Here is a 72,089-nt window from a genome sequence, read left to right as displayed (position 1 = left end):
CCTCCAGGTAGGCTGCACTGCTCCTCCAGCAAACAATGTTTTGCTCTGATACCACTCGTGTCCCCTATTGCCACCTCCCGAGTGTGAACAGCAGATGCTGTCTCCATATCTACTCCAATGTGAACCTCCAAGGAAGCAGCTGCCCAGGTATACTGGAATTTGCAGGTGCCAGGCCTCGACCGGATTGCTCACATGGTCCTGGACACAACCAAAAATTAAGAAGAGGCGGCACACCACTAGCTGCAAAGATGCTTATATGCCAGCACCTGATGAAGGACCTACGTGTCCATAACATGTAGTGCTTCTGTTCTGAAATACAAGCAGCCAGTGGTGTGCCACCTCTTCTTTTGACCGTCTCCATATCTCCCTGCTTCTTGTCCTGCCACCCTGTAGCAGATCTCACTACACCTGTCAGGGATGACCAAGCTGTCCTTCACTGCCTGTCATCACTAGAGCTTTGTGGGGTTAGGAGGATTGGAGGCTAAAACTCCAGTCCTCCTGAAAATCGCCATTCTGTTTTCTCTATCGAGACAGAGAAAATTTGAAGCCTTTTTTTATTTTATGGGGACAGGGCTACAAATTGGAAGCCAAAATATAAGGGACTCTAGGGACGGTGTTGGGGTAGAAAACAAAGTGGGTAATTATAACTTTCCATAATAAGAGGACCCATGAAATGAACAATTTTCAATGGATGTTCGCTTTGAGTCAGATTGTGAATCAAGAAGAGGCAGGCTTGCTGTGATGTCCCCTCCTATCACCCCCCCCATTCCCCCCCCCCCCCATTCACTCTCCTCAAGTGACAGGAATATGGAGGCTTCCATATTTCTTTCCTTCTAAATAATGCATTGCCTGGCTGTGCTACTGATATTCTGTCTGTAATACTTTAAGCCATAGACCCTGAACAAGTATGCAAATCAAATGTTTGACTGAAGTCTGACAGGATTAGCTGCATTCTTGTTTCAGGTGTGTTATTCAGCCCACAAGATCAGCAGGACTTCCAGGCAACTTGTATTGTTTAAAAGGAAATCAATATGGTAGCTTCCAAATCCCTCTCACTGAAAACAGAAGGGTGACAGGAGGTGTGATTACGGGGACCCCGGAGGAATGAGGAGGGGAACAGACAACACACAGCGGTATGTGGATCCAGCATACACATGCGTCTATATCTTAGGTTTTTTGCCTTGGGTCAAGTATCCCTTAAAAGACACCCAAGGTAAAAATAAACTGATGAGATAACAATTGTATCTATCCTCCTTCTCCTAAAAAATAACTTTTTTTTAGATGTCCCACCATTTTAGTTTCTATAAATCTAGTTTTTATAAATCATTGTCTCTTTCAAGAAAAGATGCAGCCGGCACCATCCAAATGCTCTTTTACTTATTTATTAAAAAGCTGTCATAATAGTACAGAAGTACAAATAGCAATGTTTCGGAGCGATGACTTTGCTCCTTTATCAAGCCATATGACAGCCTCAATATGATACAATCTAAGACAGGTTTATATAGTACATCACATATACATATCACCAATCACAGGCCAGTAACTCTAGAAGCCAATACCTATCAAGCAAACATATGCCGGACCTGATGGGGAACTATTTTATATGCTCTGGAGCCAATAGAAACAAGGAGCCCACCTTTGAAAATGTGTCCGCCTCCATGGCTGCACAAATCACCGACGACAGCCCCCTTACCCAGAATTCACGTCGCTGGAACCTCCCATCGGTCCGAAACGTTGATAAAGGAGCAAGGTCATCGCTCCGAAACGTTGCTATTTGTACTTCTGTACTATTATGACAGCCTTTTAATAAATAAGTAAAAAAGCATTTGGATGGTGCTGGCTTCATCTTTTCTAGACATAGAACTCGAGTTGTGATCGAGCTTGCCGTGGCACATCTGTTGAACACTGCTGGGGTTGTGCTCTTCTCCTACGTTTTATTGTCTCTTTCAAGCAGAGAAAGAAAAAAAGGAGCACAGCATAGTTATTTGTGTGCTTGGCACTCTACTTACATATGTCTGATTCATCATGTCACATGTCACCTCGAGTGTCCTTTAAGCCCCAATATTGAACAATACTAGGAACATGCAAAACTTTGAGTCTTCATATTCTGGGTCCCTTAGATGGAGGAATATCAGATAAGTTGAAGAGAAACTTGTGAATGCTGATGGCTTGCTCAGATTTTTATTACTGTAATAAGTGCTCCCAGCAGCCACCAAGTAGGATGGCACATTATTATGGCACATCAGGTTATTAATGAATCTGCTATCTTATGTGATGGACTATCTATGATTTTTTTACTCGTTGGTATATATGTTCTAGTGTAAATTATATGAAAACCTGACATAATGTTTTTTGCATTGTGATCCTATACTATAAAATTGTTATCAGTTTTTAACACTCTTGACAACTTACTTGGAGCAGCAATTAAGTCCAAACCTAGAACAAGAACATTCTAGACATTTATCAGTCCAGTCTGTGTTGACCTTGTGGATTTTCCCGTTATGCATGCACCCTAAAGGATTACAAAATAATATTTTTTTTTTCTCAATTGTACATAATGTTAGCTGTACATTTACAAACTGTTGATCAATTTAATTGGTAAAATTTACATATTTTATGTTAAGAATGTATGTTATACAGATAAATTCAAAGCAACGTCAAATTATTGTCCACACAGTGTTTATAATAAGTAGCAGTTTTACGGTCAACTGTCAAGTCCAAAATATGTATAGCCACTGAATGTTTCTTCCTGTTTGGGCAGTTATTTACTTTACCATAACTGGGAAAAGATGTTTAGAAGATGTCCATTTGTGACAGTGCCAGCTGTGAGGAAGGGCTGTACTTGGTCTAAAACATGTTAGATGTTGTGTGGTATCTTTAATGAAGCCACTTTAATTGTATGCACTAATCATATGTTTTTACCAGAAAACACAATCCACAAGCGAGCCAGCACCATCACTGTGAAGGTACTGAATCGCTTGTGGATCGGATTTGAAGACACTCGATTGTGCGGGGGTGCCTGGGTCATAGCACATCATCATTTTTCCCCAATCGGTGCTTGCTACACCAGAAAACACAGTTGCCTAGACAAATACTTATTTGATGTATTGTGCCAGCTGTTAGGGATGGTCGGAAATGCCTATTTTCTGATTTCTATGGATTTCTGCTTTCCGATCCGTGTCTTTCCCAATTTCTGCAGAACACTGCGGAAATCTTAATTTCTGATTTCTGCAGAATGTAATTTTTTTGTTGATAAAGTTAGTTAACTGTAAAAATAAAAATAATTTGTGCAGATGTACGCTATTATGTGGAAACCACATTCCCGGTCACCAACCCCAGTAAACTTTTGCATTCTCTGTTTGGCCCAATACTTCTGAGCCTTCCGATTGGCCTAAAATTTCTGTGGAAATCCGATTTCTGTGGTAAAATTCTGCATTCTATGGTTGGTCCAATGTTTCCGAGTCCTCTGATTGGCTAAAACGTTCAGAGTTTTGGTAATGCGGTATTCGGCGGATTTCCAGTTTCGCCTATCATCCTTCCCAGAATATTATTGCTATATTGCAAGGAGATTTGGGTAAATTATGGATCACACATCCTTCTGAAATCACATGAAGAACTCAAAATGTGTGTATATTTATTTCCTCCATTTTTCTTTATTTTCAGTGAGGATCAGTTTTTACAAAGTAGGCAGCCACTCTTCAAAACTGCATGTTGTATGCACTTTCAGGACTACTCACCTGATGCATGTATATAATTGAATATTAACTCTTAATGTGGTTTCATGGACATTTCCCTACACTTCTTGAGAAGTCTTTTTTGTAGGTCAGGTGTACATCACTTTTCAGTTTACCTTGGTTGTAGAATATTCCAGCACAGTGCCTGTTTCAAAACCCCACCGCAGTCAGTAAGCATATCAGGTGTGTCTTCATATATGCACTCTGGATCACCAGAACTGCACTTTGCCAGCACAAAGGATGTGATCTGAGCTATGAATCCTTACCACTGTGCATGACATGGAGAATGAAAGATGATGATACCACAAGGTTCAGTTTTAGGACCTTTACTATCTAATTTAAAACTTGTAGTAAGGGTAAACATTTTTGTCACTGTGTTTGCAACTGAAACAAAACTTGGTGGTGTAATACATGTGTACAGCGGCATGGTTTTGAACCGATAGCCAGGGCCGGTTCTAGTAACAATGGGGCCCCAAGGCAAAATGAACCCAGGGGTCCCCTGACAGACACTCCCTTATCTCGACTATAGAGCAGCATTAGAGACCCTTTGTTGCAGCCATATTTCCCCACGGGTCCCTGAGCCAGCTGCGCCCCCTCCCCACTCACCATCCCCCCCAACTTAACTGTTCTCCCCAGGGCCCCTGCAATGTGTTGATGACAGTAGCAACTCGCCTGTTCCGATGGACATGCTCCTCTGTGGTGCCCACCGAGACAGGAGAGATTCTCTTTCAAAGATGTGGCAGGGGAACAGAGTTAAGTTGGTGGACACCTTGGGGGCCTCAATAGGCTTTGGGGCCCTGGGGCAATTGCCCCCTTTGCCTCTATGGTAGCGCCGGCCCTGCCGATAGCTACGCACTGTATATTTATATGGTGCTCAGTATGCAAGTTCTTAAGGCAGAACAAAATGTATGTAGCTTTTGTTTTTTACTTTTGCCATTTGGTAACTTTTCTCTCAATCTGACACAGCATACATTTTTTTTTTTAGAAATCTCTAATGAGCAAAAACAGTTGGGTAGATACTGGAGCCAGTAGACTCATACTGGTATATTAGCGGTATATAGCCAGTAATACAACCACTTTGTTTCTGGTGTCTGAAAAAGCATTTTATTCACTAAACCTTTTAAGTCCTTAAGGTGTGTACACAAATACATTGGGAGTAGATTTCTCAGGTGACAAGTTTTCAGGGTCTATAAACCAGGTAAGGGGACACACGACTCTCAACAGCCTCAAACGATTGGCTCAGACAAATTTATCAGGGGATGCGTATGTACCCATATTTTCCCAATTTACTACACACAATCCATAAATTTAGGATTAAATCCTTAAGTTTATGATTTATTCCCTAACGTAAGTATAGAATAGTATAAAAAAATCAATTCACAGAGAGGTACGTTATACAAGTTTTAAAAACGTTTAAAGGTGCACTATGGCAAAAAAAATTAAATTGTAAAATATGTGCAAACATATACAAATAAGAAGTATGTTTTTTTTCCAGAGTAAAATGAGCCATAAATTACTTTTCTCCTATGTTGCTGTCACTTACAGTAGGTAGTAGAAATCTGACAAAAGCGACAGGTTTTGGACTAGTCCATCTCTTCATGGGGGATTCTCAGGGATTTAGTTATTGTTAAAAGCACTTAGTGAATGGCAGTTACTCTGTCCAACTGCTAAAAAACTGTGTAGTGAGCAGGGGAGCTGGCCAGCATCATTGTTTAAATTCTTTTTAGGGAGTATATTTATAAAGAATAAAAGCCTTGCTGAGAATCCCCTATGAAGAGAAAGACTAGTCCAAAACCAGTCTCTCCTGTCAGATTTCTACTACCTACTGTAAGTGACAGCAACATAGGAGAAAAGTAATTTATGACTCATTTTACTCTGGAAAAAAATATACTTTTTATTTGTCTATGTTTGCACATATTTTCAATTTTACAATGTTTCACCATAGTGCCCTTTTAAGTGTGAGAGGAGTTATCACAATGTCTCAGCTATCTTTAAAAAGAGTGTTACCAAAGATTTCAGCTTGAAATGGAGGTTTTTGAGTTCAACCTGTTTACATGTTATCAGCATTTAGATGCAGAAGGAGGAGTCTTGTACTGATCAATAAGTACTGTATGTATTTAGAGCTAGAACTTGCTGGGAAGTGTAAATTAGATATTAATTGACCCTTTGAGATACATTTTCACATTACTTAAGTACACTAGGTAAATGCTTGTGAATCTAAACGAGTCATTTAAAATAACACTTACATGAAAACTTTTGATACATCTAAACCTGCGCAGATCATTTCCCAAAATCTTCATTATTATTTTACAGTTTTGCAATTATTTTTTTTTCTGTCACTGAAAACACACAGTGTTATTTTATTTACCTTTACTTTTTGACTTTAGATTGAACTGCAGATTGTCTCTGAAGCATGAGGCATCGCACAGAACCACCGTGGCAACAACCACCACACAAATTGCCAAGAGGAGCCTCTGAAAAAGGTTGAATAGACAATAGACGATGTTTATTTTGTTAAGATCACCATAATTGAAAAAGTTTGATCTGAATTTTTATGACAATGATCAATGCTTTGATTGCTACTGGATTTAACCCTAAAATTGCATTCACTTCCATGGAGGTCTTTCACCCATGATAAGGCCTTATTCACACTGCTAGAGCTTTTTGTAAGCACTTGTGATTGTGTGCTAATGTAATGCTATGAGTTTGTTCTTAATCGAGCATATCGATTATATAAAAATCACTCATAACATTGCAATAGCAAAGCTTTTCAAACCACTAGCACTTAAAAAGCTCTTGCAGTGTAAACCAGCCAACCAACTATTAAGTTGCCATTCCGTTCATTTGTGACTATAGATATCTGTTTTTTAAAGTGACAATCATGAGTGAAGATGGACATTTGTTGATATTTATTGAAAAAAGTAGTGATCACAGAAATATACAGTGTGAACCCCTATAAGTGGTAATCATCTGTTCATCAGCATCATAAATATGCCTAATATGCTGATCTCTAGAAAATTGGATTAGGTCATTTGGGCAGAGACTTGGCACGTGTTAAATAGATGTCAATGCTAGTTATCTCCAACTGGGCACCAATCTGGCGAGTTGGGCACATGATGTGCCCGATACTAGTTTCCCAATTGGCTATAAGTTGTTGATCGGCTGCTGTATCAGCAAACATAGGCTAGAGTTACACTAGCCTATGCCTGAAAGCTAGTACTTTCAATAGCTGGTCTGCTTTTACTAGTTAGTTATTGTTTGGCATTTGGAGGGCAGGTTAATGTTAGGCCCCAGGAGATAGGGTTAGTGATAGGCAATGGGGGGGGGGGGGGGTTAGTGTTAAGCATTAGAAGGGAGGGTTAGTATGAGGATAGGGGGTCGGATAAGTCTTTTGTAAAATATTGGTTGGTAGTGTTACATTACCATTACCAATATTTTATCTAATGGCTCCATCCATCACCCATTACAACTGGTGGCACTTCAATATGTACTTCATAAAATTGATGTTTTCTCCACAAAATCTATAGCACTTTTCTGGTGGTCAGCATATTGCCAGCTTTATAAATAGGCCCTATATTGTGTGCTGTAAAAAAAAGTTCCTCCAAAGCAGCTTACAGTCCTACTAACAATTCAATAGAAGTTCATCAGAGGAACACTGATCTTTTTCTTAATTACACAGAAAGAATGTTGTAGCCTCCCTTGATGACATGACTCCATACACTTGTGTTCCATGTGCAGTGTCTTGTGGGTCTGGTATTGACTTGGCTATTACATTCATCTTGCTTTGGATAGCATTATCTATTCGGGCCTGTGATAATATTCACCTTTCCACATATAGGTTTTATTGTGTTTGAGGAACGGTCCCTAAAGTGAAGCAACAAATCTGGGGCAATAGGGTACAGAGGGTTAGTAGAATATTGGTATGATTACCAATATTCTACTAGAGTGGGGCCGAACCTCCGATTTTAGGTTCGCGAACCGGGCTCGCGAACTTACGCGTAAGGTTCAGTTCGTGTAAAAGTTCGCGAACCGCAATAGACTTTAATGGGTATGCGAACTTTGAAAAAAAAAAATTATGCTGGCCACAAAAGTGATGGAAAAGATGTTTCAAGGGGTCTAACACCTGGACCCCCAGGTGGAGGAGTGGGATACATGCCAAAAGTCCCCGGGAAAAATCTGGATTTGACGCAAAGCAGCGTTTTAAGGGCAGAAATCACATTGAATGATAAATGACAGGCCTAAAGTGCTTTAAAACATCTTGCATGTGTATACATCAATCAGGTAGTGTAATTAAGGTACTGCTTCACACTGACACACCAAACTCACCGTGTAACGCACCGCAAACAGCTGTTTGTGTAGTGACGGCCGTGCTGGACTGGTGCGCACCATGGCGAACACAGGTATGCAGTGGCGGGTTCACTGAACAGAACAGGTATACAGTGGCGGGTTCACAGAACAGGTATGCAGTGGCAGGTTCACTGAACAGGTATACAGTGGCGGGTTCACTGAACACAACAGGTATGCAGTGGCGGGTTCACTGAACAGGAATACAGTGGCGGGTTCACTGAACAGAACAGGTATGCAGTGGCAGGTTCACTGAACAGGTATGCAGTGGTGGGTTCACTGAGCAGGTATGCAGTGGTGGGTTAACTGAACAGGTATACAGTGGCGGGTTCACTGAACAGAACAGGTATGCAGTGGCGGGTTCACTGAACAGAACAGGTATACAGTGGCGGGTTCACAGAACAGGTATGCAGTGGCAGGTTCACTGAACAGGTATACAGTGGCGGGTTCACTGAACACAACAGGTATGCAGTGGTGGGTTCACAGAACAGGTATGCAGTGGCAGGTTCACTAAACAGGTATGCAGTGGTGGGTTCACTGAACAGGTATGCAGTGGTGGGTTCACAGTACAGGTATGCAGTGGTGGGTTCACAGAACAGGTATGCAGTGGCAGGTTCACTGAACAGGTATGCAGGTATCCAGTGGGCTCACTGAACAGAACAGGTATGGTGGGCTCACTGAACAGAACAGGTATGCAGCCAGGAACAAGCTAAGCCTAACTAATCTTTCCCTATGAGAGACAGTCTGCAGCAGCTCGCCCTACTCTCACTAACGCAGGCACACGAGTGAGTGTAATGGCCGCCGCTGCCTGCCTTTTATTAGGGGGGGAGTGGCTCCAGGGGCTAGTGTAGCCTAATTGTCTACAATGGGCCTGCTGACTGTGATGTAGAGGGTCAAAGTTGACCCTCATGGTGCATTATGGGGCGAACCGAACTTCCGCAAAAGTTCGCCTGCGGGACCCGAACGTGAACCACTGAAGTTCGCATGGAACCGTTCGCAGGCGAACCGTTCGGCCCAACTCTATATTCTACTATCGGGGATAGTAGAATAAATCTAAAATGACCAATATTGATGCACTAACCCTATCCATCCCCATAACATTAACACTGACCCTTCCCAATGCCTAACTAAAACATCCCCTCAGAACATATACCACCTTCCTGATGCCTAATCTTTGCCAACATCATAAATTTCCTCTACTCTATTCTCTAATCCTATTAATCCATGCCTAACCCAACCTTTCCCTTTCCCATTAACATTTTATTAGTTCTTAAAGATACACTATCGATTCACATTGAATTTATTTCAATTGAGATAAGAATAGTTTGGGAAGTGCTGTTAACTACGGGTGTATACTTTTAAATGCTTGTCTCTTTCTTTACTGTTATCAAATTCCTTTCACACATACTGACGGCATCTGAGGCAAAATCTGACGGGACTACTCATTTATGAAGGGAGGGGGTATTCCCTCACACTGCATCTGTTAGTCCTGTGTGTGAGAGAAAGCTTCACTGCCTGTCTCTGACTGAGCTGTCTGCAGAGAGCAGAGGAAATGTAACTTGTTTGTAATTGTAAGTGAAACCTGACACGCCTGTTCATATGCAGTCTGACATGCAAAGGACAGTGTAACATTGAAGAAAACCTTTGCAAATGAAACATTTCAGTATTCCAACTCCAAAATGTATATTGTCACTTGTCACAAAGCACAGGCAGCCCTTTGCAAATAAATAACCCCAATGCAGCTAAAATCTACACACAATGAATTTGTAACAATCGGTGGGCGCAGAGAGTATCTGATTACCGGTGATCTGCAGTATCACCGGAAATACAGATATATACCAGATTATAAGTGAACTGCAGTCTCACCGATAATCCGATATACAAACTAACCTCTGATCACCTGAATAGAGTGTAGTGTTTGGTGTAACTGTAACACTAAGAGGACAAGGCCTCAATGCAGTAAGGAGTACTGCACAGATTCCTTCCGCAGACCTGAGCTCTCCAAGACGGGAGGAGTCAGACTGACAGTAGGAAGGGATATCTGAAAGTGACCCTCAGGAGGAAGGATCGCTAACAGAGCGAGGAACCGCCTCTAATGGTAAGGTCGGTTCTCGAGGTCGGACAAGCCAGGTCGTACACACACGGACAGATAAAGTACAGGATCAGGAGGCAAAGGCAGAGTCAGAGTACAGGCAGGGTTCAGCAACGGGGTATCAGAAATATCGGGGTACAAAATCAGGAGGCAGAAGCAGAGTCAAAGTACGAGCCGGGGTTCGGCAACAGAGTATCAGAAATATCGAGGTGCAAGATCAGAGTTCAGGAGGATAGTCAAGGCAGGAAAAAGTCATAACAGATAATCACAATCAAACTAGTACTTTAGCTATCAACAGAATCTAGCTTAGTGTAGGATTACAGCTCCAGCTGGTCCCGGCACACTAACGGATCTAACTACGGATCTGGGTGCTCCCACATATGTGAACGCAACGCCAGACAAGGAGCAAGTGAACAACCAGCAGTATATATACTCTAGGACCTTTCCAGGACCTCCCTAATTGCTGGTCCAATGGGAGCAGTGGAATTTGTCAGCTGACCCAGCTGGTCAGCCGACACCCTTCTAACTGCTATTTAAATTCTGCCTCAGTGCTCGCGCGCGTGTAAGTCTGAATCTTGGTGGACTATCAGTCCCAGCCACACCAGTACTGTTTTGCAATGTATCTAATGCGGGGGTCGCCTCTGATGTGGATTCCGCCGTTACCAATGCGGATTCCGCCGCACTGCCCATGCGGCATGCGGCGTTTTTTCCGCGTTGTGACACCATGCTGGACGCGGAAACAGCCGCCTCACCTCGAGAGACGGCGGCTTTTCCGCGTTTCCTCACAGTACCCCCCTCCCGAGGAGTGGACTCCGGACAACTCCCACCAGGTTTCTCGGGATGTACAGCATGAAATTCCTTCACTAACTCGTCCGCATGCATGCGGTTCCTAGGTACCCATTGCCTCTCCTCAATCCCGTACCCCTTCCAATGTACGAGGTACTGTACCGAGTTCTGTACAGTACGTGAATCTATGATCTTCTCCACTTCGTACTCGGGTTGGGCATCCACCAACACGGGAGGAGGAGGAGTGGGACCCACCTGGACTGCTGGTTTAAGAAGGGATACGTGAAAAGACCTCACCCCCCGCATGCTGGTGGGAAGGTCAATGGAATAAGTAACATTATTAATCTTCTTGGTCACGGAAAATGGGCCCACAAACCTGGGACCCAGTTTGGCAGATGGCTGCTTCAGGGTCAAGTGACGCGTGGACACCCAGACTAGATCCCCTGGCCGAAACTTCCATTCCACGGACCGTCTCTTATCTGCTTGACCCTTCTGACTCTGGAACGCCTTCTGTAAATTCCCCTTAACAATTCCCCAATTGTCCCTGAGTGATCTCTGCCAATCTTCCAGTGCTGGAAATGGAGACGAAACAACTGGAAAAGGGGAAAATTTGGGTGACCTCCCTGTTACAATCTGAAATGGGGAAAACCCAGACGAGGAATTCTTTAAATTATTTTGAGCGAATTCCGCGAAGGGCAAAAATTTCACCCAGTCACTCTGCGCCTCAGCAACGTAGCATCTCAGGAATTGCTCCAGGGATTGGTTAATGTGTTCTGTCTGCCCATTGGTCTGTGGGTGGTAGCCTGACGAGAAAGACAATTTCATGCCCATTTGGTGGCAAAATGCCCTCCAGAATCCAGACACAAACTGGACTCCCCTATCAGACACGATGTCTTCCGGAATGCCATGCAGCCGGAAGATGCGAATGATAAACAATTCAGCCAGTTCTTGAGCCGAGGGGAGTCCTTTCAGGGGCACAAAATGGGCCATTTTGCTAAACCGATCGACTACCACCCAAATGACCGACATGCCTTCAGACCTGGGCAATTCTCCCACAAAATCCATGGACAAGTGGGTCCATGGCTCACTCGGGGTGGGCAAAGGCTGCAACCTTCCTACAGGTGCCAGCCGGGAGGGCTTACTCTGGGCGCACACCGCACACTCCCTAACATACTCCTTGCAATCTGTTGCCAAGGAAGGCCACCAAGCACACCTGGCAATCAGATCCTGCTTTCTGGCAGCACCAGGATGACCAGCGTTCTTATGGGCATGAAAGAGTTGCAGAAACTGTAACCGGAATGGTAGTGGTATGAACAAGACCCCTTCGGGTTTCCCTTCAGGAACCTCCTGCTGAAAGGGACCCAAGATCTCTGTCCACTCTTCCCAAGACTCCGTGGCGGCTAACACCAGTTTCTGCGGAATGATGGATTCAGGCGTGGGGGGCTGTGCTGTCTCAGGTTCGAAACACCTGGAGAGGGCATCTGCCTTGATGTTTTTGCTACCTGGAGTGTATGTGATTATAAACCTGAATCTCGTAAAAAACAAGGACCACCGGGCCTGACGGGGACTAAGCCTCTTAGCCCCCTCGATGTACTCCAAGTTCTTGTGGTCGGTGTAAACAGTGATCATGTGCTCTGCCCCCTCCAACCAGTGGCGCCACTCCTCAAATGCCAATTTAATGGCCAGGAGCTCTCTGTTGCCTATATCGTAGTTTCTCTCCGCCGGAGAGAACCTACGGGAAAAGTACGCACAGGGATGTAGTCTTCCCTGTAACCCTGATCGCTGAGACAGCACAGCCCCTACCCCGACCTCCGAGGCATCGACCTCAACAATGAACGGATAAGCGGTGTCGACATGTCTCAGGATTGGTGCGGAACAAAACAATTTTTTCAGACTAGAAAATGCATTCTGAGCCTCCGGAGACCAGTGGGTAGTATCTGCCCCCTTTTTTGTAAGACTGGTAAGGGGTGCAATGATTGTGGAGTACCCTTTCATAAACCTCCTATAATAATTTGCAAAACCCAGGAATCTCTGGAGGGCTTTCAGACCCACAGGTTGCGGCCATTCTAGGACAGCTGTGACTTTAGCGGGGTCCATTGACAGACCTGAGGTAGAAATCACATACCCCAGAAACGTGACGGATGTCACCTCAAAAATACACTTTTCTAACTTGGCATAGAGTCTATTTTGTCTTAATTTGTTTAGGACAAATTTCACATGGACCCTGTGTTCGGGGAGGTTATTGGAATAAATTAATATATCATCGAGATATACCAGTACGAATTTACCCAATACCTCCCGGAATACCTCATTGATTAGTTCCTGGAAGACGGCGGGCGCATTGCACAACCCGAAGGGCATCACCAAGTATTCGTAATGCCCGTCGGGTGTGTTAAAGGCTGTCTTCCATTCATCGCCCCTTTTAATGCGGATTAGGTTGTATGCCCCCCTCAGATCTAACTTAGAAAAGATCTTTGCAGTAGTGACCTGCGTGAATAAGTCGTCTATCAATGGTAACGGATAGCGATTTTTCACCGTGATTTTATTGAGACCTCGATAGTCGATACAAGGTCGAAGACCCCCGTCTTTTTTCTTAACAAAAAAGAAACCGGCCCCAGCAGGTGACCGAGAGGGCCGAATAAACCCCTTGGCCAGGTTGTCACGAATGTAAGCCTGCATGGCCAACTTCTCGGGACCGGACAAGTTATACAGGTGACCCCTAGGGGGCATACAACCAGCACGGAGATCAATGGGGCAATCGAACGGGCGATGAGGAGGTAATTGATCAGCAGACTTGGGACAAAAGACATCAGAAAAATCGGAATACACCTCGGGAACACCCTCCACGTACACCTTGGTCTGACCCAATGTCACCTTTCCTAGACACTGTTGGTGACAACGATCAGACCATCTGGTTACCTGACCCGTGGCCCAGTCGATTTGTGGAGAGTGGGCCTGTAACCAAGGCATGCCTAAGATAATAGTGGAAGTTGACATGTTCAAAACGAAAAACTGTAGCTGTTCCCCATGCAATACCCCTATCGTAACCCTCACCTGCGGAGTCTAAAACAGGGGACGATCCCGTTGCAGCGGGGAATCGTCTACTGCCGTGACCTGAATGGGGGGACTTACTAGAGTGAGAGGAATACCCAACTCCCGAGCAAATTCAAGGTTCATAAAATTGGCCGCTGAGCCAGAGTCAATAAAAGCTTCAGTGTCCACAGACTTATCATCCCACGTAATAGTACAGGGGAGAAGTAACTTCTTCTCTTTTTGGGGTGAGAATGAAGTGCCTAGGGTGTCACCCCCCACTACTCCTAGGCAGACCCGTTTCCCGACTTGTTAGGGCAGTTTCGCACCCTGTGCCCTGCTTCTGCACAATACAGGCACAGTTGTTCTGTTATTCTCCGCCTACGTTCCACCTGGGTCAATCTTAATCGACCAATTTGCATGGGTTCGGGTGGTGGTGAGGCTGGAGAGGGTGACACCGGTGGAGATGCCGTTACTGTGGGTGTACCAGAAGGTGCCACATACGAAGTCACCCTAACCCGGTGACTGCCCCTAGTCTGCCTCTGATGGCGTAGTCGCCGATCGACTCTGATGGCCGATGATATGGCCTCATCGACTGTTGCGGGCTCGGGTAAGGTTAGCATCAAATCAGAGACCTCCTCCGACAACCCAGATAGAAAATAATCCATCAGAGCAAAATTGTCGAATCTGGCGGTAACAGACCACCTACGAAATTCTGCTGCGTAATCCTCGACCGACCCTCTGCCTTGCCGCAAAAGTTTGAGCTTCCGCTCTGAAGTTGCCGCAAGGTCAGGGTCGTCGTATATTACGGCCATAGCCTTAAAAAATTCCTCGACTGAGGTCAGAGCTAAATTAGTGGGGGACAGGTTGTATGCCCAGGACTGGGAATCACCAGTTAACAGTGTTTTAATGAAAATGACCCGTTGGGTCTCAGTCCCCGAGGATCGGGGTCTTAACTCGAAGTATGACAACACTCTACTCTTGAAATTCCGGAAGTCAGACTTGTGGCCGGAAAATTTATCAGGTACAGGCATACGTATGTCATCACTAGGAGGGGATCGCACTGAATCAACTGACGTCTGGAGGGTTTGCACAGAGCCTGAAAGGGCATCAATCAAAGCTTTGTGCTGGCCCAGTGCTTGATGGAGGTTATCCACCGAAGTGGCAAGCATACCCAGACGACCAGTGTTTGCATCCATTTTGTTTTTTGGTCTGGCGTTCTGTAACAATCGGTGGGCGCAGAGAGTATCTGATTACCGGTGATCTGCAGTATCACCGGAAATACAGATATATACCAGATTATAAGTGAACTGCAGTCTCACCGATAATCCGATATACAAACTAACCTCTGATCACCTGAATAGAGTGTAGTGTTTGGTGTAACTGTAACACTAAGAGGACAAGGCCTCAATGCAGTAAGGAGTACTGCACAGATTCCTTCCGCAGACCTGAGCTCTCCAAGACGGGAGGAGTCAGACTGACAGTAGGAAGGGATATCTGAAAGTGACCCTCAGGAGGAAGGATCGCTAACAGAGCGAGGAACCGCCTCTAATGGTAAGGTCGGTTCTCGAGGTCGGACAAGCCAGGTCGTACACACACGGACAGATAAAGTACAGGATCAGGAGGCAAAGGCAGAGTCAGAGTACAGGCAGGGTTCAGCAACGGGGTATCAGAAATATCGGGGTACAAAATCAGGAGGCAGAAGCAGAGTCAAAGTACGAGCCGGGGTTCGGCAACAGAGTATCAGAAATATTGAGGTGCAAGATCAGAGTTCAGGAGGATAGTCAAGGCAGGAAAAAGTCATAACAGATAATCACAATCAAACTAGTACTTTAGCTATCAACAGAATCTAGCTTAGTGTAGGATTACAGCTCCAGCTGGTCCCGGCACACTAACGGATCTAACTACGGATCTGGGTGCTCCCACATATGTGAACGCAACGCCAGACAAGGAGCAAGTGAACAACCAGCAGTATATATACTCTAGGACCTTTCCAGGACCTCCCTAATTGCTGGTCCAATGGGAGCAGTGGAATTTGTCAGCTGACCCAGCTGGTCAGCCGACACCCTTCTAACTGCTATTTAAATTCTGCCTCAGTGCTCGGGCGCGTGTAAGTCTGAATCTTGGTGGACTATCAGTCCCAGCCACACCAGTACTGTTTTGCAATGTATCTAATGCTGGGGTCGCCTCTGATGTGGATTCCGCCGTTACCAATGCGGATTCCGCCGCACTGCCCATGCGGCATGCGGCGTTTTTTCCGCGTTGTGACGCCATGCTGGACGCGGAAACAGCCGCCTCACCTCGAGAGACGGCGGCTTTTCCGCGTTTCCTCACAGAATTAAAGCTTTTGTCTCTGATATTTAACATAAAAAGTAGGAAAATGTTTACACAGCTACCTAGACATTATTTGTACATTGTCATTTAGAACAGTGTTTCTCAACATTTTATCGGTATGTACTCCTTTTAAAACCCTGTACTCACCAAGTACCCCCTAGCATAGTAAACATTATCACACGTACCCCTTGACAAATAGGTATTTAATCATAGTACATGATAATTGGTTCTAAACTATTTCCAAGCATTTACTATTGCTTTTATTAGCTAAAATACTAATTTGGTGTTGTTTAAATAAGATTTATCATTTTCTAAAACTCTAAATTTGTTCATCTTGGTTAAGTATATCAAGTCCGAGTACCCCCTGCAACCATCAGGAGTACCCCCTGGGGTACGCGTACCACATGTTAAGAACCTAGGATTTAGAACACTTGGTTTGATAATGCTCCTTTAACCCTAACCTCCTAGCCAATAACATTCACCTCTCCATGCCATATTCTCTAACCCATTTAATCTTTACATAGCTCTAACCTGTGCTGACATTTCATGTATTTCTCAGCTGACCGATGTCTGGCTGAACTCTGCATCAGCATTTTGTCAATGCCATTGTCAAGTGCCAGTAACAAATAGAAAAGTGTCAATTTAAACTAATAATGAAGATCAGTTTTATGTCTTGCAAAATGTTGTCAACTTTAAATGAGGACCATGATCACCTGACTAAAGAAGGAATATCCTGTAAATGGTTTTTAGAGGAGATGCAGATTTTACTTTAGAGATAGCTGGTTGGTGGTGAGGTATGCTTGCAAGTATCCTAATCTTCTGGTTGTGTGTGGTCCGGTGTTAATCATGGAGAGAATCCGAAGAAATAGCAACAAACGTTTTTTAAGGTGATTCCTTTAATGACTAACTGTACAAGATTTCTCTGCAAGATTTCAAAACTTTACATTTCTTCTTCAGGCATGTTTCAGAACTGGATCAGAACCATACGGTTCCTGAAGAAGAAACTTAAAGTTGTGAAAGCTTGCAAAGAAATCTTGTACAGTTAGTCATTAAAGGTATCACCTAAACAACTTTTGTTGTTATGCCTTTGGAATCTTCTGGTGCCTTTGTCGAGATAATTCGACCCCTTTATGATGTTATTCTGTCTTGGAACTGTTTTTTTGAGACTTGCATGCCTATTGTAATTAATTAGTAATGTGTACTGTGCAGAACATAGAGCACCGCATTAGTTCACTAAAGCACAACATCATAACATATACCAGCCTTTCTCAAACTTTGTTTACCCTGAAGGAACCCGTCAAATAATTTTTGGATCTCAAGGACCTTACACTGTACTGGGCAACACTGTAAAGCACACTTATTAAAAACTAAGGCGTATAGGAAACCAAACTAACCATAAAATAATCTTAGAGGAGTTCAGCACATGCCCCCCAAAAGTTCCACTATAATGGAGGCAACCATACTGATGCATCAGCATCTTCTATAATGTGATATGTTCCGAGCATATCCATATGCATGCTTAGTCTACATGTTACAAATAACATCACTCACTTACATTGCTTGCTTGGTTCACATCACGATCTTCATAGCCTTGAAAAAAGCGGCTTGTTACTAGCAAAACACATAGATTGCTTTATGAACACACCCATTACTGCTGACTTACAACTTAGCACTCTCCATGCCAATTTCCAGGAACTACATTACTTTAAAAGTAGCTAACAATTACATAAAAAAATGTAAAAAGTTGAAAAAAAAAATTTGTGTTAAGAATTGGATCTCTTAGACCTTGTGCTGTCACATTATGCTGACATTAACAGGACATCAGAGTTTTTGACCAGGACAATCTAAATCTAATCTAAACAGCAATGTTTTCAATTCTGTACTCACCATCTTTGCAAGGTGGCTTCTGCAGGTGTCACTTTCACACTCCAAGATCACCATTTATACTACGTGAAAGATGGTGATTAATTATGTCACATCACCTGTTTACAGAGGGGATTAAGAGGTATTGATACATGTTAAATACTTACAGCAGGACATTTATTAACAAATAAGGTGTGTGGATGTAGGTGAGAATTTGTCATACCTCTGGGAACTTGTCAATTTGTAAAGAAATTAACGTTCATTTGCAAACAGATGAATAAAAAATGGTTACATTCTCAAATAGGTGTGCCTCTTGCTCCTACCAGTAATAATGTTTGATAATGTGGCCTGTGAAGGTGTTCAGATTTGATTGAAGAACGTTATTGTTATTCTAACAAGAAACAGAACAAATGTTGTCTGTTCACATACACTGATTCATAGGCAAGGTCTGAGGCTTTCTGAATGGTCCTGTTTTATCAACAATATCAACATCAACAGAACCACAAATGTGTTACAAAGAAACAAAGGAAAAGACTGGCTTCATGGTTAGAATTACATAGTTGGGTTGGAAAAAGACAAACGCGATGTACATCAAGTTCAACCAGAAAATTTGGGATGTTTAACACTTGCTTGCACCCAGGGGTGTAACTAGAGGGGAGCAGCCCCTGCGATCGCAGGGGGCCCTACTAACCTCCCCTCTGATACAGGTGACTTTATGTCAGATCAGGGCCCATATGCAATTACCTTTTTCTTCTGAGTTTTCTTCTAGTAGATATTTTAAAATTTATTTTCTATTTAAAATAGCTTTCCAGCACGTCTCAACTGAAAAAGTACCGACAAGTAGGTGAATTATCAATCTCAATATAATTCTGAGTATTTTCTTGCTTGCTGGTGGCTTTTAAAGTAAAAATATAACCTAGGAGAAAATTTAGGAGAAAAAGTTAATTGCATATGGACCCAGGTGTTTTTTTTACACATGTAGGGATGGTCGCTGGATTCCTCGGAATTGTAAATTCCGCGATTCTGGCCGGAATTTGGTGATTCCCGTTCTGATATGACGAAACGGAATTGCTATAGCTCTAAAATGGAATTCCGCAGAAAATTTTAAAATTCCGCGGAATTTTATGGAATTCAAATTTATTTCCCCACCTAACTAATTTCTACCTGATAACCTGTATCCTTCCTCCCTCCTCCCGGAGGGAGGAGGGTCTCATCTTCCAGGGAATTGTAGTATTTCAAAAGCCAGCTTACATACCTTGGCTGGGAATTGAACCCAGGTCTGAGCACGTGGTAGGTAGCTCACTTCACCACTATACCACCACCAACACTACATGCTGAAGCCAGCCTAGCATGTACTATTATGATATATCCAAGAGAAAAATAAGCTTGCTTAAGGATTTGTAGCATGTCAAAAGCCAACTCACATTGGCAGGGAATAGAACCCAGGCCTACCGCTCTGTAGGCTGCTATCCTAACCATTATACCACCAACACAACACACTACAATGCTACATGCTGAAGCCAGCCGAGCATGTACAATTATGATATATCCAAGAGAAAAATAAGCTTGCTTAAGGATTTGTAGCATGTCAAAAGCCAACTCACATTGGCAGGGAATAGAACCCAGGCCTACCGCTCTGTAGGCTGCTATCCTAACCATTATACCACCAACACAACACACTACAATGCTACATGCTGAAGCCAGCCGAGCATGTACAATTATGATATATCCAAGAGAAAAATAAGCTTGCTTAAGGATTTGTAGCATGTCAAAAGCCAACTCACATTGGCAGGGAATAGAACCCAGGCCTACCGCTCTGTAGGCTGCTATCCTAACCATTATACCACCAACACAACAAACTACAATGCTACATGCTGAAGCCAGCCGAGCATGTACCATTATGATATATCCAAGAGAAAAATGAGCTTGCTTAAGGATTTGTAGCATGTCAAAAGCCAACTCACATTGGCTGGGAATAGAACCCAGGCCTACCGCTCGGTAGGCTGCTATCCTAACCATTATACCACCAACACTACATGCTGAAACTTCTTGGAGCAGACTTACTTCCTCCCTCCAGAAGACACACATACATCCCCATAAAATCATTCAACAGCAACTGCATGCACAGTCTTTGTGGTACACAGTCTCTGTGGCACAATTGGTTAGCGCGTTTGGCTGTTAACTGCAAGGTTGGTGGTTCAAGCCCACCCAGGCATGGCCTTGCCTTTTGTGTTCAACAGTTGTCCGAAGAGAACCCCAGATAGCCATGTAGATTCATCTCTCTCTCTCTCTCTAGTAGGGATGGTCACCGCTTTCCGCAGAATTGTATTTTCCGCAATTTTAGGTACATAAATAAGGTAGCTTTTGCGATTATTTTAATTTTTTCGGCGGAATCCGGAATTCCGCGGAATTTCGGAAAAATCTGGCGGAATTTTCATATCGACGGAATTTAACGCTGATGGAATCAGGTATTTCCGGCGTAACGGAATTTGCTCTTTCCGATCGGCCCTATACACATGTTACAGGTGTGAATATAATGATGGCCACACTTGCTTTATGACCCTTGTGAGATGGGCCCCAAGGCTGTGAAGGGCACCAAGGAGAGGCAAGGGGAGGGGTGTGAACATTGGGGGGTATAAAAGTTTTGCTGGGGGGCCCCATGAATTGTAGTTACGCCACTGCCTGCACCCTCACATAACTCAATTGATCCAGAGGTGTCACACTCATCTGTCCCGTAGTTCAGCGGGGGATTTTCACATACCACTGTGTCCAGTGATGCCGTTCCTAGAGGCCCCTGTTGGGACTAACATTGTCCTCCTCCACCATAAGATGTACTTCTGGACTCCTTTGTGTGCACGGCGGGAGTGAAGCCTCAGCACTGCTGCGAAGGCCAGGGTTATCTACAGAGGAACTTTAACCCAGGTTTGAACTTCTTCCCAATCAGTAGCCGATATCCCCTTTCTTATGAGAAATATTTAACTTTTCTCGATTCGATTATCAGGGACATCTGTATGGCTAATATTGTGGTGAAACCCTTCCCACAGTATGATGTCAGGGCCATGGTCCTGACAGTTTGCTGTCACTGAAGCTTGTTGCAATGAGGGAAATGATGACTTTTTCCAACTGCCAAACAAGCAAAATCTCCTTCTGTGCATGGAACTCTCAGTTAATGAACATTCCGTACAAATCACCTGGCAGAACTAAAGATGTCACATCCAGTGATACATTTCAGAATTTAAATCAGCGAGAGGAAAGATTTTACAATGGGCAAAAACTAAATAAATACAGTAAAAAATAAGCAATTTTATTTATTACGATATTTTCACTACAGTTCCTCTTTAAACCTTGGCTAAACAGCAATGTGTGCTGTTTCATCTCTACAGTATAACAGCCGCAGTATGTTGCCATGTTGTTCTGGTAACCATGGTCCATCTGGTCCTGTCAGTACAGTCTGTCAAGTTATGCCATTACAGTCAAGTGCATCCAGTCCTAATCAGTTTCATCAGTCCAGTCGAATAAGTCCTGTCAGTACAGTCCATCCAGTTCTGTCAGTTCAGCCCAGTCCTGTCAGTACCATTCAGTCCTGTCAGTGTAGTGTGTCTAGTCCTGTCAGAACCATTCAGTCCTGTCAGTACTGTCAATACAGTCCTGTCACTCCAGTCCAGTCCTGTCACCAACATTCAGTCCGACTCCTGTCAGTACAGTCTGTCCATTCCTGTCAGCACCATTCAGTCCTGTCAGTACAGTTTGTCCAGTCCTGTCAGTGCCATTAGTACAGTCCAGTCCTGTCAGTACAGCTCAATTCATTTAGTCCTGTCCATTAAGTCCTGTTCAGTCAATCCTGTCCGGTCAGTCCTGTTTACCCACTCTTTCCAGCTAGTCCTGTTTTACCAGTCCTATTGAGTCAATCCTGAAACAACTTCTAAAGGCCCATACACACTATGTGATTTTTCCAACAATTTTTCCGACAACTAGTAATTTTTTAACGCCGTGGGTACAGGCACGCGATCGTGCGATAAGGGCCGTCATGGCAGATTTGATCTTAAAGATCCCCGACTCAGCGAAAAGTAACACGATCACTTGACTTCCCATTCACACCTGTTGTGGGCCGTTGTGTGACGTCGGGTGTACCCGCCGGCCGGAGGAAGGATCGTGATAAGTTCGTTGTTGGGGAAGTCACTGGATCCATCTTCCTCCGTCGGATGGTGAGTAGTTACCTTTAGTGAGTCTAAAATTATTGTTTTGGGAAACATGACCAATCTATTATATTCTCTTTATATAATTAACTATCTATAGTATTCACCACCTAGTATTCAGCCTCCATCTTTCTCCTCCTGCATAATAAATATAGATTCTTCTCAGACTACTTCTTTCAAAGACTCTTGGAGGGTGATTTACACAGATGTATTAATGAGCAGGCAAGTAGCAGTGATATACAGAAAATCACACTTTTCTGTATACCAGGAGCCATGCCTGTCACATGCCCCCTAGTGGCCGGACTGCTCACAACCTTCCAATCTATTTCAACCCACAGACTATCCAACCTCGTGAATGCAATCTGAACGACCAGAATTTGGCAGCAAGCAGGCTAGAAGGGAGCTTGTGAGCTACAGAAACACTTTACTTACACAATATTACAAAGTACAAAGCTGCCACCACCTCTGTAAAGGACAGAGGACCTATTCTCACCTATTCTGAAACCTGTCAATAAAAGTGGTTAGAACACACTGCTATAGCTATCAATACAATACTTCCGGGTAGCAAACCTTCAGGAAGGCTAGGATTCTTTCTGGTTGGCTGAAAAGCAGGTTTGTAGCTGCAAAAATAACTTGAAAGTCGTTTTATTATAAATACAATATAAATAATTAGTATATACAGAAAATCTTTAAAAGTAACAGTTATCGAGAATGGTAGCCCAGCGTAAAATAAAGAAAAAAGGGAAAACAAACGAAAATGGATATTTAAAGTTCAGAAGAAATATGTCTGTCTGGGTGGAAGTCCAAGCACATGGAAAAGTCTTTTGTTTCAGTTCAGGAAAATGGCCGTCAGCCACGGGGTCCTCTGTTTGTCCTGATCAGGTGATGTTACACAAAGGAGGACTCCACTCAGATTTCAGTCCTGGCCTTATGAATGATCCAACTTTTAGGGCAGAAGCGCAGGGTCAGCCCCTGGGCTGGACTGGGCGTTATTAAATTTTGGGCAGGAAACTTAAAGAGAATCTGTACTCTAATATTCTTACACTAAAAAGCATACCATTCTATTCCTTATTTTCTCCTGTGCCCCTCTGTGCTGTTTCTGCCACTCTCTGCTGCAATCCTGGCTTGTAATTAACAGTTTTAGGCAGTGTTTACAAACAAACTAACCAGCTCCTAATAGGTTCACATATACAGAGTGTGTGAGTCATTCAGTGTGCAGGGGGCCTGCAGAGGGTGTGTATCGCTTCTATCCAATGACAAGCAGCCCTGCACATTCCACACATTCAAAGCCTTAGCCCGACAAACAGGACAGAGGAAAGATACATTGATTTATTACAGAGACAGTGCAGTTAGGAAAGACTGCAGTAAGCCCCAGCACATTAGAACAGGCATAGGAACTTATAGGATAGAAGAACTAAGGCTGAAAAAATTGTTACAGAGTCTCTTTAAGTCCAACAAATGTGACATCTTCCATATTTCAGCCCACGCTTCTCACACACAAATAATAATCACAAATTCATAATCCTCAATAAATATCGATCTTATTGACACTATGCATGAATATTTTATAATGTTCCGTCACTGAGAAGTTTAATAACACGGCCATGGCTTACCACAGCTCCTTAAAAGGGGTACTGAAATGATCAATGAGACACCACAAATCAAATTATATAACTTCCATATTAAGCAAGCAAAAATCAGACAATACATTTATTTTATATCTGCTCCCAGCGGTGCCAGCCTGTCTACAAGATACTAGTTTCTGAATAGGCCCACTGCTGTGGATTTCCTGACTTCTATAGCAGTACAAGCCAAATGCTACTTTTCAGATAGTATTCACACCCAGCTGAGACTGTTTTGTACTATTTACTTGAACACAAACATTGGCCGTTAGCAACGTCTGAATCTCACGAAATGTCTCATGCAGGTAGAAGACATATTGTTATACTTGGATTCCAAAGATGGGGTCTCTACATCTCTGCAAACCAGAGTTACAGGGCTCCAAAATTGGTAAAATCCCCCATAGGCTTTCATTGGGCCTACTATTTACCGTTCCAAAATCTCACACCATTTCAAAGGGCAATGGCTCAGCAGTGGCAAAACTCACCAGTCATGATCCCCCTAAGAGTCCCTACAATGCTAGAAAATTTGGTACTGCTGAGCCATTGCCCTTTGAAAAGATGTGAGATTTTGGAAAGTGAAATAGGGAGGCAATGAAAGCCTATGGGGGATTTTACCAAATTTGGACCCCTGTAACTCTGGTTTGCAGAGATGTAGGGACCCCATCTTTGGAATCCAAGTCTAACAATATGTCTTCTACCTGCATGAGACATTTCATGAAATTCAGACGTTGCTAACGGCCATGGCTGAGATTTATGTACGTCAGCATCACTACCATTGAAATTGCCCAAATAAACAGGTTTTTGTGACCCTAGGCTATGACCTCTTCGGCCTAGGGGCCCAAAACTCACCAGTCATGTTCCCCCTAAGGGTCCCTACAATGCTAGAAAATTTGCCATTGCTGAGCAATTGCCCTTTGAAAAGATGTGAGATTTTGGAAAGTGAAATAGGGAGGCAATGAAAGCCTATGGGGGATTTTACCAATTTTGGACCCCTGTAACTCTGGTTTGCAGAGATGTAGGGACCCCATCTTTGGAATCCAAGTCTAACAATATGTCTTCTACCTGCATGAGACATTTCGTGAAATTCAGACGTTGCTAACGGCCATGGCTGAGATTTATGTACGTCAGCATCACTATCATTGAAATAGCCCAAATAAACAGGTTTTTGTGACCCTAGGCTATGACCTCTTCGGCCTAGGGGCCCGAAACTCACCAGTCATGTTCCCCCTCAGGGTCCCTACAATGCTAGAAAATTTGCCACTGCTGAGCAATTGCCCTTTGAAAAGATGTGAGATTTTGGAAAGTGAAATAGGGAGGCAATGAAAGCCTATGGGGGATTTTACCAATTTTGGACCCCTGTAACTCTGGTTTGCAGAGATGTAGGGACCCCATCTTTGGAATCCAAGCCCAACAATATGTCTTCTACCTGCATGAGACATTTCGTGAAATTCAGACGTTGCTAATGGCCATGGCTGAGATTTATGTACGTCAGCATCACTACCATTGAAATTGCCCAAATAAACAGGTTTTTGTGACCCTAGGCTATGACCTCTTCGGCCTAGGGGCCCGAAACTTACCAGTCATGTTCCCCCTAAGGGTCCCTACAATGCTAGAAAATTTGCCACTGCTGAGCCATTGCCCTTTGAAAAGATGTGAGATTTTGGAAAGTGAAATAGGGAGGCAATGAAAGCCTATGGGGGATTTTACCAATTTTGGACCCCTGTAACTCTGGTTTGCAGAGATGTAGGGACCCCATCTTTGGAATACAAGTCCAACAATATGTCTTCTACCTGCATGAGACATTTCGTGAAATTCAGACGTTGCTAATGGCCATGGCTGAGATTTATGTACGTCAGCATCACTACCATTGAAATTGCCCAAATAAACAGGTTTTTGTGACCCTAGGCTATGACCTCTTCGGCCTAGGGGCCCGAAACTCACCAGTCATGTTCCCCCTAAGGGTCCCTACAATGCTAGAAAATTTGCCACTGCTGAGCAATTGCCCTTTGAAAAGATGTGAGATTTTGGAAAGTGAAATAGGGAGGCAATGAAAGCCTATGGGGGATTTTACCAATTTTGGACCCCTGTAACTCTGGTTTGCAGAGATGTAGGGACCCCATCTTTGGAATCCAAGTCCAACAATATGTCTTCTACCTGCATGAGACATTTCGTGAAATTCAGACGTTGCTAACGGCCATGGCTGAGATTTATGTACGTCAGCATCACTACCATTGAAATTGCCCAAATAAACAGGTTTTTGTGACCCTAGGCTATGACCTCTTCGGCCTAGGACTGCATTGAACGCGACCCACGCATTGTGCGCATTCTGGACAACACCAATTACTGGGTTTATACCCTTCTGGATCCACGGTACAAACACAATGTTCCAAAACTGCTTGAAGAAAGAGTCAGACAGGTCAAAATGGAAGAATACCAGCAGGCCCTTGTGGAGACTTTAGAGAGGAGATTGACATCCTCCCCCTCCTCTAGCCAGTTATACGCCGACAGACTGACTTCCGCAAACCCAGGACGACCAGGAGGGCAGCAAACAACACAAGCCGCAGCTAGTGCCCAAAAGGGAATGGTATCGGCAGTGTCCTTGGAGTGGGAAAATTTTCTGACACCCATGCAGCAGCACACGCGTGCAGATCCACCTCCAACACCGATCGCCTGGAGAAGATGGTCAAGGACTACATGTCAGATGGCATAGCTGTGTTGAACAATCCATCTGCACCCTTCAACTATTGGGTATCGAAGCTAGACACCTGGCACAAACTGGCAATGTACGCAATAGAGCTGCTGGCTTGCCCGGCAGCCAGCGTTATGTCGGAACGCTGTTTCAGTGCTGCCAGAGGCATCGTCACAGATCAGCGTATCCGCCTCTCCACAGAAAATGCAGACCGTCTGACTCAAATTAAAATGAATCAATCCTGGATTGGAAACGACTACGCAACACTCCCGGACCCCAACCAAGTAACATGAACAATGAACATCTGTGATGGGTTAGCGTTTCCGGTCCCTGTTTATTGAACCTCTCATCTGTATTACATTTATGACTGCATGGCGACAAAATGCAAATTGCTATCCACACGCTTCTTGTCCTCATGCAAGGCCTGGGTTGTTGTGTCTCAAAGCGTGGCCTTCTCCTCCTGCGCCGCCCTCCTCCTGTTCCATCACGTGTGCTGCTGCTGGGTTAGCGTTACCGGTCCCTTTTCCTGGAACCTCTCATCTGTATTACATTTATGACTGCATGCCGACAAAATGCAAATTGCTATCCGCACGCTTCTTGTCCTCATGCAAGGCCTGGGTTGTTGTGTCTCAAAGCGTGGCCTTCTCCTCCTGCGCCGCCCTCCTCCTGTTCCATCACGTGTGCTGCTGCTGGGTTAGCGTTACCGGTCCCTTTTCCTGGAACCTCTCATCTGTATTACATTTATGACTGCATGCTGACAAAATGCAAATTGCTATCCGCACGCTTCTTGTCCTCATGCAAGGCCTGGGTTGTTGTGTCTCAAAGCGTGGCCTTCTCCTCCTGCGCCGCCCTCCTCCTGTTCCATCACGTGTGCTGCTGCTGGGTTAGAGTTACCGGTCCCTTTTCCTGGAACCTCTTATCTGTATTACATTTATGACTGCATGCCGACAAAAAGCATGTTACCTGTGCAAAGAAAACAGACATTTCCCGCATTTAAAAGACAGTTTTCCCTTTGAAACTTTAAAATCGATTTTCTCAAAAACTATAAGCTCTTTTTGCTAAATTTTTTCCCTCTTGTACCCACTCCCAAGGTGCACATACCCTGTAAATTTGGGGTATGTAGCATGTAAGGAGGCTTTACCAAGCACGAAAGTTCGGGTCCCCATTGACTTCCATTATGTTCGGAGTTCGGCTCGAACACCCGAACATCGCGGCCATGTTCGGCCCGAACCCGAACATCTAGATGTTCGCCCAACACTACACGTGACCCGTTCGGCCAATCACAGCGCTAGCCGAACGTTCGGGTAACGTTCGGCCATGCGCTCTTAGTTCGGCCATATGGCCGAACAGTTTGGCCGAACACCATCAGGTGTTCGGCCGAACTCGAACATCACCCGAACAGGGTGATGTTCTGCAGAACCCGAACAGTGGCGAACACTGTTCGCCCAACACTAGTATCTGCCTCCAACCTGATTGCATTGTGTGGGTGTATCTGCAGCCAACCTGTTTGCATTTTGTGGGGGTATCTGCAGCCAACCTGTTTGCATTTTGTGGGGGTATCTGCAGCCAACCTGTTTGCATTTTGTGGAGGTATCTGCAGCCAACCTGATTGCATTTTGTGGGGGTATCTGCCACCAACCTGATTGCATTTTGTGGGGGTATCTGCAGCCAACCTGATTGCATTTTGTGGGGGTATCTGCAGCCAACCTGATTGCATTTTGTGGGGGTTTCTGCCGCCAACCTGATTGCATTTTGTGGGGGTATCTGTTGCCATTTGACTACTTTATGAATTATCATGAGGCATGTAACTACTTGAATATTTTATCTAAAATGTATCTGGTCAGACCTAATCTCTGTGAATAACATCGCTACTTATTTTGTGTTTTGTATTTTTTTTTTTTAAGTCTGCCCATGACTCATCATGACCACGCCGATGTTTCAGTGCGTGGTGACACCCATTTAGTTTTGCATTTAGACATATCCCTATTGGAGACTGTCCTCAGAATTGCTCAAAATCTATTCCCTACCATAAAGTCATGCAAAATTTCTAGAGTACATGTGTATGTGAGCCCAAAATGGGGGGGGGGGGGGGGAGGGAGGCGGGGGGGGGGGGGGGGGGGCCCAGGCTGAAACTTCCTTGGTGGGCCCTTGGTGTCCCGGTCCGACCCTGATTACCACTATTCAAAGCATGTATATAGAAGCGATCATTACCAGCATTGCACCATTGAAGAGCTAATCTTGTGGTTGAGGGAAGGGCCCTAGTGGGCCCCCGTGCAGTCACAACCTCTGCATTCTCTATTGCTATGCCACTGGTGGCAGGCCATTTGTGTATTTATCTAACTAATGTGCACCTGTTGTGCAGTACAATGGATGGTGAGACCACTACTGACAGCATTGTGTGCTGCACAGTGTGCCAAAATTAGGTCTTCATAGAAAAACAAATGTGTGAGAGAATGCGGAAAAGCGGTTTGCACGCGGAAGCGTGCGTCTGGTAACAGGGCAGAACGCGGAAAAGCCGCCGCATGCAACAACAGTAAGGCGTCCAGCGCGGCGGTTTGCACGCGACAGCGTGTGTCTGGTGTAGCTGGGTCTGTTAGTGCACACAGGCTTCGGAATACGCGCCCTGAGAGGCAGAACTCTTATACTGGGCATGGAGAGATCAGCTGATTACGCCGATCAGCTGACTCCAGAGCAGGATACTATTGGTTGATCATTTAAGGGTGGTGCTGGAGAGCACTACTCCATATATAGTTACTGCTGGCCAGTTGCATGTTGTCTGCCGTTGCGAACACTACGTGGAAGCACTCAGACCTTAGTCAGATCCAACAGTGTGTTTGAACCAGGTGGACCTGGGAATTCACACTGAGCCAGATTACTTATACTGTTATTCTGTTTATGCTTAGGCTAGTTCCAGGGTGTAGAGACCACGGACCTCAAACCCAGACTAGGGAACTGTATTATCATTTGTGTTATACTCCAGACTAGTTCCAGGGTGCTGAGACCACGGACCTCGCACCCAAGACTAGGGAACTGTATTATCATTTGTGTTATACTCCAGACTAGTTCCAGGGCGCTGAGACCACGGACCTCGCACCCAAGACTAGGGAACTTGTACGATCATTCTGTTATACTTCAGACTAGTTCCAGGGTATAGAGACCACGGACCTCACACCCAGACTAGGCATTGTTTGATATCTGTTATGACTTATTGCTTTCCAGACTACTCCTCTGTCCTCTGATTCGGTACCTCTCATATCTGATACTCCGTTGCCAAACCCTGCTTGCCCTGGATACCGAATCAGTCTTCTGTCTTTGTACTTTATCTGTCCGTGTGTTACCGACCAGGCGTGCCCGACCTCGAGAGCTATCTCTCCTCTTAAGAGATAGTCTCCAGATCAGATAGTGACATCCACCTTCAGGTGTCACTCACTTTCTGGTCCTTCCTATCTCCAGCCTGACTCCACCCCTTGGAGAGTCTCAGGCTGCTAGAAGGTTCCTGTGTCCTCAAGAGCAGTATTCCTTTACTGCCTATGATCACCTGCTCAGCAAGTGCATTACTCAAAGTACTACTGTTACACCAAACACTCACATACCTATAGGTGTCCAGAGGTTAGCAATATATCTGTATTATCGGTGATTCTGCAGATCATCAATAATCAGGTATATATCTGCATTCTTGGTGATACTGCAGATCACCAATAATGAGATTCTCTCTGCGTGCTGACACCAATCGTTACAAAATGGCTCCACCTTTTCAAGCTTTATTAATTTGATGTCCCCATGCAGACAGGTATTCCACTGGGAATTCAGTGTCCAGGTGTGTGAGTCTTCACTCCATGATCATTACCAGCCCACATGGTCCATAACGTCAGTGGGTACTCTGTAAAAAAGCAGAGATTGGATACCCTGTGCCTAACCCCCTATATTTACTTTCACAAAAACTTCTCTTGATTGTAGACATTGACAATGATATGCCCACCTCCTCTAGAGTGTTGACTAAACTAAATGTTGTGAAGGGTTTTTCAATACCAAGGAAAGAATTCTGCACTTACAAGTCTTTTAGCACGCCATTGATTATCTACTTCAGAAATGTAGTAATTGTTGATTTAGCCACTCCTTCTATATCTGTTGTTTCTCTTGTAGGTTTGGTTTATTTTCTTCGCCAAATGATGGCCTGCTTTACTTGCCCTGACAACTTTTTGGCATTCATATTGACAGTTCACAGTAACAGTTTTGAAATGCAAATTCCACACATGCAATCAATTACTGACCATTTACCTGACACACTACAAAATATAAAGGGGTTTGCCTAAACATTGCCATTAAACAGCTTGTCAATCAGTCATTTCATTTCTTTTGGTTTCTTCAAAAACAGGAGGAATGTGTATATAGACGTTCTTCGGCTCTAAAACCAATAGCTCAGTTGTGTACATACGCTCAGGTTTAAGATGACAAACTGCACTTTCAGTCCACATTCATTGTATAACTCCACCTCTAACATATGGCTACGTGTTAACCACTTGCCGACCAAGTGGTTTCCTATTGATCTGTGCTGGGTGGGCTCTTCAGCCCCCAGCACAGATCGTATTGCAGGCAGGGCGATCAGACTTCCCCCCTTTTTTCCCCACTAGGGGGATGTCCTGCTGGGGGGGTCTGATCACCACCGCTCTGCTGTGCCTTGCGGGGGGGGCTCCTCAAAGCCCCCCTCCGCAGCGCTATTCCCCCCTTTCTCTCCCTGGCTCTGTAGGCGGTACAGGACGGCGATACGTCCTGTACCGCCTCTAATAGGCTTCAGCCTATCAGACTTCGGCGATCCCCGGCCTATCAGAGACCGGGGATCGCCGCTCTCCTTTACGGCGCTGCTGCAGCTGCAGCGCCGTGCAGTGTAAACACCGGGGATTTCTTCCCTGCATGTTTACATTTCGCCTGCGAGCCACCATCGGAGGCTCGCAGGCAGTTCACGGAGACACCCTCCGTGAACTGCGAGCGGCCATTTCCATGGAAACCCACAGACAACCAGTTTACGCCAATCGGCGTTAGCTGGTCGTCAAGAGGTTAAAGTGGGTTTGTCAGTCACTAAATCAAATTCCATTTACTCACTGCTCTGTGTTTATTATGTAGTCTACATCCTGATCCTGCATTGCAAGCATTCCAATATAACCATAAATGTTTCTGCTGTAATGAATCTTAACTCAGTCAGCCGGGCTCCTTTTTGGTACATTGCCAGGGAGAAAGGAAGCTTGTTATCTCCCCTCCCACATTCCTGCTCCATACTGATTGGCTGATGGCAGTTCATTGGGAAGCTGCTAAAATATGATCTATGTTGTTTCTCACATGTGTTTACAAAGCAAACTGGATATGACAGTGCAGTTTTTAGGAGAAAATAGAGTAAGAGAGGAAATGACATCAGGATTGGTTTCAGTCAGAGGCAGTAAAGATAGAAAATTCCTGGAACAGTTTTCTCTTTACGTATTGCAAAAAGGGTGTGTGCATCAAACACCAAGTGAACCCTTATATACCTGGCTTTGCAGATAAGGCCTAATTAGCTTATTCATGAGACACTGCTCAAGCAAATCTGCATTCGCTTTCGCATGCCAGGATATGCAGGGTTCTGCCAAGTAACTCACCGCAAAATTTTTGCCCTGTGGGGGATTAGTTCGCGCAGCAATTAGCACTTATAGGATCGCCACGTGGAGCCCCCCCAGGATCCCATTGGGGTGTGGAGCTGTAGAGTCACCCTTGAGCTTTACTAGGCTTCGGGTGACCTATGCTTCACTCCCCCCCTGTCGTAGTGCTCTCAAGTCGCGCACATTTGGTCTGGCATAATAATGCACTTGGACGCAATACGAAATAAAGTAGGTCCTATCCTTTGGGAGGTGGGTGTGGGTGGCCCTCCCTGGCAGTGGCAGCACTTGGGGGGGGCGCCCCGCACTTCTTAACCTCCCCCCCAGGGGCAGGGGGGCGGCTACAGAGTCTCCGAGCAGTGAGAGTGCTTGGAGTGCCCTGTTGGCCCCCCTTTTCCTGGGATCCTGGGGGAGCCTCCACGTGGCATTCCTGGATAAGTGCTAAATGCTGCGCAAACTAATCCCCTGCAGGGCAAAAATTTTGCGGTGAGTTAGTTGGCAAAACCCTGCATATCCTGGCATGCGAAAGTGAATGCAGATTTGCTTGAGCAGTGTCTCATGAATAAGCTAATTAGGCCTTATCTGCAAAGCCAGGTATATTAGGGTTCACTTGGTGTTTGATGCACACACCCTTTTTGCAATACAGTTTTCTCTTTATTTACTATATAAAATCCACTGAAACTTGGACAGTACAATACATATGCTATGTAGGTATAACAAGTATTAACTTATAGGTAGAATAAGTATCTGCTTATATATGTGTTTTTTTCTGGGATAATATGGCTGTCCCTGCTGCTTTAAGTAACCTAACTGTGTGCTACAAACTGTACAAACTGAAACAAAATATATTAGGGCCCGTTTCCATTACACGTGGTGCGATGCGGCTACATAGATGCATCGCACCGCAGCTGTACTGAAACCAGTGCACGGCAATGGAACAGTTGCCATTGCATGCTGGTTATGCGAAGCAGTGTGGAGCAATCTGAGAATCTGCAGCATGCTGCAGAGTCTCGCAGGGTCGCATCCACCCACTGTCTCTTCCTATACACTTCCGCATCAGGAGATGTGGAAGTGACGCAAACGGGAGCAGAAGTAATGCGATGCAACGTGATAGTCGCATCGTATCCCTTCTGCCAGTGGAAAAGGTCCCTTAGGGCAGATTTATCAAAGCTATAGAAAGGAAAACCAGATGCTCTGCGGAGCCGCTTCTCTTCTGCACCTGTTTTACACCAGATTAACTCCAATATCCCTTGCACTGATGTAGACAAATCTACCCAGTGTCTTGTTTGATGTCCTGATCATTGCGAAATCTAAAGACCAGTGTGACCACATCAGTAAAAAAATTTACATTTTTATAGATGGAAGAAAGCAGGGACAGCGTCTATAGTTTTCTTGTGATAGGTGTTCTTTGAATAGATTTCTATAATGTTTTTGTGTGCAGCTTTTACCAGTCTTTTATCTTTACAGTGTACAATGGAATGAGACAACAGTTTTGGCATCTGTGCGATATTATTAATTCCAGCTATGCATAAACAATACATTATTTGTTCTGGTATTTGAAATGAAAGCCATGTTATTCCATTTCCCAACCTAGCACTGCTTGACCTTTCTATGCTTCCTATTACAAACAATAAGGTAGAACTACAGTATATGCACACAGGTATCAGCATATTCCATGCTGGGTCTTACCCCCCATAGGGGAAATGTGAAGAAAAGTGCAGTGAGGTTGTGCTGAGGTCAACCATTCATATGCAAAGAGACAGTGGCGTAGCTAAGGAGCTGTGGGCCCCGATGCAAGTCTTACAATGGGGCCCCTCAAGCACTCTATACATAACAATTGATACGGCGCACCAAAACCTGCCAATGGTAACTACAATGTCAGAGGAGCAAGAAGGGGATGGGGAATAGCTTGTTAATGATTACCACTATTCAAAGCTATCTATAGAAGTGATTATTATGAGCACAGGACCAATAGAGAGCTAATACTGTAGTTGAGGGAGGGCCCTTTGGGGCCCCTCTGGCCCAAGGGCCCCGATGCGGTCGCTACCGCTGCACCCCCTATTGCTACGCCCCTGCAAAGAGATGCCTAACTCCAAAGTGTGTCTTCACCTTCCATAAGAAAACATATCCTTATCAAATGAGCATTTTTCCAAGCTGTATTACACAAACTCTTCTATGTATTTCTTGATCACTGCTGTGATGTTCTGCATATTTCATCATGAAAGCTGTCTTGGATGGCTCTCAGCTGTTAGTGAGATGGGAGTAATTACTTTAACCATCTTATTGAAGTGAGGATCCTTCCTACCTGTGCAATGAATGTGTCATTGCATAGTTCTGAGCAGTATTATTAAAAAATTGTTAAATTGAGCACGCTGTGTGGGTGAAAAACAGCATTTACTTACCTACAATGAAGAAAAATATTTAAATACCAAGCAATACACTTTTGTCATAGTCCCCCCCCCCCCCCCCCCCCAAAAAAAAAAGTAATAGCAGATGCAGACTGAAAGTGAATTATAATATTTAATGACATTTAGTTCCAAAATAAATTTTTAATGATGTGAAGTAACCATTTCAAAATTAATCAACAGAAAATGATTATATGCTTTAGGGGTTACAAAGTTAAATACTATAAATGCTATGAACAATACTGTCTTTATTTGCACTAAATACAGTGAATCACATTCTTGGCAAATTAATTTTTTCAGTTAATCCTGAAAAATATTGTCTATACAAATAAAAACACTACCACAATATTATACATATATAATATAATTATAGAGACTGTGTGTCTCTCGCAGTGTGCATGGAGGCAGGAGAGCGGCAGGGAGCATGGCCAGGGAGATAGAGCTGCCCAATGGCAGTGCTAGAAACCCTGCAGGAACGCCCCTGGCGGGGGTTTTGTGTTTACCTTAGAGATAGCGACAAATATTGTCACTAATCTCGTGGGACTATAGCGCGGCGGTGGGGGGAGCAGAGAGCGGCAGTGTGGGGGCACAGGGCCAGATTTATCAAGAGTGTCTGAGACAAAATATTAGTAGGTTTTTAGAAATCCATGCAGAACTGTCTCAGGCATCTTAAGAAATCATTACATAGTGCAGATTCCTTCTAAAACTGTTGTATGATAGGAGGAGCTAGGAAGGTCTCTCAGACAGTGCAGTGTGTGAGAGAATTGCTGTTGCTGAGGTAACCAAGACACCTGCTGTATTGATAGCAGCAGGCTCTAAGGAGGAATTCAGCAGGTGGGAGGAGCCCTTCACAAATCATGCCTAGCCATAACTCTGCAATCATGTCTAGCCTGCAGTTCTACACCTGTAGAACTGCTAATAAGCACTTCTTAATCTACGCCAGTTTAGGGATAGATTTGCACTTTTCTTAACTGTAGTGCAGCTCTAGAAATTCATGCTAAATTGGCACTATTACCTAGGATTTAAGAAGGTTCTTATTATCATGCAGAACTGTTCTCCCTGCTGGTTAGAACAGATTAAGAAGAAAAAACTGTCGGTAATGTGTTGATAAATCTCCCCCACAGAGTCATGCCATGAGGCAGAGAACATGCCTCTGCGTCCCATCTGCCCACCTTGGGTTCTCTTTAAGACTTGTTATTTACGATAAAAAGCATCCTGAAAGACAAAACTAAATCTTGGCAACACAGTGACTAAGTGGTTAACAATGTTATTTTTCTTCTTAAGACCTTTATGCAACATCATGCAGGAAAAATTGATCATCTCTACTTGTTCATAACAACCGAATCCTAATCACACCAGCCTTAGAATTTACCACACCGAGAGATGGACTGCTTAACCACTTGCCGACCGCGCACTCATAACGCGCGTCGGCAAAGTGGCAGCTGCAGGACCAGCAGGCAGCTGATTAATCAGCTGCAGGCTGATTAATCAGGAAGCAGCCGCTCGTGCGAGCGGCTGCTTCCTGTCAATTCACGGCGGGGGGCTCCGTGAATAGCCTGCGGGCCGCCGACGGCGGCTCGCAGGCTAAATGTAAACACAAGCGGAAATAATCCGCTTTGTTTACATTTGTACGGCGCTGCTGCGCAGCAGCGCCGTAAGGCAGATCGGCGATCCCCGGCCAATCAGCAGCCGGGGATCGCCGCCATGTGACCGGAGACAGCCTGTCACTGGCTGCACAGGACGGATAGCGTCCTGTGCAGCCCGGCTTACCAGGGGGGGCCAGGTAGGAGAGGGAGGGGGAGGATTTCGCCGCGGAGGGGGGCTTTGAGGTGCCCCCCCCCCGCAACACCCGCAGGCAGGAGCGATCAGACCCCCCCAGCACATCATCCCCCTAGTGGGGAAAAAAGGGGGGCGATCTGGTCGCTCTGCCTGCACGCTGATCTGTGCTGGGGGCTGCAGAGCCCACCCAGCACAGATCAGCTACAACAGCGCTGGTCGTTAAGGGGGGGTAAAGGGTGGGTCCTCAAGTGGTTAAAGTGGACCTGAACAGGACACAAGAAAAACAGAGAGAAATGCACCCTGTGTGTTTTTAGAGAGAAGACTCTGTCTAATTCCCCCTCATCTGTAAGTAATCACAAATGTAATTTGAGCTCTCATCTGTGTCAGCACAAAAATTCAGCAGTCTAATATGTAAGCACAGGAGATTAACCCTTTCTCTCCTTCCATCAAACCAGGAAATAGAAACTGCAGATTTACTGCAGGTGTTCTGTAAGCTGTAACAAAGAAATGTGTTTCTTTAAAAGTTACAATGCTGTTTATTACCTTTTAGAGCAGAGAGGAAGTTCTGAGTTCAGGTCTGCTTTAATCGCATTATTACTTAGGGTGTTTCATACCTTGAAGATTAGGTCATGTTTTAGCATTTTACGGTATTTTCTTAAAACCCTGAATAACCTAAATGCTTTATGTATTAATGCAAATGTTACAATGATTTTTTGGGGAAAGGACAATGCTTTGTTTCTGTTACACATTCTAAAAATGTGGGAGTGTCCGGTGAGTGAACTTCAACTAGTGAACGAATTAACTTTTTTAATATGTATGTAAGGAGGATACAGTATATTACTGTTACTTTATAAGTTATGGGCTTGTAATTAGGGTTGGAAGCAAAACTGAAATATTGGTCCCATACATTGTACTAGGGGAAAATGTTAAATGTTGCAATAACCGGGACAAATGGGCAAATAAAATGTGTGGGTTTTAATAATGGTAGCATGTATTATTTTAAAACTATAATGACTGAAAACTGAGAAATAATACATTTTTTTCCATTTTTTTCTTATTATTCCCATTAAAACGCAGTTAGAATAAAATAATGTTTAGCAAACCGTACCCCCAAAGAAAGCCTGATTGGTGGCGAAAAAAACAAAATATAGATTGTTTAGTTGTGATAAGTAGTAGTTTTTTAAGGGGAAAAACCCTTCGAGATGAAATGGTTATACATATTCTTTCTGTTTCTCCTAATTTATGGGATAATAAGCATGTTGGTGTCGTGTAGGATATGGTCCAACTACCATGTCCTCAAATAAGATAAGCATATATTTTCCTATAGATTTCAGCATTTTAAAAAATATACTGTAAATACTGCTGAATGTGCAAAAAATGCCAAATATAAGTATGTAAGTATAAATGGTATCTTAGTTGTTGTATATTTTTTTCTTTTTAGGGACAATTACTATTTGGGAATGATCACTGAAAAAAATTTTCTTGCAGGATCTGAAACACATAAGCAGGTTAAATAAAGCGAAAAGAAAATATAATTATTTTACATGGTTTTGCTACCTCAAATGTAATTGACAGCAAAAATTCAACTTTTAATGTACTACAAAATTAGCTCCCTTGACTTCACAGCAGGCATGTTGCTAGGGGCTTAGATCCGGACCTAGTGCCCCAGATCTCGGCAAAAGTGCCTGGAATATGGGGGCCTGTTGTGTCCAGTGGCAGTGCCAAGAATGTTGGAAGACATGCAGTGTCTTTGCTGTTTCCATGACTGTGGAAAGTGTAAACAAGAACTAAAGTGCATGCGAGGGCGGAGATACAGATGCTTGTAGCCTGGCAGGGTATCACATGGGGTTGAGCAGCCAGTGAGAGAGGAGCGAGCTCCACTCCTCTCTCACTCGCTGCCCGGTCCCATGTGATCTAGAGATGGGAAGTTCTGATCTTTTCAATGATCCGGATGATTCGAATCGGATCATTGAAAAGATCCGGATCTTTGATCCGAATCTCGGATCATTTTACTACCGAAGCATTCGGGGGTGAAATGAATAGCAGGACAGGTCTTTCCCTGCTGTGGACAGGAGAAGGGGAGGGGGGTGGACACACAGAGAAGGGGTGAAGATGGACAGAGGGCAGGGAGTGGACAGAGAAGGGAGGAGGGACGAGCAGAGAGCAGAAATGTTTGCTTGCACACAATACCCACATGCTGCAATCATATGCTTTACATGTATTTCACCTATATGCTCATCTGTGTACTTTGAATGCAAACGTCTCACAGTGAAAGAAAGCATTCCCCAAAGTAAAGTGCAGCTGTTTAGGAGGATCATATTGCGCTGCAATCACAGTGCCTGCAAAGTTACTGAGCTGAGCCAAAAGCTTCCAATGTGTTCACTGTGCACAACTACGGAACAGACAGCCTGCAATGAGCAGCACATTATAGCCAGTATGTGTGCTCTACACATATCTGGCAGTGGCACCCATGTCCCCTCTCTACCTGTCCCTGCAAGGCTGGCTCCCCTGAGTCCCATCCAACAGAGCGATCCATCTCTGCTCTGCTTCCAGGACCCCGCTGCCCGCTGAGAGGGGGGCGTGTCGCTCCTGGCCCCACCCCTTTTGCGATCCGAATCACTCATTTTGATGATTCGGATGATTCGACTCACAAAATAGATTCGGATCAAAGATCCGAATCGTTCATGATCCGGACAACACTAATGTGATCCCCAACCAGGCTGTGTATTTCCCCCCATAAAAGCCCAGGACTAGAGCATAGAAAGGCCGATGGGCACTGGGAAGGCACATGAATAGAATTAAGAGGAAAGTGACTACATATCTCCAGTCCCAGCTGCCCGGCTTTGCTCTCTGCACACACAGAACACAGCCTGTGTCAGACTGCTTGTGTGCTGATGCTGTGGCTTAAGTCCATGGATGGACCGGAATGTTGCTGCAGAGTAGAGTCACCTGACCTTCCCTGCTGACCTGATGCTCCACTGCCCACATGATAGTGATGATTGGTGGGCAGGCAGTGGCTCCTCTCTCATTACTCCCTGGCTCTTATCTGTAGCTTTAGGAAAACTAGCTCAGGGTCAGGAAGGAGGGACAATCTGCACAGACAACAGCTAGGCACACTCTGTTTAAGCTGCTCACCCCTTTCCTTCCACTGTTCAGTCTCTCACTGACCTGCCTTCTGCTCTTTGATCTTCTCTGCTCACTCCAGCACATTATTTTTTTTAGTAACCCTTTCACTGCTGGTCCTAGCTTCTTCAGCTTTGTGTTTCATAAGTTCATTATCTATAGTTGCTGCTTTTGCTAGGTCTTATGCTAGGTACACACAATGCAATTTTCTGACAGATTTACTGTCAGATTGATAATTTTCAACATGTTGATCTGATTTCTGATCGATTTTTCATAGAAGTGAACGGAAAATCTATTAAAAATCAATCGTAAATCAAATCGGACATGTTGGTAATAATCAATCTGACAGTAATCTATCAAAAAATGGTATCATGTGTACCTAACATTAGGCTATTTTAGAGGTTTTATGTTTAATCAGTGGCTCTACTTTAGTTCAACAATCTTACTAATTTGCCATCACTGCATGAGCTATTTTATCATTGAATGCGCTGAATGTTATATTTATACTTCTGGATGGAAGTCGTGGGAACAGTATGCATTTGGACTAAGGGCCCTTTAACACTCGGATGCTTTCTGGCAGCATTTTGCGCTTTGCTAATTGCTGACAAATGAAATACTATAGGATTTCTCTCCCTGCAGCGCTTGCGCAGCACTTGCAATTTGGGCAAATTGCAAATGTGGTAAATGCAGCATTTTCTATATTGATTGTGATGTGATTCTCATTCATTGAAATGAGAATCGTAAAGCACAAGCGTGGCAAGATTGCAAACGATTGCAATGCGCAATCACAAGGCTTTGCTTTTTGCAATTTCTAGTGGGAATGGACCCTAAGAGATGTCCTGGAATTTACATTTTTCTGCTCGTGCCCTTGGTTCATAACTGACTAACTGAAAAAAGAAGAGTTTAGTAAGTTAGACCCGTTGTCTCCCTCTTTTTTAAAAACACATTACTTTTAATAGAATAGCTGAGTGTAATTTACCTTAAAGAGAATCTGTATTGTTAAAATCGCACAAAAGTAAACATACCAGTGCGTTAGGGGACATCTCCTATTACCCTCTGACACATTTTCGCCACTCCTCGCCGCATTAAAAGTGGTTAAAAACAGTTTTAAACAGTTTGTTTATAAACAAACAAAATGGCCACCAAAACAGGAAGTAGGTTGATGTACAGTATGTCCACACATAGAAAATACATCCATACACAAGCAGGCTGTATACAGCCTTCCTTTTAAATCTCAAGAGATCATTTGTGTGTTTCTTTCCCCCTGTTCTCATGCACTGAAGTTTCAGGCTGCTTGTTTCTTCCTGCAAACAGCTTTGCCCTTGTCTGTAATTCTTCAGTATGTGAAAGCCCAGCCAGCTCAGAGGACGATTTATCCAGCTTGTAAAAGATAAGAGAGAAGAGAGAAGCTGCTCTAATCCTAAATAACACACAGGCAGTGTGCATAGAGGGGCCTGGAAGGGGGAGTTCATAGCAGAACCACAACACTGAAGAACTTGGCAGCCTTCCAGACACAGGCTGACAGGGGAAAGATACATTGATTTATTACAGAGATAGTGATAGTATAAAGTGCTGCAGTAAGCCAGAACACATTAGAATAGCTTTTTGAACTTGTAGGATGATAAAAAACAGGATGCAATTTTTGTTACGGAGTCTCTTTAATAAATTAAAAGGCATTTGCAACAATTCAGCTGTAAGTGATCAATTGTGGTTTCCCATGATGCATCATTCCAGGCTCACATCCAGAACCACTGGTGTAGAGCAAGCCTATAGTTTATACATTTTATAGAGCCACATGGACCCAACATGCAGACAGCCTGTTTCAGACTTTTTTTCTAACCTCTTTGGAGGTAACCCGAGCCTGGCTTGGGGTGGAAAAAATAAGACAGAAGCAGTAATCCCGAGCCTGGTTTGGGGTAGCCACTGGAAGGTATAGGGATGCAGTGCATTACGACGGCAGTTAGAACTCACCTTGTCAGGATCCAGACACTGGCAGTCAGTCTTCTTCCGGTCCTCGGAGGCTCTGCATCCCTTTGGTGAGATTGGCATTTGTTGCATAGCGGCAGACTACAATCTCACCTTAAAAGTAGAGTGTCACCTGATGGATAGGAGGGAAATGTGCACTGTTGGATCCTGGGAGGTGAGTAATGTGCAGGGGCTGCTGCAGACTCTCTGCTGTATGATTTTTTTTTTCCTGCTTTTAGGGTCTAAAAGCACCTGAAAAAAATTGCACCGATCTTAGACCCTAAAATTGGGAAAGAATCATCAGGGAAGTTAACAGAATAGGAAGAGTTAACCCCGTTGCCATAAAATTGGTCCCTTTTGTTTCAGAAAAAAAACAGTTTTGTCTTTGGTGAAACTTGGCCCTTCTGTAACACTGATTTATCTAGCTATGAGTATAAATGTAACACTTCATTTTATATCATGAAGGTACATTCAGCCATTTGTTAACTGTTTTTTATTTAATGAAACGTATCACTGCTTCATGCTTTGGCAAAACATAGACATATTCTCTATTTGCTAAAGGGTGGTGTGTTTATAATGTCACATTTACCGATACTTTTAGCAAATATTTACTTACCAAATATTTCTCAAGTTTCATTACTGACCTTTTGTACTGTAGAGGAAAGATCAGAAGTGGATGTTATTGTTGAGAGGGATGCCATCATGTTTCATTTGCTTACTCATGTATCTTCATATTTCAGTGTGTAAAGCATGGATCAAAAAAACTCCACGAAACATACTTTAACCTTTTCCGGACCGGCGTAATAAATCCTACGCCACACTTGTGGCTGCTCTAGGCTGATGCGGCGTAGGATTTACGCCACCTACCGTTTCCGCTCCCGAAGCGATCGTGCCCACCCGAGAGGGGAATATAAGCTGCCATATGACAGCTGACATCTCCCCTCATTGATCAGAGGCCATTGTTTATGGCTACTGATCACGTGATCACTTTGATCGCCGGCGGATTGTAGTGATCACCAGTAAGAGCTTCGGTGGTAGGAGGGAAAGAAGAAGATCCACTTGCCTTCCTGCCGTTCCCCCGGCGATCGTCGCCCCCCCCTCTGCTCTGGTTAATGTAAGCAAAGAGTGTACAGAGGCTTCAGAAGAGTAAAATATGCTAAAAAAATTTAAATATTGGAGAGGCAGTGGTGGACTTACCAACTCTAGAAGGACATAAGACAAAACTGTACGTTAATTAAAGATTTATTGATACACTCCACAATTATTTGCAACGCGTTTCACAGGCGTGACCCTGCTTCATCAGGCAATCCGATAGGAGTATACAGCTTACTCGGTCCAGGTCTGTGTTTAGCGCCTCATTAAAATTACTTTTCTCCTATGTGGCAGTAGGTAGTAAAAATCTGACAGAATGGACAGGTTTTGGGCTAGTCCATCTCTTCATGGGGGATTCTCAGCATGGCCTTTTTTCTTTATAAAGACACTCCTTGAAAAGGATTAATACAAAGATGCCAGCCACCCTGCTTGCTGCACACATTTTGGCAGTTGGACTGAGCAACTGTCATTCATTAAGTATCGTAGAGATGTACAGAGGCGCCAAAAGGATAAAATTCTCTAAAATGCTTAAAAATGATTGAGAGGCGGTGGTGGCCCGGCTCACCCAACACAGACACGATGCTGTTGATTAAAGCAAAACCAATTTATTCACATACTCCTAGATACAAATGGCAACGCGTTTCACAGTCAAATCCCCGCTTCATTAGGCAATAAACAACTGGAGTATCACACTGGAAGAATGACAGAAGCAAAAGGATAATCAGATGGCTGTGTGTGGCATAATCGCATTATACATATATGTGGTGTCAAATGAGATACACCTGGAATGTGCAGAGGATACTAATGATATTTTGCCAGTGAAGGTGTAATGATTATATATAGTTCAATATCTAACATTTGGTCAGTTGTTTTCTATAAATAAAAATGGCCTGTAGGGGTGCTGTGGGATCATAACCCAGGGAGAGGGAGGCTGTAGCACAGGGGTGGTAGCAGGGGAGATTTGGCTGGATAAGGTAACAGTACAGGGCTAGAAATATAACTACACCAATGTGTGTATAACAATGTACAGGGATAGTGCGGTGTAGTAACCAAACAATAAGATGAAAGCATAATGAAGGCAGATAAATAAATAGTCACAAATTAAGAAAAGCTCATGCACTTACCAGCCAGCGGCCCAATCTACACTTGGCACCTCTGTGCTGGTCTGTGCACGCTGGCCTGCTTTATAAGTTATACATTATAACGTGGTTAATTGGGGATTGTTCAATTAGTGATGTCAGGAACGGCTGGGGGGTGTTGGGAGTGGGTGTGTGTAGCTGGCGAGTTGGTGACCAATGAGAGGGCGGGGGGAGGGGACCGCACTGTGTTACTATGCGGAGTGTGACGATAACGTCGCACCCTCTGAATGGGGCTGGAGCGGAGGGAGGTGCGATGAAAACGTTGCACCCCTCGGCATCAAAGCGCATGTGCAGGGATTCGTCCTGACGCTGTTTGTTTTGTTCATAAAAGCATATACACACGTAAATTCTTACAAATATATAGACATAAATGCACATAAAAAAAAAAAAGTTATATGAATATACATATAATTTGTGACTATAAACCAAGGGAGGGGGGGGGGGGGGAGAGATACGTGGGGCGGAAAAACGAAAGAGAGGGGGCGGGAAGAGGGGAGGCGGAGGGGGGTTTCCAGTACCATTAGAACATATATGAATATAAGGTAAAACCCTGTATTCAAATTAATAATCAACAATAATTGTTACAGTACAATTACAACATTTATGAATATAAGGTAAAAACCATGTACTCCAATTAATAATCAACAATAATTATTAATAAGTATGATAATTAATAATGACACTAATTGATTTTAATTGACATATAAAAACATAGCTATAAAAAGAGAGGACCGATTAAAAAGAGAAAACGATGACTGTGGGCATGGTAGGTTAGTGCATTTTCTCCAGCAGTTCGTTTAGACCGTCTGGAGTTAAGATTTTGAGTATTTGTATCCAATACATTTCTCGTTTCTTTAATGCCGGGCATACACGGCACGTTTATGCGCCGGTATCATGCCAGCGGCTCGATGCCGGCGCATCACCGCGCGTGCGCGCGGATCGATCCCTGCTCGTCCCCGAGGGCATCCCTTATAAGCCGCTCGATTCCCCGCTATTGTCCGCCCGCAGGGATCGAGCGGGGAATCTATCCGGCAGGTCATCGGACCTGTCGGATATTATCAATTGAGCCATCAGCGGCTCAATTGATCAAAAAAAAAAAAAGAACCGTCTATGCTTAGCATAAGAGGTCAAAAGAATCTGAATGGTTGTGTGGAATAGACTCAATCAGGGTGATACTAAAGAATTCTGGATTACTATCGTGATGGGCGGTGAAGTGGCGGGACACACTGTGGAGGGGGTAGTTCTTGAGTATATTTCTTTTATGTTGTCCTATTCTACTTCTAGCTGGTTGAGTGGTCCCATATACTGGAGCTGACACGGGCACGAGATCACATAAATGATGTATCTGGATTCACAATTGATATTTTCTCTGATCTGGTATTCTGTATTTGTGACTTGTGATACAGAGGATGTGGTGTGGTTGATGAATCTGCAGGCTAGGCATCTCTTATGGTTGCAGGGTGCGCAACCGGGTGGATGGGTGGTGGAGCTGTATGTAATGCCTGTAGGTGCTGTCGTATTCTGCTAGGGGCTAGGATACTGCAGATGTTTGGGGCATGTCTGTATGTGACTGTGGGCTTGGAGGGTAAAATAGGTCGGAGATGGGGGTCCTGCAGGAGGATTTCCCATCGTTTGCTCAAAATATTCCGAATGGATGAATGTTGTAAACTGTATTTAGTGATAAAGCGGGGTAGATCATTAATTTGGGTATTTGGATTTGGCTGAGGAGGGTTAGTGGTTTTGGCTTTCTGGTGTGCATCTTGTAATAGCTTCTTCGAGTACTTTCGATCTATGAAATGTTTTGTCAGAATTGGGTGTTGTACAAGATTGGGTGTTGTATTGTTGTAGGTCTGTGCAATTGCGGTATGTTCTCTTATATTGGCTGTAAGGAATATTTTTGGTCCAAGGGCGATGGTGGAAGGTGGGGTAGTGGATGTAATTGTTGGTGTCTACAGGTTTGAAAAAGGTTTTAGTCTTAATTTGGAGAGAGTCAGTGTATAGAACGAGGTCCAGAAATTCGATTGAAACTGGGTCATGATGGGAAGTAAACTGTAGGCCTGCAGGGTTGGAGTTGAGAAATTCTATGAAGGAGGGTATTATATTCGAGGTCCCTTTCCATATGAAAATGAAATCATCTATATAACGTTTATAGAACATGATATTTTAGAAAAATGGGTTATTACCGTTCAATTTTATATGTTCAAAGTAGCCCAAGGCCAGATTTGCATATGATGGAAAGTACGAGCTGCCCATGGATACGCCGCTGACTTGGTGGTAGATATTGTCCTGAAATGTAAAGAGATTATTGTGAAGGATGAATTTGGTACATTGTATAAGGAACATATATCACAAAAGAGATACGGATTCCGAAACTCAGAAACAGGATTCTTTTATTTAAGTACGATGCAAGAGCAGGTTACAAGAGGTAAAAAAAAGTCTGTGTCAACAGTTGTTACGCGTGATCCCACGCCTCGTCAGGACACCCAGACCTGCCCAATCCTTATCCCCACCCACCTATATACCTAGACTTAGGGGTGGGCCTACAGCCCTCAGGTAATGGTGACACCATTAACCCATGCAAGGAAGGGCAGTACACACATACAATTCTATTTAGATAAAACCATACTATCTACAAAAAGCTGAAATTTCGTTACGATCATTAAACCCCAGATTGCCCAAGGCATTAGCTTTGGATATCAATAATGCTTCCTTCTGCAACAATAATTTATCAATCGAACCTCCCCTGGTTAGACTTGAAATTTTAAGTAAGCCTGCCACCTGTAGACAGTTAGCATCACCATTATGTGAACAATTCACATGATCTATCATACGGCGTGCTCCCACACCATTTCCTATAGATCTTTTATGTTGTAAAAATCGGTCCTTGAGTGGCTGAGTGGTCTTCCCTATGTAGAATCTCCCACAGGGGCACCAAACGCAATATACCACGTTCCTGGATCGGCAGTTCACACAATCCCTAATCTGCCAGGTGACATCACCTATCTGAACCATTTTGCCTTTTCTAATATGTTTGCACGCCATACAGCGGCCACACAGGAAGTTCCCTTCCCATTTTTTTCCACTTAACCAATTTATATTTTCTTTCTGAATTGGCTTGAGTTCACTATGAACCAGGGTTTTCCTAATAGTATTACCTCTCCTAAAACTAATCCTGGGCAGTCTACTTGCTATCTCTTTAAGATGGTCATCTAATAACAGGAGATGCCTGCTGGATTTGATGAGACATGGGGGTGTAATCAAACACAAAATTAAATCTCCGTTCACCCCTATTTTTGGGGCGTCTAGAGAGTAATTGAGTTTGTGGCACAGACCTAGCTCTCTCCAGAGCCTGATCTATAGATTGTTTGAAATATCCTCTCTTAATTAATCGTTCTGTAAGATCAAGGGCCTGGTTTTCAAATTCTTCTGGATCAGAATTATTCCTTTTAAGTCTGAGAAATTGACCATACGGGATGGCATCCTTCACATGTCTGGGATGGTAGGTATCAAAATGCAGGAGACTACTGGTGGCAGTGGTTTTCCTGTAACCCCTAGTGACAAGATGATCACCTTTCACCTCTATCACGAGGTCCAGGAACTCTACCCTTTGGTCACCAAAATTAGCGACAAACTCCATGTTGATATCATTGGAGTTGATCCACTTAGTAAATTGTAAAGGAACGACTGTTGTGTTTGTGGCATTAGTGTATTGGATTGGAGGAAATGTTGTAAGGCCGTCAGTCCAAATGTGTGTGGTATGTTCGTAGTCATTCAATAAGTGCATTTGAAAATAAAGAAAACCCTGAGAATCCCCCATAAGTAGATGTCCTAGTCCAAAACCTGTGGGATTTGTCAGATTTCTACTACCTACTATAACTCAAATGTCTAAATCATTTGTGCCTAGCACACACAATACTATAATAAATATCGAATTGCAATACAATGATCCCCCCTATTTCACAACCCATATGTATGGACACTAATAATGCAGCCGACCTAGCTAGTATCCTCATCAATTGTCTGACAACCGATGGGATATAATATCCTCAGCCTATTTCCCTATACAGTTCAATGCCATGGCTATTTAAAATTGGTAACATACTGTAATAGAAATGACCACAAGATGGCGACATGATATATGGGAAGTGAATGAATACAATTTTGCCATTGTCAAACATCATGAGCAGCAAGTGCAACTTTAAAAGAAACCACTAGATTGAACCCTCTGTAATATAGCTTTATGTCCTGAAGAAATTGCTATCTAAGCGATGAAACACGTTGACTAAGTTTGGTCAATCCAGGCTTCCGTCCAAGGAATTACATGCTGGTTAAGAAGTTCCAGGAGGCGACCGCGACATTTTGACTCAATAACAGCTGAGCGCGGAGACGCCCGCACACAAAAGACTGTACGGTAGCAGGAGCTGTGTTGGGGTCACTCAAGTCTGCGGAGTGAGTTTGCCGGGTTGCACCGCAATGCCAAAAGTGGAACTTGCTATTGCCCCCAAGTGCACATAGGGTGTAAAAAGGATAGTGGATTTTTGGAACTTCGTTTTTATGCACCAAGGACACGTGAGTTTTAGTAGCTGGCCAGCGAAGCACTGACTAATACATCTAAAGCCTCAGTGGCAATCAGGTTGACAACACTGGCACTGGCAGTGAACTGTATAGGCTGAGGCTATTATATCCCATCGGTTGTCAGACAATTGATGAGGATACTAGCTAGGTCGGCTGCATTATTAGTGTCCATACATATGGGTTGTGCAATAGGGGGGGTCATTGTATTGCAATGTACAGTATATGATGTTACTTAAAGTGGTCTAACACCCAGCATTTCAACTTTGCTTTAAAAGATTGCTTACAGCTTAGAAACGATTATGCCAGATTTATTTTTTTTAGCAGAAATTCACTGAATAGATTAAACATGACATTTTAGTGCTGCATTTAGCTAGAAATCCTCCTCAGTGCTTAGGTTTAGTTACAAATGTATCTATTTACAAAGTAATAAACAAACACTGCTCTGAGAGAACAAAGAGGGCTTCCCCGGCAGGCTTTTCAGAGGTCTAATTGCATTCCAAACAAAGATACATTTGTAACTAAAAGATAAGAGTGGATGCGGATTCCAAGTTAAATCCAACACTAAAATGTCATGTTTAACCCATTCAGTGAATTTCTGCTTAAAAAAATCTGGCATAATAATTTCTAAGCTGTAAGCAATCTTTTAAAGCAAAGTTTTAATTCTGGGTGTTACACCGCTTTAATACACTTTTATTTGCATGATTCATGGTCTCCAGTTCGATATTTATTATACCTACTATAACTGACAGCAACATAGAAGAAGGAAGTTATTCAAAAAACTGCAGAGACTAAATTGCACTTTTAAAGCTAAACAAATAATTCCTGGTCCTGTCCTTGTGGGATCTGGCAGCCCATTGCATTTTATGTTCTGTTTATCACCTCCACGACTGGTTTGCAAGCACAGCACTGCTTATTTTATCTATTAAAACATATTTCTCACAGAGCGTTGCACTTTATTTTATTACTTGTATAATACATAGTAAACTATTTTGTAAGCCTATTACATTTAAAACAAACACTGTGTTAATATTAAACATTAATTGTAGCAGCAAAAAATACACAGAAGATTGGTCTTGATGTTCGCAAATGCAAAATAAATTAAAAAATGACTTTCTCCAAACCACACAGACAATGGCCCATATGAAATTAACATTTTCACCTTTAGTTATCTCCTAGGAGATCATTTTCATCTTCTCTTTAAACTAACTTTTCAGGATTTTACAATTGAAAAAGGACCCAAATGTTGGTGAAAATGCACTATTACATTTATTTTAAATATTTTCTTGCTTGATGGTGTCTTAAAAGGCATTTTATGGCAAGTTGTGAAAATAGAACCTAGGAGAAAAACTCAGGAGAAAAAGGGAATTAATTACATATTGGCCAATTATTATGCAGTGAAGGAAAATAGTAGTGAGTATATGGGACAGTCTGTGCAACAATGCTGCATCTCAGGAACAGCAAGCTGACTTGGATGTGGATTGAAAAGCAGTGATGTTACAGTATTCATTACAAAAAACACAGTCAGAACCAGGTGAACTTAAAAAAGGAAAAAGAAAAAAAAAAAACAGGTACTTCTATTTCCTCTACCTATCTGTACCATTTAACAGGTAACACAGTTTAATGTCATTGCTCTTTACAACTTGGCTCCTATGCAATTAACTTTTTACCAGAGTTTTCTCCCAGGAGACAATTTGTCATCTTAGCTAAAAGATGATTTTTCACAAAAGTATGTGAATTTATTAAAGTCATAGTACAATCTTAAGTTAGTTTCAAACTATCATTGTTTTGTGTCCGAGAATACATTATTTTTCTATTGAAACATATGTTCCAAAGAAAGAGTTTTTTTGTTAAGAAATATTACAAAATTGCTATTGATATGAACTAAAAGAGTGTATTTTTAAATGTTCTTAATATTCTGATAATAGAGTACTAATTACTAATAATATCCTTACAGAATATTAAGCAGAAAGAAACATACCGTAAATGGCTTCACCAGTATCTGAAGGGAGTCTTAGTAGTGACTGATATAATATACCTGTTATGGTCAAAACAGGTCTTCTAGGTAATTGTAGTTCCTTCTTAGAAAAAGGTTTTAGTAGTTATTTCTGTAAATAAATATATGCCATTTATCCATGATTTTATGTATTTGTTCATAGTTACCTCAATTAATGCATTTCTTTTCTTTCTTTTGTCTTAAACGCGTTCGCTGTTGCGAATGAGTGCGGTGTTCGTGTTAAGCTAGCGTTTGTTATTTTCCTTGATGTTCTGTTCATTGTTATGTGCTATGTCTTTCCTGCTACACTTGTGTTCTGTCCAATTCGGTCTTGTGTCACTATTGGCAATCGCCACTCTGCGATTGCGTTCTCACTTGGTTTTCGCTGTTGTGTGTTCACCGTCGCTGGGTGGCAACCAGATTGGTGGACACACATACACTCTATCTCTGTGCTTATTCAGTCTTGTGTCGCTGTTAGCAATCGCCATCTCTTGCGATTGCTTTCCCACTTGGTCTTCACTGTTATGTGTTCACCGTTGCTGGGTGGCGACCAGAGTGGTGGACACACATACATTCTGTCTCTGTGCTCTCTCTCTTTAAGGGCTATCTTCCCCTGCATTGCTTCTACTCGTACAATTCTCACCTGGCATCTGTGGCTGTGCAGAGGCTGTGTTCGTCTGCACTCCACAGCTCCATCTGCCGGTGGGAATCTCCCTCTACAGGTGCATAGCACCATAGCTGGGTTCTTTCTAATTATACGTTTGTGGAGGATTTCCGTAGTGTCGGCGCACGTCCTGTGCGCTGACCACGGAGATAATTCCACAATCGTTACACAAGGCAAGTTAGGATTAGCAATGTAAATATCGTGAGGTTAATATCTTCCACCAGAAAATAAACATTTAGAGTGATGATGTTTAAATGCAAACTAAAAATATTAAGAGCTAGACTGCATATACTGGTATTCATTTATTAATTGTGCTCAAAATAGTCATGGTCATGCGTTCATACAAGAACCTTGAGAAAGCCAGCGTGACTGACGAAACTGGTTGGCATGAGAGGGTGGGCATGTGACTACAGGGGTTACTATGGACTGACAAAGGCGATACAACCAACGGACTTGGTGAGATTATTTTCAACTTCATTTTACTGCAGTTGTGGGGTTGCATACAAAATTGACAGACCTTGTGCGTATTATGGTTAGAATAGGGCGAATCTCCAATTTTCAGTTCACAAACCTCGAACGTGAACTTGCGAAAAAGTTTGCAAACTGGCGAACGTCGCAAAACCGCAATAGACTTCAATGGGCAGGTGAAATTGAAAAACTACAAACACTGTTTCTGGCCACAAAAGTGATGGAAAAGATGTTTCAAGGGGTCTAATACCCGGAGGGGGGCATGGCGGAGTGGGATACACGCCAAAAGTCCCGGGGAAAATTACGGATTTGACGCACAGCAGGGTTATAATCCCTAAAAGACAGAAATCACATTGCATTTCTAAATTGGAGGCCTAAAGTGCTTGAAAACATCTTGCGTGTGTATACATGGATCAGGTAGTGTAAGTAGTGTACTGCTTCCCACTGACAGACCAAACTCACTGTGTAACGCACCGCAAACAGATGGCCGTGCTGGTGCGCATGTTGGCGAGAGTGTAGGTGACAGCGGCTTTCCAGCCTGTATGGTCGGGCTGAGGTAGCTCAATGACAGAACAACAGTGACTGTCCAGCTGTTCGAATTTGGTCTGTCCACAATGAGGCAATGACCATATTTTCTTGAGTGTGCCCCCCAACACACTCATGTAGGTCATTGCTTCATTGTGATACGCAAACCCCTTTACCGCGGCAAGGTAACAATCATGAAGGGGAATTGACACATGTACATGCCTTTTGTTTTGTTGTTGCAGCCGCAGTGCAGCCAGAAAAATTAGGCAGGCATGTACACGCACCAGAAAAATTATTATAGCTGCTAGCAGCAGCCTTAAAAATTCAGGAATCCACCTGGAGTCCTGGACCCTGTTAGTGGTGGTGGAGAAGGCAGTCAAGCGGCCTGCAGGCAGAGATGATGTGTGGGGACTGACTTAATCTTGAGGCAGGCAGCAGCGGCCGGTAGGCAGGTAGGCAGAGATGCTGTGTGGGGACTGACTTAGTCTTGGGGCAGGCAGTCACACGGCGTGTAGGCAGAGATGCTGTGTGTGGGGACTGACTTAGTCTTCGGGCAGGCAGTAGCCATCTGATATCCATGCCTCATTCATTTTGATAAAGGTGAGGTACTGAACACTTTTTTGACCTAGGCGACTTCTCTTCTCACTGACAATGCCTCCGGTCGAGGCGTTGGTGGAGGGTGGATCCGGAAGGGCTAAGGCGAGGCGTTGGACTAAAGAATGTCCGCATGTCCGACATCACCATGAGATTGCTAGAGCATCCTGTCCTTGCCTGCGTGGACATGGGAGGAGGAGGAAGATTACTGGCAGTGGCACCTTTATTCCATTGTGCTGTGACATCACCCTTAAACACACTGTAAAGCATACTTGCCAGCTTGTTGTGCAAGTGCTGCATCTTTTCTGCCTTCTGGTAATTTGGTAACATTTCTGACACTTTGTGCTTATACCGAGGGTCTAGTAGCGATGCCACCCAGTACAGGTCATTCACCTTGAGTTTTTTATACGGGGGTCCCTCAAAAGGCTGGACAGCATAAAAGACCCCATCTGCACAAAGTCGGATGCTGACCTACTATCCATCTCCTCTTGCTCTTGCTCAATGACGTCAGGTAAGTTCTCCTTCTCCCCCCAGCCACGAACAATACCACGGTCTGCAAAGCACGGTGGTGACCGCTGGCAAGCAGGGAGTACGTGGCTGTGCAGTGGAGCAGCACAAGCCCCCTGCGACGCCTGCTGCGGTTGTTCTTCCATCTCCATCTCAAAGCCACCTTCCTCCTCTGACTCCTCTTCCCCAGACGATTCCTCCTCCCCCCTCCTCTGTGATGCCGCAGGTGTTGATGATGCCGCAGGTGATGTTTCCAACAACGCTTCCTCCTTTTCCTGTTCATTCTCCTCTACAGCTTGATCCACCACTTTACGCATGGCACGCTCCAGGAAGAAAGCATATCGGATCAAGTCGCTCAGGGCGTCTGCACTGCGACTCACCAGGTTTGTCATCTCCTCAAACGGACGCATGAGCCTGCAGGCATTACGCGCGAGTGTCCAGTACTTCGGCCAGAAAATGCCCAGCTCCCCAGAGCATGACCTTTCACTGTAGCTGTACAGATACTCGTTGACAGCTTTCTCCTGTTGTAGCAGCGAGAAGCGTTGAATTCCAGCGGGTCAGGCTATCACAAATCAAGCGCCTCGCCGGCAAGTTGTTTCTCGGCACCTGAAATGTCCACACATCTTCCTGGACTGCTTCAGGACCTCCTGTAAGCCTGGGTACTTACACAAATCTTTGGATTATAAGATTTAGCACATGTGCCATGCAGGGTACATGTGTCAACTTTCCCAAACTCAAAGCCGACAAGAGATTGCTGCCGTTGTCACACACCACGTTGCCGATCTCCAGTTGGTGTGGGGTCAGCCACTGATCCACCTGTTTGTTCAGAGCAGCCAGGAGAGCTGCTCCAGTGTGACTCTGGGCTTTGAGGCAAGAAATGTCCAAGATGGCTTGACAGCATCGTACCTGGCATGCAGCATAGGACCTGGGGAGCTGGGTGTGTGTAGTTGGAGAGGAGATTGCAGCACCAGTAGAGTGGCACTGACACTCAGCCGAGGAGGAGGACGACGACAGCGAAGAGGTGGAGGTGGCAGCAGGCCTGTCTGCAAGCCATGGAGATGTCACAACTAGGTCCGCTGCACAGCCACGTGCTCCCTGCTTGCCAGCGGTCACCAGGTTGACCCAATGTGCCGTATAAGTAATGTACCTGCCCTGACCATGCTTTGCAGACAAGGCATTCATGATCAGATGGACCCTTGACCTAATGCTGTGTGCCAGAGATGACACCACTTGTCTTTCAACATCACAGTACAGTTTGGGTATCGCCTTTTTAGAAAATAATTGTGGCCTGGTATCTTCCACTGCTGTGTCCCAATCGCCACAAATTTTTGGAGTCCACCAGCTGGTATGGTAACAGCTGGCAAGCTAACAGTTCCGCCAAGCCAGCTGTCAGACGCCGGGCAAGGGGGTGACTGGCAGACATTGGCTTCTTCCGCTCAAAGATTTCCTTCACGGACACCTGGCTGCTGCTGTGGGCAGAGGTGCAGGAACCGCTCAAGGTAAGAGGCAGAGTGGAGAAGGGTACAAGTACACGCAGCAAGTCACGTGGCCTGGCATCCCACTGCTACTAGCCATCCCAGTCATCCTCGCAAATCCTTGCCACTCACGGCTGTCCGGCCGTCTCTGCTGGATACAATCGACTACGAGGTGCGATAGATTTTAATGTATGCTTAATGTCACATGTTAACATCTGTGTGGGCGGGTTGATTTTTCTGTGTGTTCTCTATGTTGTATACTCGCTAATACCTTCTCTTTTAAGAAGACAAACTTTTGTTTTCCTCTATGTTGTGTAAGGTTAATGTGGCACCATAGCACTGTTCCATATGTCTGAAAATTTTCTGTGATACCAGCCACAGAGGTGTCCACAGCAACATTTTAGAATTACTATTCTGAAAATTGTGCTCATATTTCCTCTTTGTAAGGCGCAGGTGAGTGGGGTTCAGCTTGATTTCACGTTATAATCTTTAGCACTGGAACTTATAAATATGGTATTATGTAAACAAACTTAAATGAGATAGCACATTTACAAGAGATACATTCAATCAGAGGTGAAGTTAGAGGGTGTTCCTCTGACTTATTCAGAGTGTATAGAAGAATAAGAGTCATATAGCACTGAACAGATATGGGTACAGTGGTTTGCACACTTGTACGGGGTCAAATATAAACAACTTCTATTTACAAGTTATTGTATGACAACATTTCCAAACCAAAATGAGTGTTTCCTCTTTAGTATAACTGGAGTTACATTTTAAAGTCACCCTATATCCATCAATATAAGAATGCATTAAAAAAAAATCAGCTTCATCGTAAACTATAAAGGGACAATTTGCTGTAAATTGCTTAATTTAAAAAAATAGCTTCTTTTTGTACAATATTCATTTTAAATGATTTAGTTACCTTGCACCACATCTACATACCATTTTTTTCACAGGAGCTGGCATCTTTATGGTTGGTAAGCTGTGTGCGGCTGCTGTCTGTTGAGCAGAAAAATCAGATGGCAAATCATCACTGAGGGGGTGGGGCTACATGCTAATATCCTGATATATATAAATATAAGTAGTGATGGCAAGAACTGTTGATGGCGAATAGTTTGCGGCCAACAACAGCGAACGTTACATGATGTTCACCACATACTTTAACATGGGGGGAATGCAGCTTAGCAAACGTTCGCCGTTGTTTGTTGCGAACCGTTCGTCTACAAACAGTTTGTGCCATCGCTAGATAAGGTAAGAAGTGTTTCTGCCTCTGAAAGCAACTTAACTAAGGCATCAAAGTGTCCCTTAAACTGGGATTTGACTTTACGGGCTGGAACCCACAGGAGCGCTTTTGGCAGCGTTTTGGCAGCGCTGCGATACGCTAGCACTTTGCCAAAACGCTGGGCTAATGTTAATGGATGGGGCAACTTCCACAGGAGCGTTTGCGTTTCCTAGAAACGCAAACGCAGGACCTGCAGCATTTTGGGAGCGTTAGTGCTTCAATGTAAGGTATTGAAACGCTAGCGGAAACGCTCAGCAAAACCTAAACTGAGCGGTTTTGCTAGCGTTTTGCGGTTCAGCACACTGTAACAAAATGAAAAATAATTCACAGGACCAATCAGGATAAAAACGCAAAACGCTACGCAACCGCTGAGCAAACAAATACAATGTTGCAAAACGCGACCGAAAACGCGCATGAATCCGCTTGCAAACCGATCAGACAAAACGCTAGCGGTAGCGTTTCGTGTTTGCTGATTTCAGTGGGTTCCAGGCCTACCAGTTTTCCAGTTACTGGAGAAAAGCCTGGACATCCAATTAAAAGTATTTTCATTTCCACTCATGCTATTCGTTTTTGTCCTTACCAAACCACTTAACTGGAATAGAAAATGATGAACTAGAGGCACTAATACATCTGCCCTTTATTTGAAAGAAATAAAGACTTTGATATTATGCCTTCTTTATTTTTGTGCATTTCTCTTTCATGGCCATCTCCTCAGTTTCCTCCTCTTTTAAATAATTTCCCCCAATACTTTCTAAACTAGCAGTAAAGATCTAACTGCGAGAGACATCTTCTGACCTGGTTCTTATGTCATCATAGTTCTTTAGCAGTGCTTTTTTGAAAGACCCTTGGTGCATAATGATAATAACCCTGTATATTTTTATGTGAGTGTGTGTGTGTGTTAGTGATGGGCCGAACCTCCGATTTTAGGTTCGCGAACTTCCGCGGAAGGTTCGGTTCGCGGAAACGTTCGCGAACCGCAATAGACTTCAATGGGGAGGCGAACTTTCAAAAACAGAAAAAATTATGCTGGCCCCAAAAGTGATGGAAAAGATGTTTCAAGGGGTCTAACACCTGCAGGGGGGCATGGCGGAGTGGGATACACGCCAAAAGTCCCGGGGAAAAATCTGGATGTGAAGCAAAGCAGCGTTTTAAGGGCAGAAATCACATTGAATGCTAAAATGCAGGCCTAACGTGCTTTCAAACATCTTGCATGTGTATACATCAATCAGGTAGTGTAATTAGAGTACTGCTTCACACTGATTCACCAAACTAACTGTGTAACGCACCGCAAGTTACCAGCTGTTTGTGTAGTGTCGGCCATGCTGGACTACTGCGCAACATGGCGAGATTGCTCTTCCTCACTCAGTGATGTCAGGTAATGTGTGACTGCGTTCTCAACTTTCCATGGCATTGTTAAAATGCTTACTTTTTGTTTTTGAATGACATTTTCTACTTGTAGCGGTACTTGTTAAGTACCGCTACAATGAGAATCCTATGGAGGCGGGCAAGTCTGGCATTGTGACCCCGGGTAATGGCCGGGGAATGAGGGATGGAATCCGGTGTGGAGCCTGAGCAACGGCTACCACTACACATCCAAGGAGGGCAGCAGTCAGGCATGCACGCCCGCCCCGAGGTAGTGACCAAAAATAACAATACAGGAGGACTATCGAGGGCTTGAGGTATTTGAAATGAATGTACTTTAAATCCTTTAAAGAGAACCAGTTATGGCGGGCAAAGATGACACCACATTCCTTTCACGAGAATCATATGGAGGCGGGCAAGTCTGCCATTTGTGACCCCGGGTAATGGCCGGGGAATGAGGGATGGAATCAGGTGTGGCGCCTGAGCAACGGCTACCACTACACAGGCAAGGAGGGCAGCAGGCAGGCATGCACGCCCGCCCTGAGGTAGTGACCAAAAATAACAATACAGGAGGACTATCGAGGGCTTGCTGTATTTGAAATGAATGTACTTTAAATCCTTTAACGAGAACCAGTTATGGCGGGCAAAGATGACACCACATTCCTTTCACGAGAATCATATGGAGGCGGGCAAGTCTGACATTGTCACCACGGGTAATGGGCGGGGAATGAAGGTCGGATTCCATCCCGAAGTGGGAGCCTGCTGAGACCCATGCTGTAGCTGCCCTGACCATGCTTTGCAGACCAGGCATCTGTGATCAGATGGACTCTTGACCCAGCGGAAGACAAACCAAGTCGAAAGCATTTGCCAAGAATGTTTTACGCAGGGCAAATTTTTTGCCTTTTTTTTCCAATTGTTTGAAACTGTAGATGGTTGTATTTTTAAATTGTTTGAAAATGTATATGGTTGTATTTTTAAATTGTTTTAAAATGTAGATGGTTGTATTTTTAAATTGTTTTAAAATGTAGATGTTTAAAACTGTATCCATTCAAGTGTAAGTTATGCACTGACTGCCAGGTATAATGTGGAGTCACAGATGCAGTGAAAGGTATGCAGTGATTGCAAACAGCCGTTTGTGTAGTGACGGGCGTGCTGGACTGGTGCGCACCATGACGAGAGTGCAGGTGATGGTGGCTTTTCAGCCCATATGGTCGCCCGGCTGATGTAGCTGAATGACAGAACAGTGACTGTCCAGCCGATCAAATTTAGTCTGACCACAATGAAACAACGACCTTATTATCTTTGGTGTGCCACCCCCACCCGGGACACTTATATAGCCGGCGGTCATTGTGTCATTGTGATACGCAAGCCCCTTCACCGCGGCAAGGTAATGATCACGAAGGGGGATGGGCACATGTACATGCCTTTTGTTTTTTTGTTGCAGCCGCCTGCAGTTCAGCCAGAAAAATTAGGCAGGCATGTGCACGCCCCAGAAAAATTAGTATAGCGGCCGCTGCTAGCAGCGGCCTTAAAAATTGTGGAATCCGCCTAGAGTCCTGGACCCTGGTGGTGGTGGCGGAAAAGGCAGTCAAGCGGCCTGCAGGCAGAGATGCTGTGTGTGGGGACTGACTTAGTCTTCGGTCGTGCAATAGCCCTCAGGGATCCATGCCTCGTTCATTTTGATAAAGGTCAGGTACTGAACACTGTCATGACTTAGGCGACTTCTCTTCTCAGTGACAATGCCTCCAGCTGCACTGAAGGTCCTTTCTGACAGGACGCTTGCGACAGGGCAAGAGAGAAGTTGTATGGCAAATTGGGACAGCTCTGGCCACAGGTCAAGCATGCGCAACCAGTAGAGCAAGGGTTCATCGTCGCTGCTCGCAGTCGCAGTGTGTACATCCACACTTAAGGCCAGGTAGTCGGCTACCTGCCGGTCCAGGCGTTGGTGGAGGGTGGATCCCGAAGGGCTACTGCGAGGCGTTGGACTAAAGATTTTCCGCATGTCCGAAATCACTCTGAGATCGCTGGAGCGTCCTGTCCTTGCCTGCGTGGACTGGTGAGGAGGAGGAGGAATACTGCCAGTGGTACCTTTATTGCATTGTACTGTCACATCACCCTTAAATGCATTGTAAAGCATCATTGACAGCTTGTTCTGCAAGTGCTGCATCCTTTCCGCCTTGTGTTGAGTTGCTAACAGGTCTGCCACTTTGTGCCTGTACCGAGGGTCTAGTAGCGTGGCCACCCAGTACAGGTCATTCGCCTTGAGTTTTTTGATACGGGGGTCCCTCAACAGGCTGGACAACATGGCCATCTGCTCAAAGTCAGTTCCAGACGTACTCTCCATCTCCTCTTGCTCTTCCACAGTGATGTCACGCAACTCCTCTTCCTCCCCCCAGTCACGAACAATACCACGGGAACGTGGAGCAGTAGAAGCCCCCTGTGACGGCTGCTGCGGTTGTTCTTCTGCCGCTGCCGCCTCTTCCTCCTCCACAGAAACACCTTCCTCATAATCATCCGAGTCTGACTCCTCTCCTTCCCCACACGACTCCAGGACTTCACCACTCTACGCACGGCACGCTCCAGGAAGTAAGCGTAGGGGATCAAGTCGCTGATGGTGCCTTCAGCGTGACTCACCAGGTTGGTCATCTCCTCAAACGGCCGCATGGTCCTGCATGCATCAGTGTCCAGCTGTTGGGCCACAACATCCCCATCTTCCCAGATTGTGTCCTTCTACTGTAGTTGTACAGGTACTGGGTGACGGCTTTCTCCTGGTCTAGCAGGTGAGAAAACATGAGCAGGGTGGAATTCCAGCGAGTCGGGCTATCGCATATCAAGCGTCTCACCGGCAAGTTTTTTTTCCGCTGAATGTCCGCAAAGCATGCCATGGCCATATAAGACCGCCTGAAATGCCCACACAACTTCCTGGTCTGCTTCAGGACGTCCTCTAAGCCTGGGTACTTTGAGACAAATCATGTGCCATGCAGGGTACATGTGTCAGCTTTCCCAAATTCAAAGCGGAAAGGAGATTGCTGCCATTGTCACACACCACGTTGTCGATCTCCAGCTGGTGCGGGGTCAGCCATTGCTCCACCTGTTTGTTAAGAGCAGCCAGGAGAGCTACTCCAGTGTGACTCTCCGCTTTGAGGCAAGACTAGTGTTGGGCGAACAGTGTTCGCCACTGTTCGGGTTCTGCAGAACATCACCCTGTTCGGGTGATGTTCGAGTTCGGCCGAACACCTGACGGTGCTCGGCCAAACCGTTCGGCCACATGGCCGAACTAAGAGCGCATGGCCGAACGTTCCCCGAACGTTCGGCTAGCGCTGTGATTGGCCGAACGGGTCACGTGGTTCGGGCCCGAACGCGCTCTGATTGGCCGAACGGTCACGTGGTTCGGGTAAATAAATACCCGAACCACGTCATATCTCCTCCATTTGTCTGTGGGTTTAGCTTTGGGTAGGCAGGCAGGGTAGTTCGCTCTCCAGCCACGCTAGCCAGGGTCCCCCCCAGTCATTGTGTGTCGCTGCTGGGAACAGTAGTACACCGCTCGCTCAGCCACACTATATATAGCATTGTTTACTGCCACTGTGTACCTCGCTCAGCCACGCTATATATAGCATTGTGTTTTCTGACACTCTGTGTACACGGCTTAGCCTGGCTATATAGCATTGTGTGTACTGCCACTGTGCACCTCGCTCAGCCACGCTATATATAGCATTGTGTTTTCTGACACTCTGTGTACACGGCTTAGCCTGACTATATAGCATTGTGTGTACTGCCACTGTGTACCTCGCTCAGCCACGCTATATATAGCATTGTGTTTACTGCCACTCTGTGTACACGGCTCAGCCAGACTATATAGCATTGTGTGTACTGCCACTGTGCACCTCGCTCAGCCACGCTATATATAGCATTGTGTTTTCTGACACTCTGTGTACACGGCTTAGCCTGACTATATAGCATTGTGTGTACTGCCACTGTGCACCTCGCTCAGCCACGCTATATATAGCATTGTGTTTACTGCCACTCTGTGTACACCGCTCAGCCAGACTATATACCATTGTTTACTGACACTCTGTGTACACCGCTCAGCCAGACTATATACCATTGTTTACTGACACTCTGTGTACACGGCTCAGCCTGACTATATAGCATTGTGTGTACTGCCACTGTGTACCTCGCTCAGCCACGCTATATATAGCATTGTGTTTACTGCCACTCTGTGTACACGGCTCAGCCAGACTATATAGCATTGTGTGTACTGCCACTGTGCACCTCGCTCAGCCATGCTATATATAGCATTGTGTTTTCTGACACTCTGTGTACACGGCTTAGCCTGACTATATAGCATTGTGTGTACTGCCACTGTGCACCTCGCTCAGCCACGCTATATATAGCATTGTGTTTACTGCCACTCTGTGTACACCGCTCAGCCAGACTATATACCATTGTTTACTGACACTCTGTGTACACCGCTCAGCCAGACTATATACCATTGTTTACTGACACTCTGTGTACACGGCTCAGCCTGACTATATAGCATTGTGTGTACTGCCACTGTGTACCTCGCTCAGACACGCTATATATAGCATTGTTTACTGACACTCTGTGTACACGGCTCAGCCAGACTATATAGCATTGTGTGTACTTCCACTCTGTGTACACCGCTCAGCCAGACTATATAGCATTGTGTGTACTGCCACTGTGTACCTCGCTCAGCCACGCTATATATAGCATTGTTTACTGACACTCTGTGTACACGGCTCAGCCAGACTATATAGCATTGTGTGTACTGCCACTCTGTGTACACCGCTCAGCCAGACTATATAGCATTGTGTGTACTGCCACTCTGTGTACACGGCTCAGCCAGACTATATAGCATTGTGTGTACTGCCACTCTGTGTACACCGCTCAGCCAGACTATATAGCATTGCATACTCTGCCAGTCAGTGTGTATATTGCTGGGATCAGTAATACTCCACTCACCGCCAAACACTATATGAGCTCACCATGAGTTCCTCAGAGACCTCCGCTGTGAGCAGCACTCAAAACAACAGCAACAGCCAACGCCCCACGCAAGCTATAACATCCACCCCAGCAGCCAGTGGTCAGCAGCAGCCCTCTCCGGAGGAGAATGTTGTGTCCATCGGTCCGTCGCCAGAACGATTAATGAGGGCTGCCATTGAGGAGATGATGGGGCCTGATGTGGAGGAGGAGGTCGGGCTCAGGCCAGCATCCCAAGTTAATGTTGAGGACGATGAGGGGTCTGTGTCTGGGGATGTTGGCAGGGGTGGTGGGTGGGTCAGACTCAGGAGAAGAGTTGTATGATGAGGATGATGATCGGGACCATCTGTATGTGCCTCAGAGTCCGACCCCGGAAAACATGTTGTATCGTGTGTTTAGGTACTAAAATCTGCGTTCCCACTTCCCAGTACTGCCCGCAGTGCCCGGGTCCACGGATCCATATAATTTTTTGGGCAGCACTATCAAACTGTGGTACTATGAGTGAGTTGCCATGGTCCTTCTGTGCTGCCTGTCACACTCACCGTCTGTCTGCAGATGGATTGTTCAACACAGCTACGCCATCTGACATGTAGTCCTGGACCTTGACCATCTTCTCTAGGCGATTGGTGTTGGAGGACGTGGAACTGCCCGATTGCTGTTCTGTGGGCTGCTGCATGGGTGTCAGAAAATGTTCCCACTCCAAGGACACTGCCAATACCATTCCCTTTTGGGCACTAGCAGCAGCTTGTGTTCTTTGCTGCCCTCCTGGTCCTCCTGGGTTTGCTGAAGTCAGTCTGTCGGCGTACAACTGGCTAGAGAAGGAGGAGGATGTCAATCTCCTCTCTAAAGTCTCCATCCTCAAGGGCCTGCTGGAATTGTTCCATTTTTGACCTGTCTGACACTTTCTTCAATCAGTTTTTTAACATTGTGTTTGTATAAACTGGGTATAAACCCAGTAATTGGTGTTGTCCAGATTCCAGAATAATGAATAATAATGAATAGTGAATAATGCGCGGGCCGCGTTCAATGCAGTCTAGCATGAATTGAGCCATGTGTGCCAGAGAGTCCTGCCAGACTCCTCTATCTTCATGTTCTTGTAAGCGTTGTGATTGTTGTGATGCACCATATTCGTCACCAGCATCACTTTTTTCCTCTTCTGCTGTCCTTTCCCGCTAAATTGTGGAAGTCCAACGTGCACCGCTCTGTCCCTCGGCAGTGGGGGCATCCAATTCCTGCTCCAACTCCAGCTGTTCCTCGTCCTGTTCTTTGTCATAGCTGGGACCAGCGTTTCCTGAGGCAGGTTGCCTGATGTTGGTATCATCACGCTGATCGTTTTCATCTTCAGAATCCCCCACTTGCATCATGCCAGCGGTTTCCATCTTCAACATTGATTTCTTCAGTAAACACAGCAGTGGTATTGTAATGCTGACTGTAGAGTTGTCACTGCTCAGTCACGCAACGTGGATTGCTCAAAATTTTGGAGGACTTGGCAGAGATCCAACATGGTGGCCCAATCAGATCCACAGAAGCTTGGTAGCTACTAGCTGCTGGAATGCGCCTCGGCACTGCGCAAAAGCGTGCTAGCATGTGCAGCGTAGAATTCCAGCGCGTAGGCAGGGACATCACCCAGCGAGCGATGGTGCGCTAGATTGAAGCGCTCCTGCATCTCTTGGTGAGTCCTTCAGAAGCGGTACTGGACTTTTAACAATGTTTTTTTTTTTTTCCTTCAACAGAAGATCTGCCACGTTGGAGTGAGGAGGACGCCGCCGACCCCGACACCAAGCTGAACCCCGGCGAACTCCAAGCAGAGGATCTTCAGGAACCCTCAAGGCTTTGAGCAAGCTGAGGAGGATCAGCAGTCCCGACGAGACCTCTCCTCATATGCGACTGAGTGCAGTGGAGCTCCCCAGAACAACCTCTCAGTTGTCACTTTGTCACTGGTCACTTTGTCACTTTGTCATTTTGTCACTTTGTCAGTTGTCACTTTGTCACTGGTCACTTTGTCACTTGTCACTTTGTCATTTTGTCACTTGTCACTTTGTCACTTGTCACTTCTCACTTTGTCACTTGTCACTTTGTCATTTTGTCACTTGTCACTTTGTCACTTGTCACTTCTCACTTTGTCACTTGTCACTTTGTCATTTTGTCACTTGTCACTTTGTCACTTGTCACTTTGTCATTTTGTCACTTTGTCATTTTGTCACTTTGTCACTTTGTCACTGGTCACTTTGTCACTTGTCACTTGGTCACTTGTCCAGATGATCTCGGTACACCTCCTGAGATTCAAATTCCTGCACACATTGCTCTGGGATTTGGGTGTGATGAATGATGCATCTAACTGGCCACCGGAGGCAATTAAGGCCTTCAAAACATTGAAAGCAGCTTTCTGTTCCGCCCCCATTTTGCGTCATGTTGAGTTGTTGACGTCATGTTCATCCTCGGCCTCGCCTTGCATTTCAGTGCGAGGTGCATTTTCCACAGAAAAAGGTTGTGAATCCGGGCACAACATTTGTGGCTGTTCCATTGACCTTTCACAGGTAGAAGATTGTGGGGGTGGGAATAGCTCCTCCGAATAGCCCATTGTGTCCTGAAAACTACTCATTGCATTGCTTTGCGCACACATTTTTTTGTCCTCATGCAAGGCCTGAGTTGCACCTGAAAGCGTGGCCTTCTCCTCCTGCGCCTCCTCCTGTTCCATCACGTCTGCTGCTGCTGGGTTAGCGTTGACGCCCGGTCCCTGTTTATTGAACCTCTTATCTTTATTACATTTATGACTGCATGGCGGTAAAAAGCATGCTATCCGCACGCTTCTTGTCCTCATGCAAGGCCTGGGTTGTTGTGTCTCAAAAAGCATGGCCTTCTCCTCCTGCGCCTGCTCCTGTTCCATCACGTGTGCTGCTGCTGCTGGGTTACCGTTACCGGTCCCTTTTCCTGGAACCTCTTCTCTGTATTACATTTATGACTGCATGGCGACAAAAAGCATGTTACCTGTGCAAAGAAACATGACATTTTCCACATTTAAAAGACAGTTTTTCCTTTGAAACTTTACAATCAATTTTCTCAAAAACTATAAGCTCTTTTTCAAATATTTTTTTTCCTCTTGTACCCACTCCCAAGGTGCACATACCCTGCTAATTTGGGGTATGTAGCATGTAAGGAAGCTTTACAAAGCACGAAAGTTCGGGTCCCCATTGACTTCCATTATGTTCGGAGTTCGGCGCGAACACCCGAACATCGCGGCGATGTTCGGCGAACGTTCGCGAACCCGAACATCTAGGTGTTCGCCCAACACTAGGCAAGACATGTCTAAAATTGCGTGACACCGTCGTACCTGACATGCAGCGTAGGCTCTGGGGAGATGGGGCTGTGTAGCAGGAGAGGAAGAGGAGATGGCAGCACCGCTAGAGTTCAACTGACACTCAGCTGAGGAGGAGGAGGTTGCCAGCGAAGAGGATGTAGCTGGAGGAGAAGGAGAGGAGGTGGCAGGAGGCCTGCCTGCAAGCCGTGGAGGTGTGACAAGTCGGTCCGCTGAACAGCCACGTACTCCCTGCTTGCTTCCATCGGTCACCAGGTTGACCCAATGGGCTGTGTACGTAATGTAGCGGCCCTGCCCGTGCTTGGCAGACCAGGCATCCGTGGTCAGGTGGACCCTTGACCCAACGCTCTTCGCAATAGATGACACCACTTGCCTCTAAACTGCACGCTACAGTTTGGGTATGGCCTTTCGTGAAAAATAAGTGCGGCCTGGTATCTTCCACTGCGGTGTCCCAATGGCCACAAATTTACGGAAAGCCTCTGACTCCACCAGCTTGTATGATAATAGCTGGCGAGCTAATAGTTCCGCCGCACCAGCTGTCAGACGCCGGGCAAGAGGGTGACTGGCCGAAATTGGCTTCTTCCGCTCAAAGACTTCCTTCACGGACACCTGGCTACTGCTGTTGGCAGAGGAGCAGGAACCGCTCAAGGGCAGAGGCGGTGTGAAGGAGGGTGGCTGTGAAGGTTCAAGGGAGAAAGCGGATGAAGACGATGCACCTGAAGGAGGAAGAGGAGAAGGAGGGTGGCTTGTCTTTTGAGGGGTGCTGCTTTTCCTCAGGTGTTCTTCCCATAGCTGTTTGTGCCTTCTCTCCAGGTGCCTTCGTAAGGCACTTGTCCCTACGTGAGAGTTGGCCTTTCCACGGCTCAATTTTTGCTGGCAGAGACAACAGATGGCTTTGCTCCGATCTGAGACACACACGTTAAAAAATTTCCAAATCGCTGAGCCCCCCTGGGGTGATGGCGCTACGGTGGCATCAGCAGCTGACGTTGAAGGGCATGTTGGCTGGCTGGCCATAGCTGGCGATACATGGCGCCGGACACTGCCCCCAGCTGTTTCTGAGGACGAGCTCCCTCTGCTTCTATCATGGAGTCGTCTCCTCCTACTCCTCTCTGGCTCCCCCTCTGAACTGTCCCCCTGGTCATCTCCTCTATTGGGAACATACGTGGCATCCGTATAATCATCATCATAATCCTCCTGCCCAGCTTCGCTTTCCTCAGACAACTCCACAACTTCAGGTGGTTCATCATGCCCCTCCTCACACATTACGTCCATACTATCGCCACCTAACTCAGACGTATGAGGTGGTGTACCTGCGCCTTCTTCTTGTTGTTGCAGTAGTGGCTGTGAATCAGTGATTTCACCACCACCACCACCACCACCAAATAACTCCTGCGAAGTGTCAAATGCAGCGGATGTGGTGCTTGTACTAGCGCTGGTAGCACTGGCTGCAGGAGATGAGGTCTTCTGTGTTAAATACTCAAGCACGTCCTCACAATTTTGGGAAGTGATGGCACGTGCCTTCTTCTGAGCACTGTACTTTGGTCCAGGTCCGCACGAAATCACAGCAACACCACCTCGCACAGACCTGCCAGTGCCAGGTGGCCTTCCTCTGGGTCTTCCTCTACCTCTTCCTCTACCTGGTTTGTCCATTTTGTCCATCTCGGGGGTAAGCTAGGTATATGCAGTGAGGTGAGTTCACTCAACAGAAAACGTAGATATGCAGTGAGGTGAGTTCACTCAACCCAAAGGTAGTTATATATGCAGTGAGGTGAGTTCACTGAACACAAAAGGTAGCTATGTGCAGTGAGGTGAGTTCACTCAACCCAAAGGTAGTTATATATGCAGTGAGGTGAGTTCACTCAACCCAAAGGTAGTTATATATGCAGTGAGGTGAGTTCACTGAACACAAAAAGGTAGCTATGTGCAGTGAGGTGATGCGGTCGCGTTTTTTTTTTTCCCTTAGGGGAACATTAGCCGTCGCGGTTGGCCGCTCCCTGGAAGCTACATGTTGCTTCCAGGGGCAGCCCGAACGCTCGCGTTCGGGTAAAAGCGCGCAAAAGCTCGGTGTAAACGCTCCCATTCACTTGAATGGGAGCGTTTACCGCGACGGTCCGAACGCTTGCGGTAAACGCTCCGCAAGCGTCCGTCTGAACCAGCCCTTATATATGCAGTGAGGTGAGTTCACTGAACACAACAGGTAGTTAGATGCAGTCAGCTGAGTTCACTCAACACAAACGTAGTTATATGCAGTGAGGTGAGTTCACTCAACAGAAAAGGTAGATATGCAGTGAGGTGAGTTCACTCAACCCAAAGGTAGTTATATATGCAGTGAGGTGAGTTCACTGAACACAACAGGTAGCTATGTGCAGTGAGGTGAGTTCACTCAACCCAAAGGTAGTTATATATGCAGTGAGGTGAGTTCACTGAACACAACAGGTAGTTAGATGCAGTCAGCTGAGTTCACTCAACACAAACGTAGTTATATGCAGTGAGGTGAGTTCACTCTACAGAAAAGGTAGATATGCAGTGAGGTGAGTTCACTCAAACCAAAGGTAGTTATATATGCAGTGAGGTGAGTTCACTGAATACAACAGGTAGCTATATGCAGTGAGGTGAGTTCACTCAACCCAAAGGTAGTTATATATGCAGTGAGGTGAGTTTACTGAACACAAAAGGTAGCTATGTGCAGTGAGGTGAGTTCACTCAACACAAACGTAGTTAGGGCTGGTTCAGACGGACGTCTGCGTAGCGTCGCGTCTGGGGGCGTTGCGGCGGCTGCGCGGTCAGGCTTTCAGTAGCCTTCGGTTGCATCGTGATGCGGTCGCGGTTTTTTTTTTCCCGTAGGGGAACATTAGCCGTCGCGGTTGGCCGCTCCCTGGAAGCTACATGTTGCTTCCAGGGGCAGCCCGAACGCTCGCGAAAATCGGGACCCGAACGCCGCGTTCGGGTAAAAGCGCGCAAAAGCTCGGTGTAAACGCTCCCATTCACTTGAATGGGAGCGTTTACCGCGACGGTCCGAACGCTTGCGGTAAACGCTCCGCAAGCGTCCGTCTGAACCAGCCCTTATATATGCAGTGAGGTGAGTTCACTGAACACAACAGGTAGTTAGATGCAGTCAGCTGAGTTCACTCAACACAAACGTAGTTATATGCAGTGAGGTGAGTTCACTCAACAGAAAAGGTAGATATGCAGTGAGGTGAGTTCACTCAACCCAAAGGTAGTTATATATGCAGTGAGGTGAGTTCACTGAACACAACAGGTAGCTATGTGCAGTGAGGTGAGTTCACTCAACCCAAAGGTAGTTATATATGCAGTGAGGTGAGTTCACTGAACACAACAGGTAGTTAGATGCAGTCAGCTGAGTTCACTCAACACAAACGTAGTTATATGCAGTGAGGTGAGTTCACTCTACAGAAAAGGTAGATATGCAGTGAGGTGAGTTCACTCAACTTAAAAGGTAGTTATATGCAGTGACGCAAGTTCACTCAACACAAAAGGTAGCTATGTGCAGCGAGGTGGGTTCACTCAACATAAGCGTAGGTGTATGCAGTGATGAGGTGGGTTAACTAAACACAACAGGTACTAGTAGTAGGTAAATGCAGTACTGGGTAGGTAGTACAATGTGCAGCTCCCTGTCACACACACAGGTGTCACTGAATGTGCTGCTGAATGCTGGTGGGCTGCTGGCAGTGGGACACACACATTATGAATTAGCAATGCTGTCTAAGCAACACAAGTGTCACACACACAGGTAGTAGTCAGTGTAGTCACTGAATGTGCTGCTGCTGCTGCTGGCAGTGGGACACACAGTATGAATTAGAAATGCTGTCTAAAAAACACAAGTGTCAGTTTGAAACACAGAAAAAAAAATTGATCACACGAGCAGGATGAGCTCTGAAAAGAGCTTTTCTGGGGCGCTATTATAGCAATAAGATTCAGCTAAGTAAGCTAAGAAGGCAAGAGCCTGACTAATCTGTCCCTAGGAGAACAAGTCTGCAGCAGCTGTCCCTATTCTGTCTCTAGCAGGCACACGAGTGAGGCTAATGGCCGCCGGAGCCTGCCTTATATAAGGGGGGGTGGGGCTCCAGGGCTTAGTATAGCCGGATTGGCTACAATGAGCCTGCTGACTGTGATGCAGAGGGTCAAAGTTGACCCTCATAGAGCATTATGGGGCGAACCGAACTTCGCGAACCACCCGATGTTCGCCGCGAACCGTTCGGCCCATCTCTAGTGTTTGTGTGTGTGTGTGTGTGTGTGTGTGTGTGTGGTGTGTGGGTGTGTGTGTGTGGTGTGTGTGTGTGTGTGTGTGTGTGTGTGTGGTGTGTGTGTGTGTGTGTGTGTGTGTGAGAGTGTGTGTGTGAGAGAGTGTGTGTGTGTTTGGGGGGGGGGGGGGGGCATAGCTACCTGAACCATTCTTTCATCCTCCCATTCAGTCCTGGAGAGGAGGTATGGGGGAGGAGGCATCTTTAGCAACACTGATTGTAGGATATGCAACAGGGTGCCAAGGGATGCAGTACAGGGGGTTGCTGGAGGAGTACACATGTACTCGCTGCCCAGTCAGTTGGGCAAAGGGTTTAAAAATGTGACCAATATCTGCCCATCACTATATGGTCTGAGAGAGGCTTACCAGTTTTTAGGTGGAGAGGAAGCAGCATTGATCCTAACTGTGGCAATGAGTGTGCTTTTACTACAGGGCCCTTGTGTAGATTTGTAAGTATATTCATGGTGCACTTACAATGTTTTAATAAATGCATTAATAATTTTAATTAATGTTGATAATGCTTATGAATAAAGCTATACCAAATGTATTAAAACATTTAATAGCTGGTAAGCCTTTCTCTGTACATATCAGGGCTGGATTTACCATAAGGCACTTGCCTACCGGTGTCTGGTGATTGAATGGAGGCTCACTGCCTTCCCCTAGAGCTTCTCTCCTTCTCTATGTAGAGTCCAAAATGGTGTGTAAATGTGAGGTTACTCAACCAACGCTTGGCATTCCAATGACGAGATCTCCGTTCAGTCAGGGGCACCTCTAGCTACTTAATACTGAGGGTACTTCTGGCTACCTATTGAGAAGGGGTTCCTGTAGCTACAGGCAATTGAAGTAAAGGAGTTGTGACAGCTGGGCCAGTCAGCACAGTTGTGGTGTGGTTGAGCGGGGGTTTGTAGGTTCGTGGAGGATGAAGTCTAGGGGGCCAGGACATTTGTGCCTTTAGGCTCCAGGGATGGGAATATGGACCTGGTGCATATGGTTATGGATACTGGTTAGTGGTCACATGATCAGGTGTCAAGCATGTGAGTTGTTTTGTGTTGGAAGGGCAGTAAACTTGGTTTACTGGAATGACAGACTGACAAGTTTTTATGCACATATTTATTTGTTGTATAGATGCATAACACTTATTGCTAATAATCTGCACTATGAATCCTTGATATACTGTAGGTAATCCTGGAGATGAGTCCAGTCGTTCACGTTTAGCCAACCATGCCGTATGATGTGCACTGCATTTCTGGATCTTCATTTGGAATCAGGATGTAAGTGCAAGCCTCTCTGTCATATTTGAATCTGCATCTTTTTTTATCATAGTTAACTGGTCGCCCACCACTGGAAATAAGAAAAAAATGTCAGCATTGTAAAAATGTTGTTTTGTATTTCTCTAACGCTAATCTAACACTGATGCAGGTAAATAGTAAACACAAAGATGACAGCTATGCTGGTTACTGTTTATCCGTTAGATGTCAGGTGGTCAGTAGGTTTGAGCCAGTGAACTCATACAAGTTATATATTAAGTCCAGCCTATTTCTGAAGATCATGAAATTAAAGTACCCCTGACCTGGCCTTAAAATACTTTAAAATTGTTTTATTACTGGGGTTGTGACTTTTTTCCCCTCCAGCACACCCTGTGGCCCCGTTCTGATAACAATTATGATCGGGGAGGAAGTGACAGTTCTTCCTCCCCTCTGTGCATCCTTAACTCCGCCCCCTCCACCTGCCTCTTTAGTTTTGTATGTGTTTCACTGCACACAGCACACGGGAGCTGCGCTGTGTGTGGGCTCATATTAATTGAGGTCGGAAGAATATCCGACCTCAATTATCACAAGTCTGCACACAGTGCAGCTCTCCTACGCGCTGTGTGCAATGAACACACTATAGCGACAGGTAGAGGGGCGGAATTAAGTATGCACAGAGGGAAGGAAGAACTGTAATTTCCTCCCCAATCATAATTGTTATCAGAACAGGGCCGCAGGGTGTGCTGGAGGGGAAAAAGTCACAGCACCAGTAATAAAACAATTTTGAAGTATTTTAAGGCCAGGTCAGGGGTTAAGTGAAATAAAAAAAAGTCCTTTATTATTCTAAAATAACCAGAAATACTTACCTGTACCTCTAAAAAAAAATCTCACGCCAATATCTTTGGAAAAGGTCCTACGCCAATATCCTCTATCTTGTGACCTTCGGTTACATCTTGATTGAAGTTCTCCGCCAGCCGCTGCCACACACCGCCGCTCCCCAAA

General features: G+C 45.0%; 1 protein-coding gene and 2 long non-coding RNA genes across 3 annotated transcripts in view; all 3 read right to left on the bottom strand.

The window, feature by feature from the left end:
• The window catches only part of LOC137533981 (beta-microseminoprotein-like), a 20,096-nt gene extending 1,794 nt beyond the window's left edge, over nucleotides 1–18,302 (bottom strand). Inside the window, exons 1-3 of the mRNA XM_068255308.1 lie at nucleotides 18,208–18,302; nucleotides 6,103–6,208; nucleotides 2,413–2,512 (exon numbers count right to left, since the gene is read on the bottom strand). Of these exons, the coding sequence (XP_068111409.1) occupies nucleotides 2,413–2,512; nucleotides 6,103–6,208; nucleotides 18,208–18,261 (260 nt within the window). The 5' untranslated portion in view covers nucleotides 18,262–18,302. The remainder of the gene's footprint in view (nucleotides 1–2,412; nucleotides 2,513–6,102; nucleotides 6,209–18,207) is intronic.
• Nucleotides 18,303–43,267: 24,965 nt separating this feature from the next.
• On the bottom strand, nucleotides 43,268–55,618 carry LOC137535749 (uncharacterized). The gene is made up of 3 exons (XR_011024471.1): nucleotides 55,561–55,618; nucleotides 46,001–46,103; nucleotides 43,268–43,370 (listed from the first exon to the last, which is right to left on the bottom strand). It is a non-coding gene; the product is annotated as an uncharacterized lncRNA (long non-coding RNA).
• Nucleotides 55,619–71,076: 15,458 nt separating this feature from the next.
• Nucleotides 71,077–72,089, bottom strand: part of LOC137533974 (uncharacterized) — an 8,879-nt gene continuing 7,866 nt past the window's right edge. Inside the window, exon 2 of the long non-coding RNA XR_011024263.1 lies at nucleotides 71,077–71,181. This is a non-coding gene — a long non-coding RNA (uncharacterized lncRNA). The remainder of the gene's footprint in view (nucleotides 71,182–72,089) is intronic.

This window comes from Hyperolius riggenbachi, chromosome 10 (assembly GCF_040937935.1).
Source record: "Hyperolius riggenbachi isolate aHypRig1 chromosome 10, aHypRig1.pri, whole genome shotgun sequence".
Lineage (NCBI taxonomy): Eukaryota > Metazoa > Chordata > Amphibia > Anura > Hyperoliidae > Hyperolius > Hyperolius riggenbachi.
Note: the sequence above shows the minus strand (reverse complement) of the source record. Positions and strands in the feature narration are given on the sequence as shown.